We start from the raw sequence: 71,340 nt of genomic DNA, 5'->3' as shown, positions 1-71,340 counted from the left end.
AAAACAAACAAACAAAAAAACCCCCGCAATTTCAACTGCAACCTGAATTCTTCTTTGACCTAACACATTCGTAGGTTCTGGGGATCAGAATGTGGACATCTTTGGGGGCCATCATTCTGCTGACCACATGGCGAGTGTTGGGACTCAATATTAGTTTTACTCTATTTTGGTTTTTCCCAGTGTTGCTTAGATTCTTCTTTTTTTTAATGAACTTATATAATTTTTAGAATAAAGATGTTTGTTTTACTTTTCTTATAATTTTTGGAGAAAAATCTTTGTATGAACTGGATTTAAATGTCTGCATCACGTTTCAGTGTACAGATGTCCATTTGAGGATTTTATGAATGGTATTCAGGTAGGAAGTGTTGCTGTGCGGGGTGTGTATGTGTGTGTGGTGTGTGTGTGTGGTGTGTCTGTATGTGTATTTGGTGTGTATAGTGTGTGATGTGTGTAGTGTGGTGTATGTGTGGTGTGTTTGTATATGTGTGTGGTGTGTGTGGTGTGTGTGTATATGTATGTGTAGTGTATAGTGTGTGGTGTGTGTGTGGTGTGTGGTGTGTGTATGGTGTGCGGGGTGTGTATGTGTGTGTGGTGTGTGTGTGTATGTGTAGTGTATAGTGTGTGGTGTGTGTAGTATGGTGTGTGTGTGGTGTGTGTATGTGTGTGTATGGTGTGCAGGGTGTGTGTGGTGTGTGTGTGTGGTGTGTGTGGTGTGTCTGTATGTGTATTCACGTGTGTAGTTCAGCCTTGTCCCTGCAGTGAGGTTCTGGAGAAGGACGTTGATGTCACTACTCAGCTCTGCACCGGCCCACAAAACAGCACGGTGGATCATGGCCCCTTAGGGGCACCTTGTCACTTCCACACCTGCTTTTGTTAAGAGGGGGGGAGGGGGTCTCGCTAAGTCCCAACTCTCAACTTTCTCATCAAGACACTGAACTGGGTGCCGTGCACCCCGCAAACGTTTGGCCTCTGCCTTGGAGGGGTCCCCGCTGGGGTTGTGACGTGGACTAGATTTAGGGGCTGGGGGTGAGCACAAGCCCGCCCCCCCAGTTGTCTGGCCTCTGGACCATCCTCAGCCTCTTCAGGCTGCCCTTCGGCCTCGGTGAGCACCGGGCTGGGCCGCCATGTGACACGCCCTGCTCTCCGCTCACGTGCTGGTCTCTGTGGTCCCTGGGTCTCCATGAAGGGTTCAGAACACGCCCCCCCTGCCCCACCAAACACACCGCGTTGGCATCTTGATTGCTCTGGGCCCAGGCAGCTGAGAAGCAGCAGTCTGGCCTCTCTACCTGAAAGCAGGGCATGAACCTCCCCGTGAGGAAGGAGCCCCACCCTGCACCAGGGAGAGCAGAACATTCTTACCACTGGAGAAGGGGTTCGATGCAGAAAGGGGTCTGGGCAAGCCCAGTAACATGACCCTGATCTCCTGTTGGGGCCTGTATGTTTCCTAGTCTCTGTGCCATAGTTTACCTCGTCACAGCGCCAGGACTTATCATGTCTTTGTTTAAGAAGTGTACAAGCTCTGGATCCTAACTGCTTCTTCAGTCTTCATTTTCCTTATGAGGACTCCTCTGTGTACACAAAAATATTAAATAAAATCTATATGTGCTTTTCTCCTGCTAATCTTTCTTATGTTGGTTTAATTCTCAGGCCCCATCACAGAGCCTAAGAGGGTGGAGGGAAGTTTTTCCTCCCTACAAAACCTTGAGACCTAATTTGTGCAATGGAAACTGTGATTGGCTTAGTTAGGATGGGTTATCCTCCTGTCCACTGAGTAAAATCTGCCATGAGCAGGGGCCTGCGGTGGCAGGGACACCCCGTCATCAGCAGTGGAGGTGGATGGAGAGTTCTCGGGGAAGGGGCTGACCCGGAGAGGCCTCGTTGAGGGTGTCTGCCTGGCCTTTGCTGGGAACCCATATACACCAGGCCCTAGGGGGCAGCTGAGTATAAGCTGGGCCGATCCAGTTCACTTCTTGGGAAGGAAGACGGATCACAATTCATCACACCACAGCACACTGCCAGCTCTGCCATGGTTCCTCCTGGTCTGAGGAGGGACGAGAAAGAAGGGAGTGGAAGGAGGCCGACATTTGGGAGGTGAGAGAGTTCCAGGACTTTGAGGGTCTCGTCAGCTCAGCCTGGTCCAGGACGACTCCTGCGGCCAGTGAGCTGTGTAGCTGGGGGTTGGCCCCAGGGTCACGTTACAGCTTTAAACCCTAAAGCCCTGCGTGAGGACAGCACTGCGTGTTCCATGCGTTTGGTGAAGGGGCCAGGCTGCTTGTCTGGAGGATGAAGTTATTGCAAATTGGATAATTCCTAGTTTCGTTCTGCTCGTCGTTATTTACCGCGTGGCCCATTGTGAATGTGCATTATCCTTGTAGCAGAGAAACACACAGTGAACATTTGAAAGATATTGACTATTTTAACACCAGCATAAGGGATACGCTGCTATTAACCGGAACGAAAAGGGACAGGCATACTGCATAAGCAAAAGCCTTCACACATCCAATTATTGAACAGAAAGGAGGAGGAGGAAAGAAGAGGGAAAGGTGGCTGCATCCCGGCAGAGCGGAGGGTGCCAACACCGGGATCCCGTGCTGCCTAGGCACTGGGCTCACTGGGTCCGCTCCGCTCCTCCAGGTCTGCAGCCCCTGCGTGTGAATGCTGTGCAGTCGTTGACGTGCTGTGTTGCTTTTTTTCCATTTGGCACCTTAAAAAAGGACTGATTCAATGGTGAGATGGAATTTACTGTGGGTCCGTGAAAGCCTGTGATTCTGCACAGCTGGCGGCCGCTGAAGGTCAGTGTGCTGGGCTCTCCCCTGCGGCGAAGGAGTCTGTGCGTGCGTGTGTGTGTGGTGTGTATGTGTGTGGTTTGTGTGTATAGGTGTGTTGTGTCATGTGTATATGTGTGTGGTGTGTGTGTGTATGTGGGGGTGAGGGGTATGTTGGGTGTGTGTGTGGTGTGTGTATAGGTGTGTTGTGTCATGTGTATATGTGTGGTGTGTGTGTGTGTGGTGTGTCTGATGTGTATTTCGTGTGTATAGTGTGTGGTGTGTGTAGTGTGTGTGGTGTGTGTGGTGTGTGTATGTATGTGGTGTGTATAGTGTGTGGTGTGTGTAGTATGGTGTGTGTGTATGTGTGGTGTGTGTATGTGTGTGTGCATGGTGTGCAGGGTGTGTATGTGGTGTGTGTGTATGTGGTGTGTATAGTGTGTGGTGTGTGTAGTGTGGTGTGTGTGTGGTGTGTGTGGTGTGTGTGTGTGGTGTGTGTGTATGTGGTTTGTGTAGTTGTGTGTGGTTTGTGTAGTGTGTGGTGTATGTAGTGTGTGGTGTGTGTGTATGTGGTGTGTATAGTGTGTGGTGTGTGTAGTGTGGTATGTGTGGTGTGTGTGTATGTGGTGTGTATAGTGTGTGGTGTGCGTGGTGTGCGTAGTGTGTATGTGTGTGTGGTTTGTGTAGTGTGTGGTGTGTGTAGTGTGTGGTGTGTGTGGTGTATGTGTGCGTGGTGTGTGTGGTTGTGTAGTGTGTGGTGTGTGTGTGGCATGTGTGTGTGGTGTGTGTGTGGTGTGTGCGTGTGTGGTTTGTGTAATGTGTGGTGTGTGTAGTGTGTGGTGTATGTATGTGTGTGCGTGGTGTGCATGTGTGGTGTGTATAGTGTGTAGTGTGTGTAGTGTGTGTGTGGTGTGTGTGTGGTGTGTGTGTATGTGGTGTGTATAGTGTGTGGTGTGTGTGGTGTGTGTATGTGTGCATGGTGTGTGTGTGGTTTGTGTAATGTGTGGTGTGTGTAGTGTGTGTGTGGTGTATGTATGTGTGTGCGTGGTGTGCATGCGTGGTGTGTAGTGTGTGTAGTGTGTGTAGTGTGTGTGGGGTGTGTGTGGGGTGTGTGTGTATGTGGTGTGTATAGTGTGTGGTGTGTGTGGTGTGTGTAGTGTGTGGTGTGTGTGGTGTGTGTATGTGTGCGTGGTGTGTGTGGTTGTGTAGTGTGTGGTGTGGTGTGTGTGTGTGGTGTGGTGTGTGTATGTGTGCATGGTGTGTGTGGTGTGTGTGTGTGGTTGTGTAGTGTGTGGTGTGTGTGTGGTGTGTGTGTGTGGTGTGTGGTGTGTGTGTGTGGTTTGTGTAATGTGTGGTGTGTGTAGTGTGTGTGTGGTGTATGTATGTGTGTGCGTGGTGTGCATGTGTGGTGTGTATAGTGTGTAGTGTGTGTGTGTGGTGTGTGTGGTGTGTGTGGTGTGTGTGTATGTGGTGTGTATAGTGTGTGGTGTGTGTGGTGTGTGTAGTGTGTGGTGTGTGTATGTGTGCGTGGTGTGTGTGGTTGTGTAGTTTGTGGTGTGTGGTGTGTGGTGTGTGTAGTGTGTGGTGTGTGTGGTGTATGTGTGCGTGGTGTGTGTGGTTGTGTAGTGTGTGGTGTGTGTGTGGTGTGTGTGTGTGGTGTGGTGTGTGTATGTGTGCATGGTGTGTGTGGTGTGTAGTGTGTGGTGTGTGTGGTGTATGTGTGCGTGGTGTGTGTGGTGTGTGTGGTTGTGTAATGTGTGGTGTGTGTAGTGTGTGTGGTGTATGTATGTGTGTGCGTAGTGTGCATGTGTGGTGTGTATAGTGTGTAGTGTGTGTAGTGTGTGTGTGTGGTGTGTGTGGTGTGTGTGTATGTGGTGTGTATAGTGTGTGGTGTGTGTGGTGTGTGTAGTGTGTGGTGTGTGTGTGTGTGTGTGTGTGTGTGGTGTATTGCAGTGTGTATAGGCGGTATGTGTGTGGCGCATGTGCTGAATGCAGGGCGGGGGTGGGAGGTGTATATGGACACGGGCAGACGGCTCCCCCCTCCCCCGCTCCCCCCCGCCCCCCCACCCCGTAAGTGCAGAGGCCGCGCATCCCGGGGTGCGGGGCGCCCTGCAGGACCAAGGCCTACCAAATCCCTGTACACACCCTCCGCAGCGCCTCCCACACATGACCCAGGGCTCAGCGGCTCCGCCCGTGCCCTGGAGGATGGACAGGCTCGCCCAGGGCCTGCCCCATGCGCAGACTCCAGAGTTGGAAAGAAAGTCAAATGGGGAAGACACGGGGCTCCCCTCCCTCTGGCGGACCCCCCCATCTCCACGCTCCTGGGAAGGACGGGCCGCCCGCAGAGAAGGCAGGCGGCGCCGCTGTGAGGCTCCTGGCTGGGGGGGGGGAGGGTCAGATGCCGAGTGGGTTCTGGGTGGGCTGGGACAAGGTGGCACCTCCGGCGCGCCGCCCGGCCCCATTTAGTCCGACCTGGCTGTCGGGTTGCCCAGCAGATCCACTGGGCTCGGGTCCCCTGACCCTCCTCCCCTCGGGCAAACACCACAGGAGGGGAGGAGCAGGGGAGAAGTCACAGAGCTCGCAGCTGGGGGCCTGCGTCCCGGAGGGTGGTGGGGCCTCAGGTCTGCTGAGCGGCCTGTGATCACGACTTACAGGTTTTAAAAATGCACGTTTATTACTTTGTGTTTCCACATTTCTTAAGCATGTAAAATAACTATTTAAATACAGTACAACCTCTTAACATGATTATAATTTTAAAAAGAAATAAACTTGTATACAGAAAATAGATAAGCTACAAGGATTTACTGTAGAGCACAGGGAATTATACCCAACGTCTTGTAGTAACCTCTAGTGGAACATAATCTGCAGAAAACCGAATCACTATGATGTACACCTGCCTGAAGCCAACAGTGTTGTAAATCTGCTACACTTCAATACAAAACAAACAAAAAAAGGGAATAAATATTATGCTTGTTTATTAAGACGTTGGGAATGATTCAGACGCGACAGCAGATACAAAAGTGCTTTAAAAATAAAAGTGCTGGGGGTGGGCAGCAAGTGTATTCATTGTTTCTCTCAGTATTTTATTGTATTACTTACCCTATTATTTCCTTGGAGAAAACAGGTTTCATTAAAAGGCACAGGCCTTTGGTTTGGTGACAAAGAGGATGTCTAGTAACTGGTGACCACCAGCCCTCAGAAACTGAGAGTCCTGGATGGAGATGGCTGAGGGGGGACTCCGGTGGGAGGGTTTTGATTCTTCTGTGCTTTCATCGTTTCAGAGTGTGAGGGTGATGAAGGCTGAGTCCTGATCCCTGGGCGGCCACAGCACCTCTAAGAAAGGTATCGGGACAGTCGCTAAAGATGGTCCGGCTTTACTCCAGCGGGGCTCTCCCTGGGGCGCTGCAGCTGGGCCTGGGCGGGCGGGGCTGCCAGCCCAGGAGCGGGGCGGGGTCATGATGGAAAACATTTGGGGCCAGGGGATTCTTTCTGGAGGCAGGCTACGGGGTCAGGCTCCCCTGGGTGGTCAGCACGAGCTCCGGCTAAGCCGACCCATCAGGGGTCTTGCTGAGACTGGGCGACGCAGGCCAGCTGGACCGATGCTGACGGTCAGACACTGGAGGTCGAGCCTGGTGGCGCTGAGTTTGGGCCCGGAGGGTTTGTACGCCTCACAGAGGGCTTGTTGTGGAAGGGGGAAGGGAGCTTGGACCCAGGTCACGGAAGCAGGTGCTTCACACACTGCGTTTATCCAGAGATGCGGCCTGGCTGTGGTTAGAAGCCGTGCTGGTCCGGCTCTACAAGTGGAAGAGGAATCCCTCTCAGGTTAGACCCAGAACACCGAGGCTCAGAGAGGGCAAGGAACTCTTGCAAAGCTTCACAGTGAACGCACATTGCGTCTTTATGCTGAAGACGAGCCCTACCATCCTCACCTCATTGTGAAGCCTTCCCATCACTAGCTGACCAGAGAATAATAGCTCAAGATGCTAAAATGACTTTCCAGAGTCACAGAGTTAGTAAGTCAAAGAGCTGAATTATTTATATTCCCCAAGGAACCTTTTAATTAGAAAAATATAGAAGAGTACAAAAACAGAAAACAAAGTTCCCATAAACAGACATGTGATTGTTAGTAACATGCTGTATATTATGTTTAATTGCAGGAATGTGAGCTTTTATGTTTTCACCATCATTATGTAGACATTTGGATATAGTCACTGAGGTTATCATAGGGTTTTAACATGCAAAATAAGATAAATTAGAACAAATCAATCATTTAAGTTTGTTGTAAATTCCCTATCAGTTGCAATGTGTAGATTGTTTATATTTTATAGAGTAGCAAATTTCTTAAAAATTCAAAACAGCAAATACTTTTTGATCACCATGCTTACATACTAGATACATAATATATATGACCTATACATAATTTGTTGTCTGTATGTGTCAAAATTCATATATATAACTACATAAACCAAAGTGGAATTTTCTTACTCTGATTCTCAAGCTTACTTCCCACAGGTAACCAGTACTGAAGTTTGGTATAAATCCTTTCAGGCTCTATTTTTTTTTACAAGTAGAGCTAAAATTGTAATCCAGGTCAATGTGCTCCAAATTCTGTGTTCTTTCCATTAAGTGAGATAATGTGTGTAAAGTACCAGCAAATGCCTAGTGTGTAGTAAGCACTCAGTAAGCTGTAGTTCTGTTTCACTTCTATCAACACTGCTGAATGGAATTAGTGATCAAATCAGTGAATTCTTGGTGCAAGTTTTGCTCTCAGTACCACACTGGGTATAGGATGTACTTGAGAAGGTGTGAAGGGTACAGAATGTCATTTTAATAATACCTACAGGTAAGGGAGTCCAGACAGAAGCCTGGTCGGGAGGATACTAGGTAACCTGGTAACAGAGCAGGGCGTGAAGGCTGACCTTCAAGGCCACAGTGATCTTACCCCTTAATCCTCCAGGTGTTGTCAATGACAGTTCCCTCGCTTTTGATAAAAACGCATTGCAGGCGTATGGCAGTTGCCACGTGGGCCTTCGATGTGGCGAATGGAACTGCAAGCAGATAGGTTAGGGGGTCCCCAGAGAGAGAGAACTAGGAATGGCTTTCTTGACATAAGAGAACCCACTTTGTGATCTAAGCCTGGCCACAGTGCTTGCCCTTGAACGGGTCTCAGTCATTACTCTTAAGGGAACAAAGGAATGCAGGAACAGAGAAGAGGCAGTCAAAAGTAGTATAGTGATGGGCTTCCCTGGTGGCGCAGTGGTTGAGAGTCCGCTTGCCGATGCAGGGGACACGAGTTCGTGCCCCGGTCTGGGAAGATCCCACATGCCGCGGAGCGGCTGGGCCCATGAGCCATGGCCGCTGAGCCTGCGCGTCCGGAGCCTGTGCTCCGCAACGGGAGAGGCCACGACAGTGAGAGGGCTGTGTACCACAAAAACAATAAAAAATAAAAAAGTAGTGCAGTGATAAGCAGAGTCCTAGCTCCCCTTCGAGGGATAGGCCTAAAAATACATCCTTGGGAACTAAGGCCCCCTCCCCAGTGGAGGTTGGAACAATGAAGGTGACCCTCCTGACTTCAATCAACTAGAGCTTGGACTCTGTCGACCTTTGCCCCAATTCTATGCTGAGTTCTCCTCTGCTCAAACCCCTCATGAATATGCATGTACCCTAGCTTAAAACTTCCTCTTTTTCTGTCGGGAGACACTGCCTTAAGATTCCCGGTGTTCTCCTTACTTGCTGCAAGTAATAGTAAACCCCTCCTTCTCTCCATCTTTGGCTTGGTTGTGTCTATTGGCTCGCCAACCACCAAGAGGCGAGCCCAGTTTTTGGGTAACAAAACCACCAGCCTGTGGAGGCTCGAACTCCATCGGATATGCCTGGCTTCATGGCCCACGTAACTTTAATAACATGACTTCAAATCCAGCTGCCTTTGCTGCTCAGATCCGCCTCTGCACCATCCCCTCCCGGGGTGTGGACCCATCTCTGGAGGCCACCTCTGGAGTAAAATCTCACTAAGTTGAGCCTTCAAACAGGGATGGCACACTTGATCTTTGTTAACAGAGTTCCTACACCAGTGAATTTTCAGGACTCTATTAGCCAATAAGAGCAATTCAGGCTAAAATTAGTATCTTCCTCCAAGGAGAGCTCAGTAAATGAAAGGTTCTGTAACCATGTCTTCTTAGATCTAGAAATGGATTCTTATGTGTAAGCGTTGTATTTTTTAAAAATTAATTAATTTTTGGCTGCGTTAGGTCTTTGTTGCTGCGTGTGGGCTATCTCTAGTTGCAGCGAGCGGGGGTTACTCTTCATTGCGGTGCGCGGGCTTCTCATTGCAGTGGCTTCTCTTGTTGCAAAGCACGGGCTCTAGGCACGCGGGCTTCGGTAGTTGTGGCATGTGGGCTCAGTAGTTGTGGCGCACGGGCTTAGTTGCTCCATGGCATGTGGGATCTTCGTGGACAAGGGCTTGAACCCGTGTCCCCTGCATTGATTGGCAGGTGGATTCTCAATCACTGCGCCACCAGGGAAGCCCCGTAAGCGTTGTATTTTTGTGACACTGAATAGTGTCAAGCACACCTCTTACAGAACTTTAACAATAGCATGACTTAATTTTATAAAACTCATAAATGAGTAAATGAATGACTAGGGCCAAATTCCTAGAACTCCCAAGAAGTGCTCAGAATTCCAGGATGCCTGAAGCTCAGTCACCAGCCCCCTCCTGCTTGCCTCAGGCGCTGTGCTTTGGGTTGCAGGTCTTCCCTCCTGAGCTCTCCTAGAAATAATGCAAAACATTGTTTAAATATACTGGAATTTAGCTTTTTAATTTAGTTAGCCTGGCCTTCTTATTCCAGATCGGACTGGATTTGCAGGAGGTTACAGATTAATTTATAAAGAAAAATTTCAAAGCAGAGAAATGCGGATATGCTAGACAAAGGAAGCCAGTGGTCCGGCCCAGGCCCTGTGCTCTCTTGGTGAGAATAAAGGCATCCGTGTTATTTGTTGAAGTGTTCTGAGTTAGTGTTCTGTTTTGTTTGTAGTGACCTTGAAGGGGCTGTGTTTAGATCCTGGCTTTGTTTTGTAACCTCTACTTTATTGTTTCTGATTTTTATCAATGTTTGTGCTTGTAGTATGTTTATTTTGACAGAACCCTGTGGGCTCCAGGTACAAATTCATCCTGTGTAGGTAGCACATCTTAGAACCATCACCATGTCTACGTTCAGTATTTCCATCCTGAAGTCTTTCCAGTCCAGAAGACCAAGCTTATTTGACCTGGTTTGAAAAGGTGTGTAGATACATAATTTTATCATTCTTATATATTCCCATGAAGAAGGAGTTCTTTAATTTCTACTGGGTAGATTATTCTTCAGTGGGTGTTCTGGGGTTTCACATCAGTTTGTAATATTTGTGCCTGGTGGGCCCGGAGATATTTGTGTGTCTGTGTGTTTATCTCCTGACCCTTGCGACTCACTGAGAAGGGAAGGTGGGGACCACTGGGCTCTTGCCACGGCCTTGCTTTCCAGGTAGCTGGTTGGTATGTAAAAGTCGTCTTTCCCCCTCCATGCCCTAACCACTAACCCTGACAGGGCCCCTGTGCCCTGGGTCTATTCTCGGGGCTCCTGCAGGCCTCTTCCAAAGACAGACTCAGAGCCTCTTTTCATTTTAAAAATTTTGCTGCTAATCATTTCTGGAAAAACCCAACAGGTACAGTTAATTTTTTTTTCTTTCAGAGTAGTAAAGATACAAAGCTTAAGAAAATGTTTATAGAAGCCTAGAGTTCTGGATTCTTTTTATAAAATGTACTTTTAAATCCCGCAATACACGTTTGGTGTGAAAACATAAGCAATACTGACGTATACCGAGTAAGTTTCTCTATGGATGGTAATTTGCTGGGCAGAGCGTTTGCACATTAAAATTGTGATAGATACTAACAAATGGATGCCTTCCAAAAGCGTTGTACTGTTTACACGCCACCAGCAGCTTATTTCCCTGCACAGCTACCAGTTTCCCTAGGTGCTTCCCAACACTGGGTACAGCTTTGCAAATGTTTACCACTTTGATAGGCAGGAAAAGGGCATTTCATGTTTATTTGCATTTCCCTCATTACAATGGAGTTGAATATCTTTTTATATTTTATTGTTTGGCTCTTTTGTGAGACATGAAATCAAAGTCATCTTGTACTTGGGAATGTGTGAGGTACCTCTCCTGCTTCTGAGTTTTGGTGAGAGGCCAGAGGACACTTCGGGCCGGTCCTCTTCTGCCCCAGGCTGCGGTTCGGGCGGGGGCCCTGCCACGTTCGCCGTGACTGTAACCTATCTTACCTAGAAAAAGTAACAATTTTCGGCTGTCATAATTAGATGTCAAAGTCCCTTCAACTGCCTGTGAACTACACCACGTGTGCCACATCTTACTTGCTCGTCAACGTCAGGCTTCCCGAATGCGAGGGACCAGCAAGCACCACGGCGGGTTCCAAGGCGGCCTGGCCAGCGCAGCTGCCCACTGTTCCCTCGGACCCTGGGCTCCTAACGTGGAGACGTTGGAAGCTCGCGTCCCTCCCCCTGCCTATGGCTGAACACGGTCCCTGCACCCGCCCCGGCCGAGCCCACCGCCTGCTGCCCATCCTGGGGCTCGGCCGCACCCTCCCCCAGGCAGGTCCACGTGCCCAGCGCCTCCGCCCTCGGGGTTCCCGGCCACCATTCGCGCAGTTTCCCACCCGAACGGCTGGACTGCTGCGCAGCCCCCGGACCACCAGGCGCGGGGGCGGAGCGCCCTGGCGGGAACTGGAACCGCTTCCAGTCCCGCCCACCGCGCCCTCGAGCCACGGACCCAGGGATGTGCGCATGCGCACTATGCCCGCTCCGCGTCCGGCGGCTGTCGCCATGGTGACCGGGGCCCCGGCCGCCCCGCCCCCAGCGCCAATGCCCCGCAGACCTGGCCGCGCCCCCCCCCCGCAGGGTGAGGGGTTAGGGGGTCAGCTCGGGTTGGGGGGGATCCCGGGCTGAGGGGTGAGGAGGTCCGCCCGGGTTGCGGGGGCCTCGGACTGAGGGGTGAGCGGGGGCGGTCCGAGATGAGTGGGGGCCAGGTTAAGGGGGCCCGGGTGAGAGGTGATCCCGGGTGGAGGGTGAGGGGGTCGGCCGGGGGGTTCGGGGATCATCCCGAGGTGTTGAGGGGCCCGTGGTGGGGGGGTGAGGTGTGAGGGGGTCAGCTTGGGGTGGGGACCCGAGGTAAGGACCTCGTGGAGTGATGTGGGGGGCGGGGACCTCGCTGAGAGGAGGAGGAGCCTCGTTGGAGGTGTGGGAGGGTCGGTCGGGGTCAGGGCCTGGCCGGAGGGGCGGTGACTTGGGGTGGGGGGACCGCGAGCCGGGGAAATGGGGGTCCGGGGGGTGTGGCCCGGCCTGGAGGTGGGCCCGGTCCCGGGCGTACGGTGGGTCTCGCTGGGTGCGGGGACCGGGTCCGGTCCGGGAGGGGCCGGGGCGGGGTGGGGGTGGGGAGGGCCCGGTCCTGGAGGTGGGCCCGCCCCACAGCCCGGCCCCGCCCGGCCCCACTGGCCGCGTCCGGTCCTGCAGGAGCCGCAGCCGGTGCGTCCGCGCTGCGGGCCGGCCGAGGAGGGGCGCGCACGGACGCACGGACGCACGGACGCCGGCGCCCGCCCGGGAGCATGTGGAAGCTGGGTCGGAGCCGGGTGCTCCTGGACGAGCCCCCCGAGGAGGAGGATGGCCTGCGGGCGGGGCCGCCGCCCTCCGTCGCCCCTGCCGCCGCCGCCGCCGCCGCGCAGGTGAGGGGGCGCGGGTCGGGGAGGGCGTGGGTCGGGGAGGGCGCAGGTGAGGCCTGCGCTGCGTGGTTGGAGAGGCTCACAGGTGGGGTGCGCAGGTGAGGCCCGCGCCGCGCGGCCCGTTAGGATCCCGAGGTTGGTCCGGGGGCCACCGCGTGGCTCGTGGTGACCCCCCACGTTAGGAGTGACTGAACCCCGCGCCCCGCCACCCCCTTCGCGCGTGTTCGGGACCGCGGGCGCAGTCCCCGGAGGTGGTAGGGCACAGGGCGCGCACCCAGGAACCTCGGGCCGTGGCCTTGCCGCGGACGGGGACCGCGCCACGCCGGGGCGGACTCACGGGCAAGGCCTGGACCGGTGGGGGCCAAAGCAGCGCGCTAAGTGTGCTAAATACTTGTTTGTTTAAGCAACAGACCTTCACCTATGTTTAAACCTCTGGCTGGAGGAAGAAGGCAGATGTCCTTTATACAGAAAGGCACTGGCCTTACAAGTTCAGAGGTGTGCCTGGAATGTTTAGAATTTTTTAATTAAAAAGGATCCCAGGTGGATCCTGTCTGCGCTACAAATGCTTGCCTCCACCTCATCCCCAACGCAGCGTTCCTTTCCATGTGCAGTGAAATTCAGCTCTTTATTTTATTTTTAAAATGACGGTGGTCATACAGTTTCTTGTTTGTTAAATGTTTGGAAACTCCTCTGTTGCTGGTGGCCTGCAACGGAAGTTAATGGGGATCGGTATCTTTCTTCTCAGGACTTGTAAATAGTTCACCAGATTGTTTCTTTCCCAGTTGGTTCTAAATAACTTCCCTTGGAACTGAAGTTGTCTCGTCTTGATAAGACTTTTTTTTATAGGAGTTAAATGCCCTTGATTAAGCATTTAAATATGGTCCCTATCTGAAGTGTCTTTCAGAAATCAAGTTTTGGTGGTATTAGTGCTCACCTTACTCTTTATTTTTTAAATCTCAAAATGTTATGGTTACTTCATTTTTATAAATTTATTTATTTATTTTTGGCTGCGTTGGGTCTTCATTGATGCACGCGGGCGTTCTCTAGTTGTGGCGAGCGGGGGCTATTCTTCGTTGCGGTGCGTGGGCTTCTCATCGCGGTGGCCTCTCTTGTTGCGGAGCATGGGCTCTAGGCACGCGGGCTCAGTAGTTGTGGCTCGCGGGCTCTAGGGCGCAGGCTCAGTAGTTGTGGCGCACGGGCTTAGCTGCTCTGTAGCATGTGGGATCTTCCTGGACCAGGGCTGCAACCCGTGTCCCCTGCATTGGCAGGTGGATTCTTAACCACTGTGCCATCAGGGAAGCCCTTTATGGTTACTTTAAACAGCAGCTCTCTTAAATATAATGTTGAGAATTTATATGCAGTTTAAGTGTTGTTATAGAGTTATTTAATTTTGTAAATAACTATTATTGGTCAAAGATAAGCAATATTTGTTGTTTCTGAACGAACTATTAAAATTTTTAAATTGATTCTTCCTATGTTCTGCTTGTATTTCTCCTAATGAATCCTAAAACACGTTTTTTCCTCTTAAGTTAAATTACTTACAGGGAAAAGTTGGAAGGATAGGAGATTGAACACCCACATAGATACTTTCTAGACTCAACCATTAGTGATACATTTATTAAAACTTTTTTCCCAATCTTCAAGTTTACAGAATTACAATCTATACCTTTTTTTCTCACTGTGTATTTGTGTGTGTGTGTTTTTTTTTGTTTTTTTTTTTTTTTGCGGTACGCGGGCCTCTCACTGCTGTGGCCCCTCCCGTTGCAGAGCACAGGCTCCGGACGCGCAGGCTCAGCGGCCATGGCTCACAGGCCCAGCCACTCTGCGGCATGTGGGATCTTCCCGGACCAGGGCACGAACCCGTGTCCCCTGCATCGGCAGGCGGACTCTCAACCACTGCGCCACCAGGGAAGCCCTGTGTGTGTGTTTTAATAGTCTTTATTTTTAGGTACCCAGCAATTGAGTGGAAAATGCAGAGTTCCCATATACCCCCTGTCCCCATACAGACACAGCCTCCCCCTGATACTAGCAAAATCCCATTTGTTACAACCAGTGAACCTCTACGGACACATCATTATTGCCCAGAGTCCACAATTTACATGAGGGTTCTCTCTTGGTGGTGTTCGTTCTGTGGGTCTGAACAAATGTGTAATGACATGAACTCACCATTATAGTGCCATACAGAGGAGGTTCACTGCCCGAAAAACCCTCTGTGCTCTGCCTGGTCACCCCTTCCTACAGCCCCACAACCACTGATCTTTTTAGCCTCCGTAGTTTTGTCTTCTCCAGAATGTCAGAGTTGAATCATAAAATATGCAGCTTTTATAGATTGGTTTCTCTTACTCACTGAGCAGTATATTTAAGGGTCCTCCCTGTCTTTTCACGGCTTGGTAATTCATTTCTTTTTAACGCTGAATAATATTCCATCGTCTGCAGGTACCAGTTTACCTGTTCACCTACAGAAGGGCATCTTGGTTGCTTCCACGTTTTGGCAGTTGTATATAAAGCTGCTGTAAAACATCATGTGCAGGGTTTTGTGTGGACATTAGTTTTTAACTCACTTGGATAAAACCAAGGAGTGTGATTCCTAGATCATAGGCTAAGAGTATGTTTTGTTTTGTAAGAAACCAGACTGTCTCCACAGTGACTGTACGAATCTGCATGCCCACCAGCAATAAATGAGGGTTCCTCTTGCGTCCTGTCCTTGCATTCTAATAGGTGTGTAGTGGCATCTCGTTTAATTTGCATTTCCCTGATGACACGTGATGTGGACCATCTCTTTTATGTTGCTCATTTGCCATCTGTATGTCTTCTTTGGTGAGACGTCTGGTCCAATTTTTTTGCCCCATTTTTTGAGCTGCTTCTTCTCCTTATTGTTGAGTTTTAAGAGTTCTTCGTGTATTTTGGACAACAGTCCTTTATCAGATGTCTTTTCCAAATATTTTCTCCCAGTCTGTGGCTTGTCTTTTCATTTTCTTAACATTATGTTTCACAGAGCAGAAGTTTTTAATTTTAATGGAGTCCAGGTTATCAGTTATTTCTTTCATAGATCATGTCTTTGGTGGTGTTTCCCCAAAGCCATCAGCACACCCAAAGTCATCCGGATTTTATCCTGTATTATCTTCTAGGAGTGAGATCTGACTGCAGCATCTGTGTTACTTTATTAAGGGTATCTATAGTTTGATGTGTTGAAAACTTTGCTATAGAAAAGCAGACTTTTTGTGGCAAGTCAGTCATACTCTAAATTGAGTTCATCAGGTAGATTGATCTTTATCCCAAAGCCAGCTTCTCTTAGCATTAAACTTTAAAATTCGTGACAAGTCTACCATAAAACTTCTGCTGGCAAAATTTTATTTTAAAGTTGAAAGAGGTAGGAATTCATACGAGAAGAATTTAATGGATCTGTTAAATTGTGTCTCATTAGAAAGACGATCTCATCTGTTTCATTTTCAGTCTCCGGCGGCCCGCCACCACCCCTCCACCCCTGTCAGCCCGCTCATATTAAACATGTAGGCTCAGAGTACACTTTGTCTTATTCTAGAAAGGCATTTAGTTTGTATTCAAATCTGGTCTGTTCGACCTACTTGAAAATCAGGTCACATGGCTGTAATCTGTGTTGTTTTTTTAAAAAGAAAAAAATAGCTTAATGTTAGGTTCTAATAAGTTTGAAATGTGAGGCATTCAGTTATTACTTGGATTTAAGGAACACTTGACTGTACTAAAATAGCTTTAACATTATAGAAAATAAATTTCTCTGAGCATTTCTTTAGGCAGTTGGCCTTTTTTGTCATGAATACACATCTATTTTGTAACAGTGGGGTTTTTAAGGTGAATCATTTATTGTAATCATTTAAAAAAGAGAGACTTACAAGTTTTAATGAGTCTAATTAAAAAGAAATCTGCTATGCATGTGGTAAAAGATTTCTGGATATTAAATGCCGGGTCTTAACTTCTTCCTCTTTCCAGTGGGAAGTATTGTTACCTTTTTTTATATAGCTATCCACGAAACATTTATGCATATACATAAATGTATGTTTAAAATCGTACATTTGTTTTCCCACTACAAACATTTTTCTGCATTTTGAATTGTTCCCTCGACAAATAGTATGTGTACCATGGAACACTTCCTGTCTTAGCACTGCAGCTGAAAAAAATCATCCTTAAGCCTGTGTATTATTAAATCTAATTGGGCTCCTTCTGGTGGATATGGAGTTGCTGAGTCTTCCTTAGGCCCTGCTCCGGGCCTGTGAGCGGTGAGAAGGAAATGGGGGTCTGCGATGGGACCGCGTGCGGAGGTTTGGGCCTTCACTTGCTTTGAGCTGCACTGCGCTGGGACTTAGTTAGCTGAACTTTAATGTCCTTAAAAACAAAACATGGTGTTTTGGGCATATTTTCATGTTAAAATTTTAAAAGACTTAGACATATTCTGTAGGCATTCCAAAAAAAAAAAAATCAGGGAACATTGCAGGTGCTTTTTACTCTGCTCTGAAGATAGGAAGAACCAAGGGGTAGTAAGTCTTAGTTGAGATGACAGCGAATCTTTATTGCGGGGTACTGTGAGAGCTCTGTTTAAGTTTGCTTTATGGTGATGGGAAGAAAGGAGTGAAGTAGATGCTTGGAGGTTTATGGGAGCGCTTTAGTTGAGAAAGTAAATGCTCTAAGGCCTCACACTCTTTCTTGGGGGTGATATACTGGGAGGAGCGTGGGCTTTGAGGATAGACTGGGCTTTAATTAACAACTTTAAGACACTTACCCCTTGCTTTTTCCACTTAGCAATACGTTTTGGATCCGATTGTTATGTGAAGAGCTTCTTTATTCCTTCAGTGTTTGTGTGTGTTTTGGTGTTGTATGGTATTTCCTGGTATGGATATATAGACTTTAAATGCCAGACCTCTATTGGTGACCTTTAGGAGGTTATTTCTAGTCTCTTTCTATTACAAACATGAGCATAAATCATTTCACATATCTGACGACAGATGTCTAGAAGTGGGGCTGCTGAGTCCAAGGAGACCTCCCTTTGTAATTTTTTTTAATCAAACATTTATCATTTATTAGTTTCTTTTTCTTTTTTCTTATTAGTTATCTATTTTATACATATTAGTGTGTACATGTCAATCCCAATCTCCCAATTCATACCCGCCCCCCCCCCCACTTTCCCCCATTGCTGTCCATGCATTTGTTCTCTACATGTATGTCTCTATTTCTGCCTTGCAAACTGGTTCATCTGTACCATTTTTCTAGATTCCACATATATGTGTTAATATACGATATTTGTTTTTCTCTTTCTGACTTATCTGACTCTTTATGACAGCCTCTAGGTCCATCCGTGTCTCTACAAATGACCCAATTTCGTTCCCTTTTATGGCTGAGTAATATTCCATTGTATATATGTACCATATCTTCTTCATCCATTCATCTGTCCATGGGCATTTCTGTTGCTTCCATGACCTGGCTATTGTAAATAGTGCTGCAGTGAACATTGGGGTACATGTGTCTTTTATTTTCTTTTAAAGCTTTTTTTTTGTTAATTAATTTTATTTTATTTATTTTTGGTTGTGTTGGGTCTTTGTTGCTGTGCGGGGGCTTTCTCTAGTTGCAGTGAGTGGGGACTACTCTTCATTGCGGTATATGGGCTTCAGTAGTTGTGGCTTGTGGGCTTTAGAGTGCAGGCTCCGTAGTTGTGGCACACAGGCTTAGTTGCTCCGTGGCATGTGGGATCTTCCCGGACCAGGGCTCGAACCCATGTCCCTGCATTGGCAGGCAGATTCTTAACCACTGTGCCACCAGGGAAGCCCCATGTGTCTTTTTGAATTACGGTTTTCTCTGGGTATATGCTCAGTAGTGGGATTGCTGGGTCATACAGTAATTCTATTTTTAGTTTCTTAAGGAACCTCCATACTGTTCTCCATAGTGGCTGTATCAATTTACATTCCCACCAACAGTGCAAGAGGGTTCCCTTTTCTCCACACCATCTCCAGCATTTGTATGGAGACACAAAAGACCCCGAATAGCCAAAGCAGTTTTGAGAAAAAAAAAAAATGGAGCTGGAAGAATCAGACTCCCTGACTTCAGACTATACTACAAAGCTACAGTAATCAAGACAATATGGTACTGGCACAAAAACAGAAATATAGATCAATGGAACAGGATAGAAAGCCCAGAGATAAACCCACACACCTATGGTCACCTAATCTATGACAAAGGAGGCAGGGATATACAATGGAGAAAAGACAGTCTCTTCAATAAGTGGTGCTGGGACAACTGGACAGCTATGTGTAAAAGAATGAAATTAGAACACTCCCTAACACCATACATGAAAATTAAGTCAAAATGGGTGAAAGACCTAAATGTAAGACCGATTATAAAACTCTTGGAGGGAAACATAGGAAAAACAGTCTTTGACATAAATCACAACAAGATCTCTTTTGACCTACCTCCTAGAGTAATGGAAATAAAAACAAAAATAATCAAATGGGATCTAATGAAACTTAAGAGCTTTTGTACAGCAAAGGAAACTATAAACAAGACAAAAAGACAACCCTCAGAATGGGAGAAAATATTTGCAAACAAATCAATGGACAAAGGATTAATCTCCAAAATATATAAACAGCTCATACAGCTCAATATCAAAAACACAAACAACCCAATCAAAAAATGGGTGGAAGACCTAAATAGACATTTCTCCAAAGAAGACCTACAGTTGGCCAAGAGGCACATGAAAAGCTACTCAACATCACTAATTACTAGGGAAATGCAAATCAAAACTACAATGAGGTATCACCTCACACTGGTTAGAATAGGCATCATCAGAAAATCTCCCTTTGTAATTTTGATAGATGTCTCGAAACTGCCCTCCCAAAGAGGTTGCATGAATGTATGCGTCAACCAGCCATGTATGCAACTGGCTTTCAGGATGGGCTGGCCAATATGATACAATGCAGTATGTCTGCAGAGTTTTAGATCTGATGGGTGAAAAATACTACCTTAATGTGATTTTAATCTGTGTTTCCCTCGTGGATGATATTAAATAACTTTTCCTATGTTTATAAGCCTAAACGAAGACTTCTAAAGTCTTCCCCATCAGTCCTGTTACCATGTCACTAGATGGATTAAACTGGAGTCAAAATAACTGCATTTATGTGCAGATACAGCCTGGTGGTTCAGATATGGACGTTGTCACTGGTGTCCATATCCATATGCCTTGGTGGAGTCCCACTCCTGCTCCTTGTTAGCCAGATGCCCTTGTGCAGGCCCCCCATCCAGACAAGCTTCCGGTTTTTCATCTGTGAAATTGGGATAAGGTGAAGCTACTCTACCGTGTATTGTCTGTTGTCCTTAGACGCTGCTAAAAGCCCTTGACTGGGTTAGTGCCACCATTTGCCAGATGTGTAAGCCAGTCACAAAGCAGGAGGGTGACAGCTACTACTAGGTGGTGACAGAGACTCTCTACTTGACCAGAATGGAGTCAGGCTCCCTTGTGCCCTGTTTCTGATCAATGTCAATGAGTCTTGACCCTGAGAATCTTTGTCAGCAGCTCTGGAATCTTCTTGCTGCCCATGTGGCCCAGCCGGGGAAGGGGTGGGGAGACTACAGATGGACAGGAGCTTTGAGGGTGGCAGTGACAGTGATCCCAGTGTCAGCCCAGCTGCGCTCCTACCAGTGACACCGACCTCCTGCATTTCACTGATTTGATAGCATTCAGAGAGCACTTAACTGTCTTCTTAAGAGTCATCTACATTCTAGTCCAAAGGCTCCACAGAGAAGGATTTTATGTCCACTGCCGTGACCCTAATGCCAAGAAAGGGCTGGGGGCGCAGCTGTGCGCACCTGTCAGTGCTTGTGGAGTGAAGGGACTGGGTGCAGGACTGTCGGCACCACCAGATGTGGGAACTGGGGTTGTGTGTAGAGTGCTGAGGGGGGTTAAATGGGTCATCAGGGAAGGAATCGCAGCGTCGGTTTTGTTTTCATCGGCCTGGAAGGATGAGTGGGAGTCACCTAGCCTAGAAGATCTGATTTCTTCCTGGATACAGGTTCATTTGGGACTAGGCAGATACTTCTTTGTGAGGCTGGTCTCATGGACATTCCCATGATAAATCTGACGTTTAGTCCGCAAAACTCCTTCCATCAAATAAAAGCAGACGGTTAGCTGAGGGAAGGGGAGGAAGAGGAGGAGAAGATAAAAGACCAGAGGTAAAATACTCCTTCCTTCTAGCTTCACTTAAGGCGTCTCAAAGGAGGCCTGAAGTTTCTCCTGTTTATGACACAGAGTAGCACAGTCCCATAGAAGTACAGTGCAGAAATTCTCTGGTAGCCACGCTAAAAGTGTGTTTTAAAAAGGTGAAATTAATTTCAATGCAATATTCTAAATTAAATATATCCAAAATATTAATTATATCAATATGTAGCCAATATAAAAATTTGTTAAGGAGTCACTTTACTTTCACTTTTTTTCATACTAAGTCTTTGAAATCTAGTGTGTATTTTACATTTACTAGCACATCTCAATTTGTATACTCACTTTTCCTCAGAAATACGTGGTCAATATTTAGATTTTATAAAATTTGCAGTTGAAAAAGTAGATTGTTTTATCCAAGTTGTTCCGAACATACATAAAAGTTTTCTAATAACTGAATTGAGTGTCTTTTTTTGAATTGGTACATAAATAATTTAAAATGCGTTTCCTCAGTCGTGCTTGCCCTGTTCCAGCTCCCTGGCAACTGTGTTTAGCTGCTGGTTAGTGAATTGGATGGCATAGTTCCGGACTTTCCCCCAGATTCAGATCAGCTCATCTCAGGTTTGTGGATGCTTGTACGTGCCTGGGCCTGTGAACCTCTCTAGGCATGAGCTGGTTGAATCCCAAGGTCCCCCGCCCTGTCCTGTTAGCACAGTGGCCACTTGAGGATGGAAGTGGTTAAGGCTTGGTGTCTGTCTCAGGCCCCAGGCCCCAGCACGTTACTCTGTGTGATGTTCACCTGTCAATGCTAATATTAAGCATTTAGATTGAAATTGTTATTCCTGTGAGTTTAAAATCCTAGTTCATAAGGTTCACTCTTACTGATTTTACTAGAACTTAAGGTCGTACGACTTAGAATATTCTTTAAAAATTGCTACTCATTAAAAATTTCATCACAGAAGATTGTGATGTACCTTAAGGAGAAGATGCATGTTAGATGAGCTCTGTTCAGGCGTGAGGTCAACGTTAATGGCTGTACAATACATATTAAATAAAGTGTCTTTATACAGAAACACACACAAAACAAGGCTATGTATTGAATGATTGACGAAAATGTGACAGAGGCTCACAGGAACCTGACCCCGTATTTCCTGTAAGAGCAGTGATTCAGTATTTGCTGATTCATTGTCTGTGGCAGCTTTTACAGCGCAGCTGCCTTGAATAAGGAGAATCAACTCTATTTTACATTTGAGGAACTTAAGGAAGCTAAAAAACTTGTGCAGAGTTATGTAGCCACTAATAGGAATTTGAATCCGGGTTTCTCTTGAGGTTTTTTTTTTTTTTGCTACCCTCTTTCTCTTACCTTACAGGTTATCATAAATTCGTGATATTTTTCTTCACTTTCCAGACATTCATATTTTATATTCAAAAAAATTCTAGGGCTTCAACAATTAGTGCCTTAAAAAGCATTGATAAAATTGTGTCTTGGCTCAAATTTCAACAAAAAACCACCCTAGGATACTTTTACTTTTTGCTATGCTTAAGTATTGTAATAATGAGTGTATTTATCGAAGTCTTACTATGGGAGATAGATGGTTCTCCGGTGAATTAGTAAGTGAAAAGTACTAGAACATTGTGAGAAAAGCAGAGCTGTCACACATACACGCACCCTTTTCTTTATTCACCTCCTTCTCAACTTAATTATTGGAGGAAGCCGGTTCTTGAGGAAAGACAGTGAGAAAGGGGGGAAATGGCGTAGCTTTGGATCCAAAAGAGGTTTGGGGGATAGAGAACAAACCAATTTAACTGGCACGGGAGGTTGGGAAGCCCCATTAAGGGTTTCAGACTTCACCTTTGAGACAAATATTGAGGGCCTTTGAGTCAGGGCTTCATGCTATTTGACGGGAAATACTTGTCTGAGGAGGAGGGATTTAGAGGCAAGGTGCATTTGAAACAGGATTCTGGTGTAGGAGTTGGGACGTGAAATGAGAGCCTGAATTCTAGATGGATCAGTATCAGGACAAGAGGGAAGAAGTGAGCTTGCCAAAGCCAGTGGAAGAGAGCTGTTGCCTTTTGAGGTGAAGGTCAAAGGCTGAAGGGCAGTCGGAGTGATCAGGACGAAGATGTCACCTCTGAGCAGCAGGGAAGCCCAGGGCGCTGTGGCTTTGGGAGCAGCTTAACGAGTTGACTGTGGACCTGTGACTTGGGGACGGCGTCGCACATCCTGACGGACGAGCTGCGCAGGTGCGGTGCTGGGGGGAGGAGCTGAAGGGCTAATCATTTGTGAAAAACTGCAAGGACCTGGCTCTCCATTTCAGAACTTACACTGCAGCTGATGAATGAACTGGGACCAGGGGAAAGGGAGTAGGTAGCCCGGTGTCAGCAGGCAGACCAGCAGGCAGACCTGGGCCCACCTGTCACTAATTATGTGAGTAGGGGCAGATGAGTCAGTTATTCCCTCTCCAGAATCCCTGTTCTCAGTGAGAGGTTTACAGCAGGAATTGGGCAGTGCACGCTGTACAGTCTCCATCACAGCTGCTCAACTTTGCAGCTGTCCTGTGCAAACAGCTAGGACGTGTGTAAGTGAACAGGTGTGGCTGCGTTCCAACAGAACTGTATTTACGCAAACTGGGCTGGGCCATGCTTTGCTGGCCCCTGGTTTAGACTAAAGGATCTTTGAAGTCTCTTCTAATTCTAAGGCATCTTGATTCATTAGAGGTTTGCAGTGTAGAATTTGTTGTGATTTCAGGTACAAGTAGGGAGTCTTAATTGCTAAACTTGGAAATAAATGGCAGGGTGCTAGAGCTCATTTATATTCTTCCTGGGCTTACATTTTGTTAATTAACAAGTGTGCATTTGTATAGCTTTCCATGCTTTCACATAAATTAATTGTCTAGTTTGGTCCTTTGTCTCATTCCATGATGAGATGAGTCATGCTTTTATGGTCAAGGAGACGACATTAAGAACAGCATGTGATTGTCCGCATCATCTTAACCCAGATGGAGCGTGGAGGCAAAAGGAACCGGGCGGTGTTTTGAGACAGTAAGAACTGTGTGTGTAACGGTGTTCATCTTAGTTCTGCGGAGCCTGGGGGCCAGCAGGTGCCCTTCTGGGGAGACTGCTGACTTTCCCCCAGTAGCAGGTGTTCATTGGGTGTACAGTTCCCTAACCAGAGAGCATCGTTTGCACGAGCAGGGGCTCTGTGTCCAGGTTCTGGCCTGTCATGTGAGAGGAAGCCGTGTGTGCACCTGCCTTGCTTCCTCTCTTTCCCTCGTCACATAGGTCAGTGGTGGCGGGCTGTCTTCCACCCCAGAGGTGGTGTTGTGTGGTGGTGTGCTGTGTTACAGCAGCAAATTTTATTACAACCAAGAGGCTGTATTACACAATTCCCCCCAGTGACCTACTGTAAGTCACGTACCAGTTACTTCATTCTCCCTCTTCTGTATCAGTTAAACTTTAAAATAATACCTGATGTGATTTAGTGCTTCCTTGTAACTATTTATGTCTCTTTTTAGATCTTCTTTGCCAGGTATTTGGCTATAGCTAAATACTAAGCTTGTTGACTGAAGACCAATAATACTTTTTAAAAACAAAGTTTTATAGTGATGGTGTTTTAAACAATAAATGGACAAGTTTTGCCCCAAGATGTAATTATAGACATTGATCGATGTGACAAGAAAGTGTGCTAAGAAATTTTACAGAGAAAAGACAGTCTGTAACTATAATTAAGACTGATTATCTCCACACCTTTCCATTTTTATCACAAGGAATATATATATCTCCGTGTTGTTTTTTCCTGATACCAAGCAGTTCTCCAATTTTCTGACACCAAGTGGGTGTTCTGCGATTCATTTCAGTTCTGACACTACCTGAAGTTAGCACAGACCCCACAAGTGAAGGGCTCAGTCCCACAGGACTGCCGCCATGTCAGAAGTCAGCCACAAATGGGGTGCCCAGGCAAGCATAAGAGGAGTGATGCCAGCAGGATGGTGGAAAGGAAGCCCCAAGCCTGTTTCCCCTCGGAGATACTGCCTTAACAATATATGGTCCAAAAAAGCCTTTATGACTCCAGAAACCAGTTAAGAAGTTGCAGTAAACCAGGCAGGCACAAAGCTGAGAACAGCTGCATTGAAATGGGTAAGGAGGTTGCTTCGCTTCACTCACAATAGCCATTCGCACAAGTGTCCCTTAGCACAATTGGCAGTAAACGCCAAACTCAAGACTTCTCCGTCAGGAAGGTAATAGAAGAGGTGGAGCATGTGTCCTCCGTTCTGGCTTTTTGAGAAGCTGCCCAAGGGACTAGCTTGTCTCACCTGACTGGCATACTTGGCACACCTGGGGCCACTGAGAACATATGAGAGTTCAGCTGCTTGTTGCAGTGCCAGAGAACCTACAGACAGATGCCAGAGGGAAAAAGAGGTTACAAGCTCTGGAAAGAGAAACTGAGAAAACTCTCTAATTGGGAAATTACATGCACAACCTCAGAGGAGACACATCCCCAGAAAAGATTTAGAGGCTCCCAGAATCTCTAGCCAGCATGCTTGGTGAAGGTCTTTCCCTGTACGAAGCCAGTCCATAAAGACTGGGAGAGGTGGCAGTTTTTTCAAATGCCCAAATCTCAGCAAAAAATAATGAGGCATCTGAAGAAACAGGGAAATATGGCCTAGTCATAGGAACAAAATAAATATCCAGAAACTGACCCTAAAGAAGCTGAGATCTGTGAATTACCTACAAATTCAAATTAATTGTCTTAAACACAGTATGCTACGAGAGAGCATAGAGAACTAACTGCAATTGTGAAAATGATGCATGAACGAAATGTAAATATCAACACAGAGGAAGCATAAAAAAGGACCAAATTGTGGAGCTGAGAATACAATAGCCAAATTGAAAATTTCTCTAGGGGGTTCAACAACAGAATCGACCAAGTAGAAGAAAGCATCAGTGAGTTTGAAGACAAGTCACTTGAAATTACCGAGTCAGGAACAAAAAGAAAAAAGAATGACAAAGAGTGTAGAAGGCCTAAGAGACTTATGGGACACGAATAAGTGGACCAATACATGCAGTGCCAGAGAACTAGGAGAAAAGGGCAGGAAGCTTCCCAAACCTGAGGAAGGAGATACATATCCAAATTCAAGTTGCTCAAAAGAGGCCCAAACCAAGACACATTATAATAAAACTGTCACAAGGCAAAGCCAAAGAGAGAATCTTAAAAACAGCAAGAAAAAAGCGAGTTGTCACATACAAGGGAGCACCCATAAGATTCTCAGTGAATATCTTAGCAGTAACGTTACAGGCCAGGAGGAAGTGGGATGATATAGTCAAAGTGCTGAAAGAAAATAAAAATGCCAACCAGGAAAACTATCTGGCAAAACCGTCCTTCAAAAATGAAGGAGAAATAAGACCTTCCCAGAGAAATAAAAGCTGAGGGAGTAATTACCTTGTCACTAGAGTTGCTTTAGCAGAAGAACTAAAGGGAGTTCCTTCACATTGAAATGAAAGGATGCTTGATGTAACATAAAAGCACATGAAAACATAATGCTTTTTGTTAAAGGTGAATATATAGACAGGTATAAAGTCTGTAATACTGTGATGGTGTTACGTAGATCACTTTTAATTTGGGTATAGAACTTAAACGATAAAAACATAAATATAGTAACTATAAATAAATGTAAAAAGATGTAATTTGTGATATTGATAACAAGTGGAGGGGAGATATAAAGGAGTAGAGTTTCTGTATGTGATTGAAGTTATTAGTTTAAAAGATTGTTGTAACTATAAAATATATTATGTAGCCCCCACAAAAAAATACCCGTAGAATATACACAAAAGAAAATGAGAAAGGGATCGAAGCATGTCCCTACAGAAGACCAATGCAACAAAGGAAGGAAGCAAGAACAGAAAAGAGGAACAAATAAACTGTAACACATACAAAAAACAATCAACAAAATGGAAATAGTAAGTGCTTCCCTATCAGTAATTACTTTCAGTGTAAATATATTAAACTCCCCAATCAAAAGATACAGAGTAGCTGAATAGATTTTTAAAAATAAGTATGCAAGGGCTTCCCTGGTGGCGCAGTGGTTGAGAGTCCGCCTGCCGATGCAGGGGACATGGGTTCGTGCCCCGGTCCGGGAAGATCCCATATGCCGTGGAGCGGCTGGGCCCGTGAGCCATGGCCGCTGAGCCTGTGCGTCCAGAGCCTGTGCTCCGCAACGGGAGAAGCCACAACAGTGAGAGGCCCGCGTACCGCAAAAAAAAAAAAAAAAAAAGTATGCAAGTACATCAGACAAAAAAATAAGTCAAAAATTTGTCACAGGAGACAAGGAGGGTCATCATATAATTATATATGTTACATATATATTATATATATAATACATACATCACCGCTCCCAAATATATGAAACATTGACAGAATTAAGGACAGAAATAGACAACAACATAATAATAGTAGGAAACTTGAATACCCCACTTCTAGTAATGAGTAAAACAACATACAGAAGATCAGTAAGCAAACAGCAGATTTGAACAATACTATAGACCAAATGGACCTAACCAGACTATATAGAACATTCCAAACAACAGCAGAATACATGTTCTTCTCAGATTAACAAAGAACATTCTCCAAGGGAAATCATGTTAGGCCACAAAGCAAGTCTTAATAAATTTAGTAAGATTGAAATCATACTGAGGATCTTTTGAACCACAATGGAATGAAACTAGAAACCAATAGCTAAGGGAAAACTGGAAATTCATAGGTATGTAGAAAGTAAGACACTCTTGAACAACCAGTGGGCTAAAATCACCAGAGAAATTAGAAAATATCTTGAGGCAAATGAAAACAAAAACGCAAGACACCCAAATTTATGGGATGTAGCAAAGCAGTACCAAGGAGGAGTTTATAGTGGCAGATGCTTACATTAAAAATTAGACCTCTTGGGCTTCCCTGGTGGCTCAGTGGTTGAGGGTCCGCCTGTCGGTGCAGGGGACACGGGTTCCGTGAGCCATGGCGTGGCTGCTGAGCCTGCGCATCCGGAGCCTGTGCTCCGCAATGGGAGAGGCCACAACAGTGAGAGGCCTGTGTACCGCAAAAAAAAAAAAAAATTAGACCTCAAGTCAATATATTTACACTTTAAGGAACTAGAAAAAGAACAAACTAAACTGAAAGTTAGCAGAAAGAAGGAAATCATAAAGAATAGAGCAGAGAGAAATGATTAGATAGTAGAAGAACAATAGAAAAAAAGTCAGTGAAACTAAAAGTTGGTTTTTTGAAAAGATTAACAAAGTTGACAAACTCTCAGAGGAAAAAAAAGAAAAATCAGAAATGACAGGTGGTATTAAAACTGATGTCACAGAAATAAAAAGGATTACAAGAGATTGCTATGAACAATTATACACTAACAAATTTGATAAACTGGAAGATAGGAATAGATTTCTAGAAGCATACAACCAACCAAGACTGAACATGAAGAAATAAAAATCTGCACAGATACATAACTAGTAAGGAGTTTGAATCAGTAATCAAAAACCTCCCAACAAAGAAAAACTGTGGACCAGATGGCTTCACTGGAAAATTCTTTTGAACACTTAAAGAAAATTAACACCAGTCCTTCTTAAACTCTTCCCAAAAATTGAAGAGGAAGAAACATTTCCAAACTCATTTTATGAGGCCAGCATTACTCTAATAGCAAAACCAGAAAAAGATACTACAAGCAGACTTCCCTGGCGGTCCCGTGGTTGAGACTTCGTGCTCCCACTGCAGGGGGTGTGGGTTTGATCCCTGGTCAGGCAACTAAGATCCCACATGCTGTGTGGCGTGGCCAAAAAAAAGAAAAAATGCTACAAGAAAAGTATAGAACAGTATCTTTGATGAATATTGATACAAAAATCCTCAACAAAATACTAGCAAACCAAATTCAGCAACACATTAAAAGGATGATACACTATGACCAAGTGGGATTTATTCTTGGAACCCAAGGATGGTTCAAGATTTGAAAATCTATGTGTAACATGCCACATTCACATATTGAAGGAGAAAAACCACATAATTATCTCAATTGATACAGAAAAAGCATTTCATAAAATTCAGCACCTTATCATGACAAAGCATTTAACTGATTATAAACAGAGGGAAAATACCACAACATAATTAAGACCATATATGAAAAGCCCACAGCTAACATCCTACTCAGTGGTGAAAATTTGAAAGCTTTTAATCGAAGATCAGTAATAAAGCAAGGATGCCCATTCTTGCCACTTCTGTTCCATGTAGTACTGGAAGTCCTAGCCAGAGCACATTAGGCAAGAAAAAGAAATAGAAGGCATCCAAATTGGAAAGAAAGAAGTAAAATTGTCTCTTTTTGCAGATGACACGATCTTATACATAGAAAACTTAGAGATTCCACAAAAAAAAAGCTTGTTATAACTAATGAGCAAATTTAGAAAAGTTGCTGGATACATAATCAGGTTTGTTTCTATACACTACAGTGAAAATTCCAAAAAGGAGATTAAGAAAAAAATCCCATTTACAGTAGCATCAAAGGAATAAAAAACTTGGAATAAATTTAACCACGGGGACAAAAATGCAATGCACTGAAACTAGAAAACGTTGCTGAAAGAAATTAAAGAAGACACAAATAAGTAGAAAGACATCCTATGTTCATGGAGTGGAAGACTTGATATTCTTAAAATATCCACACTACCCAAAGTGATCTATGGATTCACTGCAATCCCTACCAGATCCAGTGGCAGTTTTTGCAGAAATAGAAAAATCCATCTTAAAATTCATATGGAATCCTAAAGAACTATGAATAGCCAAAATACTTTTTGACTAGCCCCCAGTTTTCTTCTTGAGAAAGAAAAAGCTGGAGACCTCACACTTTCTGACCTCAAAACATATTACAGACTACAGTAACATAAACAGTATGGCACTGGCCTAAAGACAGACATACAGACCTGTGAAACAGACTAGAGAGCCCAGAAATAAACTCTCACTTATGTGGTCAAATGGTCTATGACAAGGGTGACAAGAACACATGATGGGGAAAGAACAGTCTGTCCAGCTGATGAAATGTAGAAAACTAGTTATCCACGTGCAAAAAAATGAAGTTGAACCCTGGCATTATACCATGTACAAAAGATAACTTAAAATGAATTAAAGACCTAAACATAAGATCTGAAACCATAAGACTCCTAGAAGAAAACAGGCAAAAATCTTCTTCGTATTGGTCTTGGCAGTGATTTCTTGGATATGCCACCAGAACACAGCCAATAAAACCAAAAATTGACAAGTGAGGCTACATGAAACTTAAAAACTTCTGTGCAGCGAACGAAACAACAGTAAAAAGGGCAGCGTGTGGGATGTGAGAAAAGATTTGCAAACCTCACACCTGAGGTTTGGGGCTAATATGCAGAATATAGAAATGAACTACAGCTCAACACCAAAAACAAACAAGGAAACAAACCTGATTTTTAAAATGGGCAAAGAACTTGAGTATACATTTTTCCAAAGAACTATGCAAATTTACTATATTCTGTTTGCATGGAAATGCAAATCAAAACCACAATATCAGCTCACACATGTTAGGCCATCCTAGGCCACTATCAAAAAAACCCCAGAAAATAACAAGTGTTGGTAAAGATGAAATTGAAATTGAAGAAATTGCAACCGTGTGCACTGTTGGTGGGAATGTAAAATGGTGCAGCCACTATGGAAAACAGCCTGGAGTTTCCGAAAATGTTTTAAATATAGAGAAGTACCATATGATTCAGTAGTCCCACTCCTTCCTTCCATAAAGAAAATGTGGTCCATGCGCAGAATGGAATAATGCTTAGCCTTTAAAAAGAGGGGAATCCTGTCATGCTCCAACATTGATGAACCTTGGGGATATTATGCTAAGTGAAACAAGGTCACCACGAAAAGATAAATGTGTATGATTCCACTTATATGAGGTCTTGAAATAATCAAAGTCTCAGACACAGGACATAGAATTGGAGTGCCCAGGGCTAGGGAAGGCAGAAAACAGGGAGCTACTGTTTGGTGGTTAGGAGTTTCAGTTTTGCAGGATGAAAAAAAGTCCTAGAGCTCTCTTGCACAGCAATGTGCATATAGTTAATACTGTACTTGCTATAGACCAAATGTTTGTGTCTCCCCGCAAATTCACACGTTGAAACCTAACCCCCAAGGTGATGGTGTTAGGAGGTGGGGCCTTTGGGAGGTCATAGGTCATGAGGATGGAACCCTCATGAATGGGATTAGTGCCCTGAGAAAGGAAACACCAGAGAGCTCCCTTCCCTCTTCTGCCATCTGAGGACATAGGGGAAAAAGTGCCATTGTGAACCAGGAAATGGGCCTCACCATACACTGAATCTGCAGGCCCCTTCATCTTGTATTTCCAGCCTCCAGAACTATAAGACATAAATTTCTGTTGTTTATAAGACACCTAGTCTGTTGTATTGTGTATGGTAATCCCAAACTGACTAAGACAGTACTATATACTTAGAAATGGTTAAAATGGTACATTTTGTGTTATGTGTTTTTTACCATAATAAAAAAGTGGGGTGCCCAGGCTACCCACACTTCTCTCTAGCTGACTACAAGTAAGGGGTTCCATGATCTCTCATTGGTTTCAGTAATTAACTAGGAAAGCTTACAGAAATTCAAGAAAGCACTTTACTTAAAATTAGAGGTATATTGTAAAGGATAAAACGCAGGAACAACCAGATGGAAGAGATGCATGGAGCCAGGTGTGTGGGGAGGGGCCTCCTCGACCTCTGTGGACCTGCTGTCTTCCCCGCGCACGTGCCCTCACCAGCCTGGAGGCTCCTGAACCTGTTATCTGGAGGTTCTGTTTCCTCCTATCAGGCAGGATAGATGAAATCACTGGCATTGGTCACTGAGTCAGTTTTAGCCTTTCCCAAAGGTCAAGGGAGGGGGCGGTGGTGGGATGCAGGACGGACAGACGGAAAGTTCTAACTATAGGAGTTTGCTTTTCTGGTGGCCAGCCCCCATCCTGAAGTTCTCTAGCCCCCCCCCCCCACCAAGACCCCCATGCGTCATCATATTAGCATACAAAAGACTATAAATTCCAAGTCTTTAGGGGGCTTTGTGCCAGGAAGCAGAGACAAAGACCAAATATTTATCTTTACCAAATCCCCAATATTTGATTTGTTGTAAATGTATGTGGATTTCAAACTAGACTTTTTATTAAAATACGTAAATGTTTTCTTAAAAAAACTTTTAAAAATGATAAAATCTCTCAGTTTTTCCTCTTGCTTTTATGCTGAGAAAGGCATTTCCTTCCTTGAGATCAGATTCTCCTTAGTTCCTTTATGGCTTCATTTAAAAGGAAAAACTCTTTCATCTGTGTGGAATTTATTTTGCTGTCTGTTGTGAAAATAAGAACTTAAGTTTTTTTCTCTAAAAGTAGATAAACAGTTCTAAATCTTTTTTTTTTTTGTTTAAATCATTGTTCTTTTACCCTCTTTGACACATCACTCTTATTAAAATTGCTGTGTGTTATGGTTTGTTGGGTTTTTCCATTCTGTTCTCTTGAATTCTGCCTATTCTTGTTACATTTCCACAGTTTACTTGCTGAAGTTTTATAATATGTTTAATAACTGTGGCACAAATTGCCTTTTATTAGACTTTTTTAAATGTCTTCCTTTTTGTGAATGAAAAATGTTGCCTGCCACATCCTGAAAAAAGGGTGTTGCTGCCATCAAACCACTACAGCCCCTCCTGATGGTGCGCCCTGAGGGGACTCAGGCTGGAGACAGATGGGCTGACTCAGCCACTGCAGCTCCCCCGCTCCCCCCAAACTGTGCACCCTGAGGGAACTTAGGGTGGGAAAGCACAGGATGCTGGCCCCAGAGAGCTGAGGTGCATAGCGAAGGAATGATTTCAGAGTCCAGACTCCTGCATCTCGCCATGCACAGAAAAGCACGAAATTCCTTAACTTGGTTTTCTTTAATTAACAGTACTCTTTGGATGTTCCAACTACCTGGTCTTAGTTGGAAAAACTTCTCTGTATCCTAGCCCCTCCCTTACCTCTTCAGAGCAGTCCCTCAGAGCCATCTAAGAGGCTGCATCCCAGGCTTGAAGTCCGCAGAAAGAAAACAATTGTTGACTTTTAGGTTGTGCTTTTTTTTTTTTCAGTCGACACTTTCCTGTTTACTTTTTGTATGTATGTGTCTTATTGAGCTAGGTTATTATCTTCTTTTTTTGTTTTTAATACGACTTTATGTTTTAGAGCAGTTTTAGGTTCACAGCAAAATTGAGGGTGGAGCACAGAGATTTCCCATGTACCCCTCCCCCCACCCCTCCCCCAGCCCACTGTCACCATCCCCACCAGATGGGAGATTCGTTACAATCCATGAACCTGCACTGATACATCATCACCACCCAGAGTCCCTGGCTTACATCAGGGCTCACTCTTGGCGTTGAACATTCTGTGGGTTTGACAAATGTATAATGACAGGTATCCACCATGAGAGTGTCATAGAGAGTAGTTTCACTGCCCTAAAAATCCTCTGTGCTCCACCTGTTCCTCCCTCCCCCAAACCCTGATCTTTTTACTGTCCCCACAGTTTTGCCTTTTCCAGAATGTCATAGAGTTGAATCACACAGTCTGTAGCCTTCTTAGATGGGCTTCTTTCACTCAGTTGAATGCATTTAATGTTTTGTCATGTCTTTTCATGACTTGATAGCTCATTTCTTTTTAGCTGAATAATATCCCCATTGTCTGGATGGACCAAGTTTATTTACCCATTCAACTGCTGAAGGACATCTTGGTTGCTTCCAAGATTTGGATATTATGAATGACGCTTCTGTATAAACATCCACATGCAGGTTGATGTGTGATCATAGCTTTTTGACTCCTTTGGGTAAATACTAAGGCATGTGATTGCTGGACCTTCTGGTTAGAGTATGTTTATTTGTATAAGAAACTGCCAACCTGTCCTCCAAAGTGACTTTTCCATTTTGCATTCCTGCCGGTAATGATGAGAGTTCCTGTTGCTCCACATCCTCACCGGCACTTGGTGTTGTCAGTGTTTTGCATTTTGGCCATTTTCATAGTTGCATAGTGGTATCTAACTGTTGTTTTAATTTGCAATTTCCTGATGACATATGTTGTTTGTCACCTTTTCATATGCTTAGTCACTGTCTGTCTATACATGTTTTAGTTAATGCTTAATTGTTTTCCGTGAAATAAATGTGCTGTGGACCCCCTGATATTTAATGGGTTCACTCTGGCTGGGACACCAGTTACAGCTGACATCTTTGATTATTCACTTTTGCATGTGAAAGTGGAAAACAGGTTTGTTTTTGTATGAGAAAATAGGAATTCACCTTTTTGGTTTCACCCTGTATATCTTCTTTGGTGAGGGGTATGTTCAGGTCTTTTGCCCATTTTTATATTGGGTTTTCATTTTCTTGTTGTTGAGGTTTAAGAGTTCTTTGTATGTTTTGGACAATAGTCAAATACCTGATAGGTATGTCTTTTGCAAATATTTTCTTCAGGTCTGTGGATTTTCTTCTCACTCTCTTGAATTTTCACCTTTTCTTGTTGTATTCCACATTTCTGAGGACCATGATTTGATGCCGATAGGGGCAGCAGCTCACTGTCTGGAGGGACTTGGGAGAAGCAAGGGGCTTAGACCTGCATCTTCTGAGGCCCATAGGACTTAGAGCTGCCACATATTCTACCCCCATCCCAGGTAGAAATCATAACTACCAGACCAGTAATTTGAGAAGAAATTATACTTCCTAATATTTATTCTTGTCATTCAGGTAATGATTTTTTTATCTTCATTTATTCAAGTTATTTTTTAAATGTAATTTGTCAAGGTAACGTGTAACTTTTCTGAACATCTTAAATGTTCTTGTCTTGAATAGCATTTTTTCTATTGTCTTTAACTGCAATAAACCTATTTAGTTTTATACATTTATATTTAGTCATTTCATTAGGTCTAATGGTTCTTCACTTGATGCTTTTCCATTTTCTAGTTATATGGTCTTTGCCTAAATTATAATAATTGTATTTTCCTTTCCAGTTGTTTTAACTCATTTCTGTTTTATGCCTTGTACTGATTAGAACTTATAGAATAATACTGAGTAATAATGTGGGAGGGCTGCCGTATCTTTTTTCTGACTTTATTTTGGGTTATGCCGGCTAGAATATCAGGTATTTTGACAGTACTTGAAGCATGCTCACGTACACAATATTTTGAATGCCTGTATTTGTAGTTGTAATCAGAGAGGGAGATTTCATAGTTTCATAGATATAGCTTTTTTGGCTGGCCAAGAGATTAGTGAGCATTTAAAAATCATAGAAAATGTAGAGCAGAAAATATATTTAAAGTGAGGGTGGAGGAGGAACCTGTCAGATTCAGTCCCATGGCTGTCTCAGTACGCGGAGGCCAGTGTTGTCCAAATTTAACGAAGTTCAGGCTGAGTAGGCACTAGGTCATTTCCACTAGGTTGCAGATGGTAAGTGGGGACCTGACCTGACCTGCATTCCCAGTATACGTGGTATCTTTATTCAGAGATATTAGCTGAAGTGTAATAAAGTCTGAATCGTAAAACTTTTCCTTTTCTAGATTTTTTTTCAGGATAAATTCCATCAATATCCAGTTCCTTCGACATACAAAATGAGAATCTTTATTTTAGGTAGCCCTTCAAGGCCAGAAGCAAATACTCTCCACCTGTTGGTGCCAGCCTCTGGGGGCGAGGGATGGCATGTGAGAGCTGCAGATCGGCTCATTCAGCATGTGTCCCCACGGTCTTTGGGTGGGACTCCTTCCCCGGAGCTGGAAAGCTGATTTTGCCGTTTCCCAGTGTCAGTGGGGACTACCCTTCCCTGTAGCCACATACAGGAAACAGTCCACTGTGCCGATGTGGACCTTCTGGTCACCAAGGGGCTTTGTAACCAAAGGGTTTCTTGTATTTACACGTGTGAGCTAAGGAGCAGCAGGTCGGACCGAGGCATCCTGGACCCTGGATTGTTGCAGAGAATGTTGATCCAGAGAAGCGTGGAGGACGGCGGCCTCCCTGCTCCCATGTTGTGGTTGTGAATCCATGGCTGTTCCCTGGCAGGTCAGCTCTGGTCCCGTTTTCTGGGGGTCATTCCTGCAGGCTCAGTGTGGAGCCCCATCCTTCAGTCTTTCAGCAGCTGGACGTGCAGCTGTATTTTTCTGTATTAAATCTCTGTGTGTGAGTTAAATAGTGGCTGCTGTTAATTGTCTGTACCAAGCTCTGTAGGCCCTGGGTGTGCTGCTCCCAGGACTGGAACATGTGAAGATCAGTCATGGCAGTTGGCATCTGCGCTCAGCCATCTTTACACACAGGAGTGAAAAGGGTAGTGCATACCATGCCTTTGCTATGAACTGTTTCAGCCGTAAAACTACTATTAAGAGGCTACTTTCGTGATGTGACCAGATATTTCAGGCATTTTCCTCCACTGCTGGGCCAAGGCTGGTAAGAGGTGGTAGGAATAAGCTCTCTCTGGGCTTCTGAGTGTGATCTGCACCCCTCCCACAGTATTTTCAAATACGACCACCTGCCTTTTTCTCTTTAAACAGCTTTATTGAGACGTCATTCATGTAACAGTGAATTCATTCACTGAAATGGTACAATTAAATGGTTTTTAGTGTATTCACAGATACGTGCAACTGCCGATTTTAGGACATTTTCAGGACCTCAGAAAGAAACCCTGTGCCCTGTAGCTCTCCACCCCCCGTATTTTCCCTCCCCAAGCAACTGCTCGTCTACTTTGTATTACTACAGATTTCACTGTTTTGGACTTTCACAGATCATGTAATGTGTGGACTTTTGTGACTGGCCGCTTTCACTGAGCATAATGTTTTAAAAGGTTCACCTGTGTTATAGCATGTTTCAGTATTTTGTTACTTTTTATGGCTGAATAATATTCCATTTTATCAATTTACCACAAACGTTTGGGTTGTTTCCACTTTTTGGCTATTATGAATGCTGCTATAAACAGTTGTGGCAAAGATTTTGTGTGGACCTGTTTTTCACTTCCGATGGGTATATATCTAGGATTGGAATTTCTAGGTGCCTGAGACTGAATGTTTATGCCCCCCAAATTCATATGTTAAATCCTAACCCCCAGTGTGAATTAGGTCGGGTGCCAGAAACATAATGAGTGGGATTAGTGCTCTTATAAAAGGGACCCCCGAGAGTTCACTGCCTCTTCCATCACATGGGAGTACACTGAGCTTAGCCATCAGTGAGCCAAGAAGTGGGCCCTCATCAGACACCCACTCTGCTGGCACCTTGGTCTTGAACTTCCCACCCCCCAGACTGTGAGGAATAAATTTCCATTGTTTATAAACCACCCAGTCCGTGGTGTTCTGTTATAGCAGCTCAAATGGAGAAGACACTGGATCACATGGTTTCTGTATGTGAAATCGTTTTACAAACCTGCTGACTGTTTCCTACAAGTGACATCGTTTTTCATTCCCACCAGTAGTGTTTGAGGGATCTCTACAATTCCGCACATACACGTATTATTACCTGACTTTTTGATTCTAGCCATCCTTGTGGGAGTGAAGTAGTATTTCATTGTGGTTTTGATTTGTATCAATATTTCTCTGATGACTGATGTATTGAGCATCTTTTCGTGTACTTATTGGCTATTTGTATCACTTTCTTGACAGTGTACTTTGAAGCACAAAAGTTTTAAATTTTGATGAAGTTCAGTTGCTTCATGGTTTGATAAGACATCAACTTATCAATGTCTACAAAGAAGTCAGATGGGATTACATTGCATTGAATCTGTAACCATGTTATGTATTCTGATCCATGAACATTGTATGATTTTTTCCATTTATCCAGATATTTTAAAAGTCTATTTCAACAATATTTTGTGGTTTTCAGAGAAGAAGTTTTGAACTTTTGTAAACTGTATCCCTAAGTATTCTTTTTGATGTGTTTGTACGTGGCATTGTTTTCTTTTTTGATTGCTCATTGCTGGTGTATAGGAACTGTTTGTACGTGGCATTGTTTTCTTTTTTGATTGCTCATTGCTGGTGTATTGGAACTGTTTGTACGTGGCATTGTTTTCTTTTTTGATTGCTCATTGCTGGTGTATAGGAACTGTTTGTACGTGGCATTGTTTTCTTTTTTGATTGCTCATTGCTGGTGTATAGGAACTGTTTGTACGTGGCATTGTTTTCTTTTTTGATAGCTCATTGCTGGTGTATAGGAACTGTTTGTACGTGGCATTGTTTTCTTTTTTGATTGCTCATTGCTGGTGTATAGGAACTGTTTGTACGTGGCATTGTTTTCTTTTTTGATTGCTCATTGCTGGTGTATAGGAACACAGCTGATTTTTGTATATTGATCATGTATTGTGTCACCACATTGAACTGGTTTATTCCAATAGGCTTTTAGGGGATTCCTTAGGATTTTCTATGTAAAATACGATGTCATCTGCAAATAGAAGTATTGTACTTTTTCCTCTCCAATCTGGATGCTTTTTATTTCTTTTTCTTGTCTGATTGCCTTGCTGGCACCTCAACACAGTGTTGAATGGCGATAGGCATCCTTGACTCATTCCTGATCTTAGGGGGAAAGCTTTCAGTATTTTACCATTTAGTCTGATGTTAGCTGTGAGTTTTTCATAGATGCTCATTATCAGATTGAGGAAGTTCTCTTTTTTAAAAAAAAATAATCATTGATTTTTAAAAATAGTATAACAAGCAAAACAAACATTTAAAACTTATTGCTACCATGCTTAGAACATACAGTGACAGTTCTATTATAACTATACAATATATGTAAATTATACTTGAAACCTGAATGTTGTGTCTTGACTTTAATTCATTTCAAACTATTTCTGATTCCCCTTTTGAGTGCTTGTTTGATTCATTGGTTATTTAGGCATGCTTTGTTTAATTTCCACCTCGTTGTGAGTTTTTCCTGGTACGGATTTTTAATTTCATTCCTCTGTTGTCAGAGGCTCTACTGTGAATCATTTTATCTTTTTCACGTGTTGTTTATTTTCTGTCTAGTTCTGTCCATTATTGATAGTGGCATACTGAAGTCTCTTTTATTGTTGGATTGTCTAGTTCTCTCTTTATTTCTCTACATTTTTGCTTCTTCTTCTTGTATTTTTTTCTGTTATTATGTGCCTATATGTTTTTAATTGTTATATCTTCCTGATGGTGAGCCATTTATCATTATGAAATAATCGTTATCTTTAGTAACTTTAAAATTTTTAATGTTTATTTTATTAATTAATATAGCCACTCCAGCTATTTTTGTGGTTGCTGTTTGCACGATTTATCTTTTCCCTTCCTTTTACTTTCAGTCTGTTTTTATCTTTGAATCTAAAGTATGTCTCCTGTAGGCAGCATTTAGTTGGATCACTTTTTAAAATCCAGTATGACAATCTCTGCCTTTGATTGGATTGTTTAATCAGTTTACATTTAATAGTATTATTGCTTAGTTGAATTTACATCTGCCATTTTTTGTTTTCTTCATGTCTTTTTTGTTCTGCTATTCCTCCTTTACTACTTTCTTTTGTGTTAAGTGTATACTTTCTAATGTAACATCTTAATATCTTATTATTTTACTGTCTGTAATCATCTTCACAGTCCAGTACAGTTTTACCTGCACCTGCCTCTTTTATGCTATTATTGGCAAATGTATTACACTTGTGTTACATAAGCCCAACATTACATTAGATACATGTTATTGTATATGCTTTTTAAGTTAGTTATAAGAAGTAAAAAATTAAGCATTTATACTGTGTTTTATAATTACATAATTACTTCTACCAGTGCTCTTTGTGTTTTCATGTGGATTTGAATTACCATTTGGAGTTACTTTTAGTCCGAAGACCTTCCTTTAGTGTTTCTTGTAAGACAGATCTGCTAGCAACAAATTCTTTCAGATTTGCTTATCTGGGGAAGTCTTTATTTCATCTTTATTTATGAGAGATAGCTTTGTTGGATACAGGTTTTGTGTTTGTCAGTTTTTTCATGGAGTACTTTGAGTATGTTATTCCACTGCTTCTGGCCTTCATTGTTTCTTCTGAGAGCCAGCTCCTAATCTTACTTGGGGGGGGGGGGTCCCTTGGTAAGTGACTGGTTGTTTTTCCCTTCTAGTTTTCAAGAACTTCCTCCTTGTCTTTGTGTGGTGTAATAAAGAAAATGTCTGGTCTTTCCCACCGCCACCCCCCCATTCCTAGCACAGGGGTTCCAAACCCTTGGGATTCCTGAGGGTCAGGAGTCATTGTTATGCTAAGACATGAACTCACAGTGTGCCCCTCCACAGCATCAGGATGGGGCTTGGTTACCAGAAAGACCAGGCATTGGAAGAGAGGTTTGGGATCCCCCAGGGAATGGAGAGGGCTAGAGACTGAGTTCTATCACATGGTCAATGATTTAATCAATGAATCATGCCAACAGAATGAAATTCCAGTAAAGACAGTGGAGCTTCATGGTTGGTAAACACATTGTGTGTGTGTGTGTGTGTGTGTGTGTGTGTTTGAGAGAGAGAGAGAGAGAGAGAAGCTGGTTCTGAATCCACAGGCAGAGGGCAGGGAAGCTCTGCGTTCCCCCCAGCCTCTGAACTTATACCTATTGATTGCCTGGGGCCACTGAAATGAGGCTGGTGTCTTCAGTAAAGACAGTCTTGAGGAGGACTGAGCCGTGAACTTGTTGAGTCTGAGAGTAGCTCCAGGTAGTTAGCCTCAGAATTGTATTACAGTAAAACAGCTGATGTTGACTCTGACTTTGTTTAACTATGATTTATGTGTTTGTGGGTCTCTGTGTTCATCCTACTTCGAGTTTCTAGAGCTTCCTGAATGTATGGATTTTTGTTTTTCAATGAATTTGGGAAACGTTGTTATTTCTTTGATTTTTTTTTTTTTTTTTTTTTTTTTTTGCTGTACGTGGACCTCTCACTGCTGTGGCCTCTGCTGTTGCGGAGCACAGGCTCCGGACGCGCAGGCTCAGCGGCCATGGCTCACGGGCCCAGCCGCTCCGCGGCATGTGGGATCTTCCCGGACCAGGGCACGAACCTGTGTCCCCTGCATCGGCAGGCGGACTCTCAACCACTGTGCCACCAGGGAAGCCCTTGTTTTGTTTTTGACTCTACATATAAGTGAGATCATACAGTATTTGTCTTTCTCTGTCTGACTTATTTCACTGAGCATAATGTCCCCAAGGTCCATCCATGTTGTTGCAAACGGCAAGATTTCATTCTTTTTTATGGCTGAATAATAGTCTGGTGTGTGAGTGTGTGTGTGTGTGTGTAGGTTGTTTCTGTGTCTTAGCTATTGTGAATAGTGCTGCACTGAACATGGGGTACATATATCTTTTTGAGTTAGTGTTTTCACAGAAGTAGAATTGCTGGATCATATGGTAGTTCTATTTAATTTTTTTGTGGAATCTCTATACTGTTTTCCATAGTGGCTGCGCCAGTTTACATTCCCACCAACCGTGCAACACTTGTTATTGATATTTTTTGTCTTTTGGTAATAGCCATTCTCATAGGTGTGAGGTGATATCTTACTGTGGTTTTAATTTGCGTTTCCCTGATGATTAGTGATGTTGAGTATCTTTTCACATACCTTTTGGCCATCTGTATGTCTTCTTTGAAAAAGTGTTGAGATCCTCTGCCCATTTTTTAATTGGATCGTTTGTTTTTTTCTATTGAGTTGTATGAGTTTTTTATATATTTTGGATATTAGCCCTTTATCAGATATATGATTTGCGAATATTTTCACCCATTCAGTAGATTACCTTTTCGTTTTGTTGATGGTTTCCTTTGCTGTGCAGAAGCTTTTCTGTTTGATTTAGTCTGGCTTGTTTATTTTTGCTTTTGTTGTCTGTGCTTTTGGTAGAAAATCCAATAAGTCATCACTAAGACTGATGTCAAGGTGCTTATTACCCAGCTGTGTTTTCTTCTATGGTTTCCAGTCTCACACTCAAGTCTTTAATCCATTTTTAGTTAATTTTTGTGTACGGTGTAAGGTAGTAGTCCAGTTTCATTCTTTTGCATGTATATGCTGTCCAGTTTTCCTAACACCATTTATGGAAGAGACTGTCCTATCCCCATTGTATATTCTTGGCTCCTTTGTTGTAAATTAACTGATCTTGCATGCATGGATTTATTTTTGCCTTTTCTATTCTGTTCCATTGACCCACCTGTCAGTTTTTATGTCAGTAACAGGCTATTTTAATTACTGTAGCTTTATAACATAGTCTGAAATCAGGGAGCATGTTGCCTTCAGCTTTGTTGTTCTTCTCAAGATTGTTTTGGCTATTTGGGATCTTTTGTGGTTCCATACAAATTTTAGGATTGTTTGTTCTATATGTAAGTAAATCTGGGCACTACCCCCCCCCCCACCATTCCTGTTGCCAACTTCATAACTTACTTATCTCCTCCTTGTTTCGTGTCCCGCTGGGTTATCTTTGTGAGGTCTGCCCTGTGCCCCACAATGTTGAGTGTTGGGCTTTGCCCCTCAGGGAAGCCCTCCTCTGGGTGCACCCGCATCGCCTGGGCTGCGGTGGGTTTGGCAGGCCGGCCTTCCTCTTGCCCTGACAGCATCCAGCTGTTAAACTCCACTGACTGCCAGCTGGTTACTCTATTATTTCCAGCAATACTCGGGGGCATAAATTGCTCTGCAGATGCATGCATTCTGACTGGCTCCTTTGAGGGAAGCATGTCTGAGGCCCCTGTTGATCATTGCTCTGACCTCAAGGGGCCCCTTCTGGCTTCTCCTCCCTGCTTCTCTCCTGCAAGCTTGCTGCTCAGCTTAGCTGCACCTCAAGTCTGCTCTTTGTTTTTTTTTTGCGGTTCGCGGGCCCCTCACTGCCGCGGCCCCTCCCACCGCGGAGCACAGGCTCCCGACGCGCAGGCTCGGCGGCCATGGCTCACGGGCCCAGCCGCTCCGCGGCATGTGGGATCCTCCCGGACCGGGGCACGAACCCGCGTCCCCTGCATCGGCAGGCGGACTCTCAACCACGGCGCCACCAGGGAAGCCCTCAAGTCTTTTCTTGGTTACCTTTCTCCACCTCCCCCTGCTCTTGAGAGCACCCTCCCCTGTGCTGTGTCAGAAATGAAGTTGGTGCCTTTGGGAGGAGCCCTTCCATGGCTCCAAAGCTCTTGCTGGCTCACAGCATCTCGTGTCCTGCTTTCCCCTGGCAGGGTCTCTGAGCCAGGGCTCTGGAGCTGGGGTGGAGACCGCGACAAGCTTCTCTGAGTGGCACCCCACTCTAGGAGCTGAGCGCTAGTGGGGGTGGGGAGCAGCCTGGGGTCTCCTGGTGTGTAGTAGCTGCCACTGTGTGAGCTGGACCCAGAGACCAGGGTCCAGGGTTTGCAGTGTTCCATACCCAGGGTGAGCCTCTGTCTACTGAGTGGGGGCTGGATGGAAGGAGGGAGCCCTCACCTCGGGAGCCTCGGGATGAGAAATGCAGAAGCCCTGAACCCTGCCTGGGGCCTGGGGGAGAGCAGGCTCAGTGCTGCCGGCTGCAGCTGGGGGCCCAGGGGCCGTGGTCAGGTTCAAATGCCACCAATGCCTGCTTGCCTTTTGTACATTTTCTTAATTTCTGGATTTTCAAATATTCGTCGATTTTCTTGAGTAGATATTTCTTCATTTACTCTTCACCCTAAGGAGCATTTCCAGAGGCTTTTAATGGTTGTGGTTTTGTTTGTTTACACATTTCAGTAGTTTCACTGGGGAGTGGGTCCTGGTCTCTTCAGGCCGTCGTGGTGGAGGCTGATACTTGCTTTAATTTGTAAAGCCCGCCTAAGTGGGTGTTGCTCATGCGGGGGCAGGGGCAGCGTGACCCCCCCCTTGTGTGGGGGCCGGGGCAGCATGCCCCCCCCACCCCCGCGTGCTGGCTCTGTTTCTCGTTTTGCTCATCTCTTGGCGGAAGTCAAATCCATGGGAAGTGTTTGGTACAGAAGTGAATGGAGGGTGGGAGTGCACGAGGTGAAAGTCCTGTGTTACTTTTGCTGTTTCTGGCGTTCTCCAGGCCTGTGCCGAGAGGACACAGCAGCCGCCACGCTACAGCAACGTGGTGATTGCAGGCGCAGCTCTGCTCCGAGGCTGGACCCGTCGTTTACCGTCAGTTCAGGAGCCACTGTTTAAAATCAGTGTTTAGGATCAGTGCCATTTAGTGAGTTATATGTCTCAAATAATTTTCAAAAGGAATGAGGGATTGAGTTAAGATGAGAGTTTTTTTCTTTTATCTATTGATTCTTATCTCTGGCTCTTACATATACTCGTCTACCTTTAAGTTTATTTTTGCGGTAGTAACTTAGAATACTGCCGTGACTTATAAACACTAGCTACCTTTGGTCTGATATTTACATGTGTTTATTGGCATCTTTATGCAATTTGTAATTACTCTGTTTTGACACTTAGAACAAGTTAGGTTCTTACTACTGTTTTTAGTAGTATGACTGCAAATACCTAAGATTTTAGAATGCCTGATGATTATGTGATTGTTATATGGTTAATGATGATTAGCTTCTCTTCCCGCTGTGGGAGTGGAGAACTGAATCTAAATTTCTGGTAGGATTATGGGTTGTTCTGTCACTTCTGCCCTGGAAACCATGCATGTAACCCACATGGGAGCCTGGGAGGAAGACGGGAACCGGGCCCTCCATCAGCCTTCCCTTCCTGCCGTGCCCGCTGCTGGTGGCTCACTGGCACCCCTCTCTGGCGGAGAGAGCTGAATGGCCTCGAGGAGGTGGCCAAGCTGGCCTTTCTTAGGACAGAGGCCCGCGGCGGCAGAGCAGGAAGGGCCGGGACAGTGGCGGTGGTGGTGCTATCAGGGGCCGGAGGGAAGTGCAAATAGCCTGGTGCCCGCCTGTGAAGGTGGGGCAGCGGCCTCGCCACACGAGGGTGAAGCGTGGGAACGGCTACCCTCCGGGCCAAGGAGACCTGGAGCTGAGACCACGTGCATTGGAGCGTGCCCCTCCTCCTGGGACCGTAGGCAGGGGGAGGGGGCTGGCGGGAAGGCCAGCTGCAGAGTGAGCGGGAGGGCAGCATCCCCACTTGGGGCCTGGGATCAGGTTTCTAGCTCTCCTGGCTCCGCTGCTCCCTGGCGAGGCCTCCTTCTTCCAGGCCTCTGCACTGGAGGGTGTGCACACTTCCTTGCATGATTTCTGTGCTGCTATGCAGAAGGCTGGGCTTTGGGAATAATCACTTTTATTTTTTCTCAACCTAAGCCTCGTTGATGTACTGGTCATCTGATGATACTGGATTTTGGCAGCTCTTTATTCCCATTGCTGTGAATGAAGAGGATATTCGAAGGTTGGAAGTGGGTGGGAGTAGATGGAATTTTCCTTTGGCCTCTGGCAACAGGTTAAGTTCATCCGTCTGAAATATTTCTAGCAAAAAAAATCCCCATATTTTGGATCTTGGTTGGCAAAGTGGTGGATTATGTTTCTTCACTGGGATTGCTTTTTCCAGTTTCTTTTAAGCGTCTTTGTCTTAGTGTGATCAGGCTGCTATAACTAGACACCACAGACTAGGTGGCTTAAACAACAGAAATTCGTTTCTCGCAGCTCTGGTGAGGACCCCTTCCTGGCTGTAGGCTTCTTGCTGTGGAGGAAGGGCTGAGGAAGCTCTCGTGGTCTCTTTTCTAAGGGCACTAATCCCAGCACGAGGGCTCCACCCTCAGGACCTGGTCACCTCCCAAAGACCCCCCTCCTAACACCATCACATCAGGGTTTAGGATTCCAACATGTGAATTTTGGGGGGGAAACATACATTTAGACCATGGCCTTCTATGTGCTGACGAATAGCATTTCTCCCTCCTGAAGGCCCTTCGGCCCTGGAGTCTTACCAGAGGGCCTGCATAATGAGCCTGTTATTAAAGCTGATTAGCACTTAGCGCCTGGGGTGCGTGGATTTGTATGGAACAGTTAACGCTCCTACTGGATTAGTCCCTTTCAGCACTTGGCAAACCTGTTGCACAGTTTGTACCAAGGAAGGTTGTAGTGGGCAGTGTGTATGGGTTTGAATTTTCCAGTTACATAAGTACTCCACATGTATTAATTAATGTTTGTTTTCATCAGGCCTACAAGATTATATGAAGGTTGTAATTTATATTTGTTACATAAATTGAGTATTTAAGTAATCATTTAAGGTTAAGTTTTATTTTGGGTAAACACTTTGTTAAAAAATTTGGTGTGGGAAGGAAAAATTCCCTTTTCCCCACTCTCTAAATTCTGCTCTAAATAAGTAATTACCACTATTAATATACAATTAGCCAGTTAGTTTTCAAATAGCTCTTTTAAAAAGGACATAAGGTGGAAGTTTTTCAGAATGGGAAATGATTAAAAATGCAGCTTAAAAGGTCTGAATGCATTTATTACGTTTGGTTCCGAAATGTGCAAAAGCCAAGAGCAGAGTTCTTTTGTCTTAACCATTGTCTGTGTTTGAATAGTTTTTGGTGTGTTAGAATTTAAACATTCCAAGATCTCTGTGTTCACTTCCTGAGATAGTAGAGCACAAAGAAGTCAGTGAACCGGGAGTGTGAACGGGTCGTGTTTGCGGGAGGGCCGAGTACTGAGCTTCTCCTCCTGAGACGCTTGGGTGATAATAAGGTAGTGGCCAAGGGTGTGCAGATCCAGGGCAGGCGCAGAGACCCGGGCCACCTCTGTGGGGACAGCGTCCACAGTCCTGTGCCTCCTGAAGAGATCTCATTTCGCACCTCATTTGGGGACTTGTTTCTAGCTTCAGGACTTCTAATAACACTTCACGGCTGCACCCCAAGGCTAAACGAGCTAAAGAAAACTGAAGGAAAAGAAGGGCATGTTATGCAGAAGACAGCGTCTCGGGCATCAGGAAGGGCCGAGGGCTGCTGGCAGGGCGGGGTGGGGACACAGAGCTGCTGGGAGCTGTTTAATGACAGAAGATCCGAGTCATTTCAGGCCACGAGTCCTCCCCTTCTCTCTGGCTGTAGAACAGAAGGCTCGCCTGACCGGGTCCTGTGTCTCCTGAGCTGAAGACCTGGTCACATGACCAAGCTTCTCCCATATACTCGGCCTTCCCTAGTCACAGAAGATCCTGTTTTCTTTCATTTTGCCCATTTTCCTACTAGGTTGTTTTGATTTTTAAAAAATTGTTTTATAAAACTCTTTATATTGAAGACTTTGGATTTTTATCATTAAAAATCCAAAAACTTCTGCAATCTTTCATAGAAAAATAGCTTGTTTTTTTGTTTTTCAAATTCGGAAAGAACTGTAAAGTTTATAATTAAATAAAAGAAGCAGTACCCATTTCTCCCCTCCTCACCATGAGTTCTGGTCTCAGAAGTTACCCTTCTTAATGTTGAAGCTATCTCTCAAGATACCTGCCTGCAGGTTTCCAAGCTCAGTGCTTATCCTGTGTTGCAGAGAGAGAATCTGTAGAATGCGGCCTCTGTAGAGACTGGCCCCTGTGTGTATAAACTGTTTGCTCTTTGCTTCTGGCTTTCAGAGGGAAGCACTTTTCAGAGCAGTCTTTTCTGCAGCATTAGGGAGACGTTTCCCACGGGCACGGGGTTGAGATGTGTTTTATTTTACCTACGGGGTAGAATCCCACGTGCCCTCAGTGGCCTCTGCTGTGGATCAGACGTTTTCCGACACCTGAGAATGCACTGCTGCACGTGTTCCTTTCCACAGCATCTGGGAGGCATGGTCCCCCCAGCGGGGAGCTCTGTTCTGAACTGGGGGCTGCTGCTGTGGCCACTGCACGTCTGTTTTTGATGCTGGAAAACCCTCAGCCATGCTCTTGCTTTTCCTCATGAAACCCATCTTAGCTGGGTTGCACCCTGACTCTGGCTGAGCTCTGCCCTGCGTCAGTTTCTGTCTGGCAACTTGCTCTGTCGCACTGAGGTCTCCTCCTGCCAGAAGACTCAGTATCTGCTTGGTAACACCTCGTACTCTTTCTGTCCACCGTCTGCCTTTTAGTTTCCTGGCGCCTCCTCCCGCCTCGGCCCCTGCCAGCCAGCCCTTCAGGGATGCCCTGTTCCCTGCTCTCTCCGACTAGGACACATGGTCTGCAACTGTAGCTGTACTAAAGGGGACACGTTGAGTCTCGTGTCTGCCTGCCACCCAGTTCTCCAGTTCACAGTTTTTGCTCTTTCCTCTAGAGATCCTGTCTGCATGTAACACATCTAAACACAGAAGGACGTCAGTACATATATGCATGCCCAGATGTCCTAAGTACAAAGAGTGTGTGTGTCCCGAGATCTGTACGGGCAGCTGGTAGCACCGCTGGCATCTTGCTGGGGGGTCGGTGTTAGTCCCTGCGGCCCCTTCTGCCCCCAGGTGTGGATGCACCACATCTGCCTAATGAGGCCTCGGCAGACAGGCGTTCGGGTCGCCCCCTTGGGACTCGGCAGTGTATTTTCCTGCTCATGCTTTCAGCACAAAGATGCACTTTGCTCTGAATCACGAACCTGTCTCTTTTCTTCCATTAGCATGAATAATTTATTTGACTGTCAAATGATTAGGGTATTTAAAAGATTTAAACATTGTTGAACAAGTGACCAAACAAACCAAGTAACCAAAGTTTAATTGGTGGTTGATCGGGAACATTTTTCATATTTTAGAAACTACTACATGTGTTTGTTACTATCGGCGAACGCAGCTGTAACACTGCACACTCCAGAACAAGTGCATGTCCCCACCAAGGAGCATTTCCACGGCGGACCGTTGTACAGAATGTAGTTTCCACAGCAAGCCACGTGAAGCCTTAGCTGTTTCTCTACTTGGTCCAAGGAGTTTATGTACAGTTCTTTGGTGAGTGCCATCCCGACAGATTAAAACTGTCAGCCAGATGGATACAGAGCCCCCGGCTGCGGAATGGCTGCTTCTGGTCGGGTTCAGTCCAGGGAATGGAAGGCCCTCAGCTCACCCCAGCCGTCCCTAAAGCTCAGTGCACTAGTGGAGGAACCGCTGTGTCCCTGCACTGGGCAGAGCGAAAGCACAGGGACACAGTCCAGCCAGCAGGCCTGCCTCACTCTACCCGGGACGGGGACGGGGAGGGCGCCGGTGCCTCTGTTACCCACAGGTCCTTAGCAGGTGTCGTCCTGCCTCAGGTCTGAAGACTGTGCCTGAAGTGTGTGTGTGTCATCTGAAGGGCTTTTTAAGTTGAGATACAGGTGATGTACGATATTATATGAGTTACAGGTGTGCACATAGTGATCCAGTTTTTAAAGGTTGTACTCCATGTATAGTCGTCATCAAATACTGGCTACATTCCCTGTGCTACAGTGTCTGATGGGCAGGGCTGAGGGCTGGGTGTCTCCTTGGCCTCACGCCGGCCCCAGTCCCCCTGGTCCCCCTTCACACCTGTGGCTGCTCCCACACCCTCCCTCCCGTTTCTGTCTCTGCCATCAGTGGCGGGACCGCCTTCTTCTCAGACCTCTTCACCTCGTGCGTCTGCGAGCCTGTGAAGGCCCCGTAGCAATTCTCCCGGAGCCGGAGAGCTCTAGTCCCGCGACGGGGCTTTTGGTTTCACAGCTTGACCTAGAGGCCTGGACTGGGTTGTGAAATCAGTTTCCTCCAGGATTACCAGTTTCTCAATGAATTCAGTGTTTAAACATAAAGTGGTTGTGAGTTCTAAAATTTAGAAGGGTTAGGAAATTAGGCTTTTAAAATTACATTTTATTCAGAACCTTGGCCGTCGCTGTCCTTTGGGACACACCAGACTGAGCCCCTTCCTGTGCGGGGTACTGAGGGCAGGGCCTCGGCCCTGGTTTGTGGCTTGGAAGTCATGCCCACAGCACCCACTGCCTCCAGAGTCCCCGGGCAGAGTTGTGGTGCCGAGGGGGGGGGCTCTGGGGAGGCTCCCGCCCAGCCCCAAGCCACCCCACACTGCCCAACCTCAGTACTTTTCACTCCAAAGCAGCTTCCCGACACGGATCCGAGCCCTTCCTGGGGCAGAGTGATGGCCCTTAGCCCGCCGACAGGATGACTCTGGAGTTGGGCTCTGCCCTGACACAGCGCATGGCCTCCGGCTTCAGGCGGCTGGCGCTATGTATTGACCTCTTTGATCCACGCAAGGAAGCGCACTCCCGGGCAGATGACTGTGGGGTGACAGCACTGCAGTAACGTCACTTGGTGCAGACGACCATGACACTGAAGCTGAACTCCACCCCTGTGGGGTGACAGCAGTGTTTTCCTGCTGAAAGACTGGGATGCCTGACCTAAGGAAGAGTAACATTTTTCTCCTGATGTTTGACCTTAAATAACTTTAAAAAATAATTGCTTTTATTAAAGCATTCATATGCCATGGGATCTGGACTGGACCAGTACCCTCAGGTTATGTGGCATCCACAGAACCCAACAGAGCACTAGGTTGTATTCTTCCTCCTCATCCCTTGCATTCGTTTCTGATTTTCAGAGATATCTTGGCATAATATTTCCTTTGCCCCCGTCACTGAAATGGCGCATCTCATTTATCACCATGCAGTTTTCATGTAATTTTTCTTGCTCGGGTAAAATTTGTGTTTTGATCCTCTTTTGGACCAAGAGTTGCCCTGGCAGCTTGGGGGCAGGTAGCTAATGCTTTCTCACAATGCACGTATAATCAGATACTTCTAATAACTCGGTTACACACTTTGCCAGAAAAATCTGAGATGAGAAACTTGCATCTGTCACATTTGGATAATTAAAGCACTTAAAGCTCTATATTTGAGGAAAAACAAGAGTAAATGCAAATGGTACTATATTTTGGTCTTTAACTTTGGGACATTTTGTTCAGTTGTTTTGTTTGTGTTTTTTTTTTTTTTTTAGGTAATGAAGTTTTGTACTTGGTTTTTTCTCAGCTTGTGTTTTGGGGAAGTCTTTTTTTGTTTGTTTTTTGCGGTACGCGGTCCTCTCACTGCTGTGGCCTCTCCCATTGCGGAGCACAGGCTCCGGACGCGCAGGCTCAGCGGCCATGGCCCACGGGCCCAGCCGCTCCGCGGCATGTGGGATCCTCCCGGACCGGGGCACGAACCCGCATCCCCTGCATCAGCAGGCGGACTCTCAACCACTGCGCCACCAGCGAAGCCCCTTTTTCAGTATTTTAAGATTACAAACTGTGAGACCGAGTTGGAGGGATGGCAGCTTAGAGTGTTTAACTTGGTCAGATAAGGTTCTATTTTCCAGATCCAAAGAGACGAAGTTCACAGGTCTAGTTAGTTTGCTTTTTTCCAGTTTTAGGAGATATAACTGACACACAGCACTGTTCACTTTCAGATGTACAGCACAGTGACGACTTATATATATTTCGAAAGGGGGACAACAATAAATTTAGCTAACATCCATGGTCTCATAGATACAAAAAAAGGAGACATTATTTTCCTCGTGATGAGCTCTTAACAGCCTTCTCTTAACAGCTTTCGAATGCACATGACAGCATTGCCGTCCGTGTCATCACGCACACGGCCATACTTGTTTACCTTATAGCTGTAAGTTTGTGCCATTTGACCACCTTCCCCCAATTCCACCCACTCTCCTTTGGTAACCACAAATTAATTTTTTTTCAAGATTCCATTGATAACTGAGATCATATGGCATTTGTCTTTCTCTGTCTCACTTATTTTCCATAGCATAATGTCCTCAGGTCCATCCATGCTGTCACAAAAGGCAGGATTTTATTTTATTTTTTTTATGGCTGAGTAATGTTCCATTGTATATATGCTGCATCTTTTTTGTTTGTTTGTTTTTGTGGTACGCGGGCCTCTCACTGCTGTGGCCTCTCCTGTTGAGGAGCACAGGCTCTGGACGTGCAGGCTCAGCAGCCATGGCTCACGGGCCCAGCCGCTCCACGGCATGTGGGATCTTCCTGGACTGGGGCACGAACCCCTGTCCCCTGCATCGGCAGGCGGACTCTCAACCACTGCGCCACCAGGGAAGCCCTATATGCCACATTTTATCTATTCATCTGCCAACGGACACTTAGGTTGTTTCCATATCTTGGCTGTTGTAAATAGTGCTGCTGTGAACATGGGGGTACATATATCTTTTTGAGTTAGTATTTTTGTTTCCTTTAGATCAATATCCAGAAGTGGAACTGCTGGGTCATATGGTAGTTTTTATTTTTAATATTTTTGAGGAACCTCCACGCTGTTCTCCACAGTGGCTACACCAATCTACATTCCCACCAACAGTGCACGAGGGCTCCCTTTTCTCCACACCCTCACCAACACTTGTTACTTCTTGTCTGTCTGATGATGGCTATTCTGACAGGTGTGAGGTGATATCTCCTTATGGTTCTGATTTGCATTTCCCTGATGATTAGAGATGTTGAGGACCTTTTCGTGTACCTGTTGGCGACCTGTATGTCTTCTTTTGAAAATTTTCTAGTCAGATCCTTTGCCTATTTCTACACCATATTGTTTGCTTTTTGTTGTTATTGAGTCCTATGAGTTCTTCAAATATTTTGGATATTATCTGGTATATAGTTTGCAAATATTTTTTCTCATTCTGTAGGTTGTCTTTTCACTTTGTTGATGGTTTCTTTTGTTGCGCAGAAGCTTATTTGTCTGTTGTCATCCCACTTGTTTATTTTTTATTTTGTTGCTTGTGCTTTAGTGGTGATTTTCCCAAAAAATCATTGCCAAGACCTATGTCAAAGAGCTTTATTTTCTTATGTTTTCTTTAGGAGTTTTATGGTTTGCAGTCTTACATTTACGTCTTTAATCCAATTCAAGTTAATTTCTGTGAATGGTGTAAGATAGGGGTCCAATTTCATTCTTCTGCATGTATGTGGCTGTCTGGCTTTCCCATGACCATTTATTGAAGAGAGACTGTCTTTTCTCCATTGAATATTCTTGGCTCCCTTGTCAAGTATTAGTTGACTGTATATGCATGGGTATATTTCTGGGCTCTCAGTTCTGTTCCATTGATCTATGTGTCAGTTTTTATGCCAGTACCATACTGTTTTGATGACTATAGCTTTATAGTATAGCTTGAAATCAAAGACGTGTGATGCCTTTTGCTTTGTTCTTCTTTCTTAGGATTACTTTAGCTATTCAAGGTCTATTATGGTTCCATACACATTTTAGGATTGTTTCTGTTTTTTCCACTTCTGTAAAAAATGCCATTAGAATCTCAATAGGGATTGCATTGAATCTAGAGATGGCTTTGGGTAGTATGGACATTTTAACAATATTAATTCTTCCAACCCATGAACATGGGATATCTGTATCTTTTTCATCAATGTCTTGTAGTTTTCAGTGTAGAGATCTTTGACTTCCTTGGTTAAATTTATTCTTAAGTATTTTATGTTTTAGATGCCATTGTAAATGGTATCATTTTATTTCTTTTTCACATAATTTATTGTTAGCTTGTAGAAGTGGTACCAATTTTTGAATGTTAATGTTTTAAATTTATTTATTTCTGCTTTGGGCTGTGTTGGGTCTTTGTTGCTGTGCGCAGGTGTTCTCTAGTTGAGGTGAGTGGGGGCTACTCTTTGCTGCGGTGTGTGGGCTTCTCATTGCAGTGGCTTCTCTTGTTGCAGAGCACGGGCTGTAGGCATGTGGGCTTCGGTAGTTGTGGCACAAGGGCTCAGTAGTTATAGCTCGCGGGCTCTAGAGTGCAGGCTCAGTAGTTGTGGCGCATGGGCTTAGTTGCTCTGTGGCATGTGGAATCTTCCCGGAACAGGGCTCAAACCCGTGTCCCCTGCACTGGCAGGCGGATTATTAACCACTGCACCACCAGGGAAGTCCTGAATGTTAATTTTGTAACCTGCAGCTTTATTGACTTTATTGATTAGTTCTAACAGTTTTTTTCTGGTGGAGTCATTAGGATTTTCTGTATATAAAATCATGGATTCTGCAAATAGAAACAGTTTTCCTTCTTCCTTTCCAATTCTGATACTCTCTGTTTATTTCTCTGGCCTGACTGCTCTGGCTAGGACTTTCAGTAAGTACTGTGTTGAATAGGAGTGGTGAGAGTGGACATCCTTGTCTTGTTCCTGATCTTAGGGGAGAAGTTTTTGACCTTTCATCATTGAGTATGACGTTAGCTGTGGACTTTTCATCTGTAGTCTTTATTATGCTGAGGTATGTTCCTTCCATACTTAAGAGTTTTTATCATGAATGTTGAAAATTTTGTCAAATGCCTTTTCTGCATCTACTGAGATGGTATTTCTTTTCTTTCGTTCTATTAATGTGATGTATCACACTTACTTGATTTGTGTGTTTCAACCATCTTTGCATCCCAGGGAAACCCCACTCAATCATGGTGAATGATCCTTTTAATGTGCTGCTGAATTTGGTTTGCTAGTATTGAGAATTTTTGCATCTGTGTTCATCAGGAAAATTGGCCTGCCTATAATTTTTCTTTTCTTGCACTGTTCTTTTCTGACTTTGGTATCGGTAATTCTGGCCTTGAAAAATGAGTTTACAAGTGTTCCTTCCTCTCCGATTTTCTGGAAGAGTTTGAGAAGAATTAATGTTAATTCTTCTTTAAATGTTTGATAAAATTCACCAGTGAAGCTATTTGGTCCAGGACTTCTCTTCATTGGGAGATATTTTAAATTACTGATTCAATTTCCTTACTAGTAAATGGTCTGTTCAGATTTTATATTTCTTCTTATTCAGTCTCAGTAGGTTATATGTTTCTGAGAATCTTTCCATTTCATCTTGGTAGTCCAGTTTGTTGGCATGTAACTGTTCATAGTATTCTCTTATGGTTGTTTGTTTCTCTGTGATATGAGTTGTAATTTCATAGTAGCTTCTTTTGATCCTTATATTTATGTGGTATTAGTTGTAATGTTTCTTTCATTTATGGTTTTGTTGATTTTGGTTCTGTCTTCCCTGGGGAGTCTAGCTAAAGGTTTGTCAATTTTGTTTATGTTTTCAAAGAACCAACTCTTAGTTTTGTAAATCTGTCATTTTCTTGTTCTGTATTTCATTTATTTCTTCTCTTTATCATTTTCTTTATTCTACTAACTCTGGGCTCAGTTTGTTCTTTTTTTCCTACTTCCCTGAAGCACAGAGTTATGTTATTTGGGATCTTCCTTGTTTCTGTGTGAACTTGTCTCTTAGAACTGCTTTCATTGCATCTGTAAGTTTTAGTATGCTGTGTTTCCATTTTTGTTTGTCTCAAGATAACAGTTTTATTTCCCCTTTAATATCTTCTTTGACCTGTGGGTTGTTCAGGAGAGCCTTGTTTAGTTTCCATGTATTCATGCAGTTTCCAGTTTTCCTCCTCTTACTGATGGTATATGTTATGGTCAGAGAAGATACTTACCATGCTTTCAGCCTTCTTGAATTTGCTCAGACTTGTTTTGTGGCCTAACATATGGTCTGTCATAGAAAACATTCCATGTGTGCTTGAAAGAATGTGTATTTTGCCATCATGCTATACAGAATGTTCTGCATTTGTCTGTTAGGTTCATTTCATCTATAGTGTTGTTCAGACTGTTTCCATACTCATTCTCTGGATGACCTATATCCATTGTTGAGAGTGGGGTATTAAATTCCCCAGCTATTACTGTATTGCAGTTTACTTCTCTTTTTAGCTCTGTTAGTTTTGTTTTGCTTTTTTGGCCACACTGCGTGACTTGTGGGGTCTTAGTTCCCCAACCAGGGATCAGACCCAGGCCCTTAGCAGTGAAAGAGCTGAGTCCTAACCACTGGACTGCCAGGGAATTCCCTTAGATCTGTTAGTTTTTACTTCATACATTTATGCACTCCAGTGTTGGGTACCTAAATATTAATTGTATCTTCTTGATGGATTGACCCCTTTATCATTATATAATGGCCTTCTTTGTCCCTCTTTACCATTTGTAAAGTCTATTTTGTCTTGAAGTATCTTTTCCCATCATCCATTCACTCTCAGCCTATGTGTGTCTTTAAGGCTAAAGTGAGTTTCTTCGTAGGAAGCATATTGGTTTTTTTTAATCCATTCAGTCATTTTGTGTCTTTTGATTGGAAACTTTAGTGCATTTAAATTTAATTATTGATAGGCAAGACATTTCGTTAATTTATTTCTGGCTATGTCATAGATCCATTGTTCCTTGCTTTTTATCCTGCTCTTTTATTGTGGTTTTTGTTTGTTTTTTGGCTTCCTTGGGTCTTTGTTGCTGCGTGCGGGCTTTCTCTAGTTGTGGTGAGTGGGGACTGCTCTTCATTGTGGTACGCGGGCTTCTCATTGCGGTGGCTTCTCTTGTTGCGGAGCATGGGCTCTAGGCACACGGGCTTCAGTAGTTGTGGCACGTAGGCCCTAAAGCGTGCAGCATTCAGTAGTTGTGGCACATGGGCTTCAGCAGTTGTGGCTCGTGGGCTCTAGAGCGCAGTAGTTGTGGCACACGGGCTTAGTTGCTCCGTGCCATGTGGGATCTTCCCAGACCAGGGATCGAACCTATGTCCCCTGCATTGGCAAGCGGTATTTAACTTCTATTTCTTCTCCCCCTCACATTTTAGGTTACTGATATTATAGTTTACATATGTTTTATGTTGTATATCCAAGGACAGAGTATTGTAGCTATGATTATTTTTTGTACTTTTTTAAACTAGAGTTGTGATTTATGCACCACCATTACTACCATATTACAGACTCTAACTCTGACCATAAATTTACCTGTCCTAGTGAGTTTTGCACTACCTTCATGTCTTTATGATGCTAATTAGAGTCCTTTTATTTTGCTGATGAGCTCCCTCAGCTTTTGTTTGTTTGGCAGAGTCTTTATCTCTCCTTATTTCTGAAGGACGGTTTTGCTGGTATAGAAATCTTAGTTGACAGTTTTTTCTTCTAATATTTTATAATATTGTACATTAATTATAATTCAATAAATAAAGTAAAAATTTTAATAATTAAAAAAATATATTTTTTTTTAAAGACACATTTTTCGTTTTTGCCAAGAACTACATTGAACAACGTATTCACCCTTTTCCACTACCTTATGCCATTTTTTTTTTTTTTTAAATTTTTTTTATTTTTTGCGGTATGCGGGCCTCTCACTGTTGTGGCCTCTCCCGTTGCGGAGCACAGGCTCCGGACGCACAGGCTCAGTGGCCATGGCTCACGGGCCCAGCCGCTCCGCGGCACGTGGGATCCTCCCGGACTGGGGCACGAACCCGGGTCCCCTGCATCGGAAGGCGGACTCTCAACCACTGCGCCACCAGGGAAGCCCTAAAAAAATATTTTGAATATATCATCCCATCCTCTCCTGGCCTGAAAAGTTTCTCTTAGAAATCTCTCCATAGTTTTATTGGGGGAGGGTAGCCGATTCCCTTGTATGTAACTTGTCTCTTTTCTCTTGCTGCTTTCAAAATTGTTTCTTTGTCTTTGACTTTTAACAGTTGTGTATCTCAATGTAGATGTATTTGGGTTCAACCTATTTGGGGTCCTTTGGGTTTCATAGATCTGGATATCCATTTCTCTCCCCAGGCTTGAGACATTTTCAGCCATTATTGCTTTAAATATACTTTCTGTCCCTTTATCTTCTCCTGGAATTGCTGTAATGTGGATATTGTTGTTTCTGACTATGTTCCCCAAGTCCCTCTGGCTTTCCCCATTCTTTCTTTTTTTTTTGCTCCTCTGACTGGATAATTTCAGCTGTCCTGTCTTCCAGGTCAGTGATCGTTTCAATTGTTTCTCTGTATTGTGAAGGCTAGTTTTGAAGCTGTCAATTGAAATTTTTCAGTTCAGTGACTGTGTTTTTCAGTTCCAAGATTTCTGGTGTGTGGTTTTCTTTGTTTTTGATGGTGTCTGCTTCTTTTTTGAACTCCTGTTTTGTTCATGTGTTGTTTTCCTAATTTCATTTAGTTGTGTGTGTTATTGTGGTTCACTAAACTTCTTTAACAGGGTTACTCTGAATTCTTTGATAGTTCATAGATATCACATTTCTTTTGGGTTATTGGAGCTTTATTAGTTCCCTTTGGTGGTGTGACATTTACCCGCCGTCGTGAGGCTTGACTCCTTATGTTGTCTTCTGCGCTTTTGAGTGAGTGGGTTCCTCTTCCAGGCCTTATAGATTCTTTGCTAGAGACAGTTCTTGAGCAGCTTAGTTTGGGTTTCTGGACCTGTCAGCTGCTAACGTGCTGAGGCAGATGGGGCTTGCTATGCGTGTTTACTCTGGGGCAAGGCCACTGTCTGAGCCCTGGGCCCTGAGGTCCTGTTGGGTTGGGGGGTTGCTGCTGGCTGACAGTGTTCAGACAGGTTGGCTGGCTTGGTTCTCTGCCCACGTTGAGACTGTAAGAGGGACCGCAGGGGCCTGGGTTCTCTGGTTAGGCTCCACAAACAGCCAGGATGGGATGCTATCCTCAGCAGTAGAGGGGGCTGTGCATTAGCTTCTGTGCCTGGTGGGGCAGCAGCGTGGGCCTCAGGGTCTGCCCAGCTTAATGTCTGGGACCCCAAATCTGGCTGCACTGTGCCTGGATTCCCTGGCTACACGGGGCCACCGGTTTTGCTCTGCAGAAGGGAAAACCTCGGGCTGTGCCCTCCACTCAGCTGCCACCGTAAGCAGGGCTGCTGGATAGACAGCACGGCCTCCTGTGTGCTCTGCTCAGGGCCCCTGGTCAGGCGGGCTGAAGGCTGTACTCAGCCGTGGGCGGGCCGTGGGTTAGTCTCCCCTCCCAGGGGCAGCAGATGGTAAGGCTCTTTGTGGTCTTGACTCAAGCTGACCCGCGCCCCAAGTTCCTGTGTCGGATGGTGCTGCTGGCTTTGCTTTGTGGGTGATCAGCTCTGCCTGTTGGACTCTGGTGGCAAGGTCGGGAGCTTTACTCAGCCGTGGGCGGTGCTGTGAATTCACTTTGCCCAGGCAGAGCGGGAGGCCCGGAGAACCCAGTCGGGCTTTGTGCTCACGCGGGGCAGTAGACGAGGTGTGACAAGACCCTCCTGCTAAACTGCTCCAACAGAACGAGTTTTGGTAAGTTATGGATGACAGCTTTCTTTCTAGGATTCCATAGATTTTCCTCCCGTGGGATGTGAAGTACTTTTTTTTTTAACGGAGTTATGGGCACAGGGAAAAGTAATTCTTCCTTGTTCGGAGCTGAAATTCATTTTCTCATCTCTTTTGGACAGCTTCTTGGGTACTGCTCAGTTTCAGAGGGTATCATGTGTGTCTTCATTTTGGGGCCGTCCCTTTCTCCCTGGCTCTCGTCTCACTTATAAAGAATTTTTTTACCCCTGGCCCTTCTGACTGCAAGACGCATTTGAGTTTGTCACCTCTGCCCTCTGAGGATGGAAACTTCCTCACCCCACACCGCGAATGGCACTTGCCCTCCACACAGCCCACCTTTCCAGGTGAGCTCAGGAGCGCTTCCATGTCCACGGGCACCCTTCATATGGTGCTTGTGGAGGGCAGCCTCCCTGAGATCAGGGGCAGAGCCCTTGGGCTGGGACATGCTGAGTGGCTGCAGTCGTGTCTGTGCGTGACATCCCCGTGTCCCTCTCGGGGTGCGGTTCAGGTGTAAACGTGGGCACTGCAGGCAGAGCAGGTCTGTCAGTGAAGGAGCGGTCTGACTTTGACACATTCTTTTGGGATCGTTAAGCCCAGCGTGACGGCCGCACCCCTGTAGGATGTGCCTGGCCCAGGGTGGGCCTCCCTCAGGCTGCCGGCGGGCCGTTTGCCCCACACTGTACGTGAGCGCTTACCACTCAGAACTCCTACTGCTCTGTCTGTAGATGTGCCATCACTTGTCACTTAGTAGTTATCTGCCAGCAGAGAGAGGTTTTCGCATCTGGTCTGATTTCTTCTAGGTGCTGTGTCAGCTGTGACCTGGGACATCTGCTTGTTGGGGATGTGGAGCCTCGCTCTTACGTCACCTGGCAGGTGTTGCCAGCCCTTGAGTGACGTGTGGCAGTGGGAGAGGTGTCCTGAGTCCCCACAACCAGAGGCCTGGATTCACACGCCGGGGACAGATTTGGCATCCAAGGGGGTGGGGTCACCTACAGGTTCTGAGCCTGGCCGGACTAGGGGCACCAAGGCCAGCCCATGGAGGGAGAGGCGGGAAGAAGGCTGCCCTTCTTGAGGGGCAGCAAGGTGGAGGAAAGCCTGGTGGGCAGTGTCCAGTGGGAGGTGTGGGTGAGGTTAGAGCTCAGGGTCTGACATGGGCCCTTATGCTCTCCACAGAAAGGTGGTGGGTGACAACCAGAGAGCTCTTCGCCTCACATACATCCCTGCACCTGCCCAGAGGGCGAGCGCATCTGTGTTTCCCAATTACACGTGAGAAGAAGCTGGGAAGGGAGGATTTAGAGGCAAAGGGGTAGGGAGAAGGGGGAGAATGCCCTAAGCCGGTGACACGTTCCTGCAGTGTGGGCCTCCCGGACTGAACGGCACAGGTGGTTTGTGTTGAGGTTTTTATTATTTTAAACGTTTTTAGACGCTCCTTTCGGTGGTGGTTTTATCTCTAGTTTCCCCCAAGCTCTGGGGCCCACATCTAAGACTTACCATCTCATTTAGATCATCTCAGCGATTTGTAGTAAGTTTCTCCTATAGGCTACAGAGTGGTTGCCCTAGAACTCTTCCCCCCCCCCCCCCCGCCCCAGTTTTATTGAGAAGTAACTGACACGCGTCACTGTATAAATTCCACACGTGTTGTATGACGCTGTGACTGACATACGTCAGGAAGTGATGACCACGCTAGGGTTAGTGACCACCCGTCATCTCGTGTAGATACCGGAAAAAGAAGGAAATAGGTTTTTCTCCTTGTGATGACAACGTCGGATGTACTCTGTTAACCTTGCTGCACAGGCAGAGAGTGGGTTCCATCCAGATCACTGCAATAAAGCAAGTCATGCCAAGTTTTTGATTTCCCAGCGTGTATAAAAGTCGTGTTTATGCTAGATTGTAGTCTGTTAAATGTGCAGTAGTGTTATGTCTTTAAAAACGTAGACACCTTAATTAAAAAATGCTTAATTGCTAAAAAGCATGCCAACCATCATCTGAGCCCTCAGTGACACATAATCAGCCCTGGAGGGGCGAGCGCGGCAGGGTCGCAAGCTGTTTGTTTCCTGTTCTGTGGATAGTCTCACACCACTGCTCGCTTGCGGCCTCCTGGTTCAGGTTTCAGTGCTGCTGCATTTTTAACATTTCGGGGCATTTAAAGCCAGGTCTGCCCTATGGGAGATGCCCTCCTCCATCCCCTTCAAAGAAAACCAGCTGCAGTTGGTGTGATTTTGGGCTCCAGGGACATGAGAGTGGCTCACGGTAAAGGCAGCTGATACGAGACTTCTGGAGATGTACTTCCTTTTCTCCATTCCTCCCTTATTACTTTATCTCTCTGAATCTGAGATGCCAGGCGTTAATTACATCCTGATTTCAGAAATGAAAAAGTACAAAATCATTTGTCTTAGAATAAACAAAAATGCGTGGTTTCTTCTCAAAGTCCACCTGGAGGTTGGTGCAGCCCCCCACCTCTTGTCAGGGGCCCCACCGTCCCAACCTGGCTTGGCTGCAGTGTGGCCACTGGTGGTCTCTTATTAAGCGTGGGTGGGTTTACCCACTGTGCTCACTGGGGAACGGAGGTTACCTGCAACTGATGGGAAGAGTCGCTGTGCGGATGCGGCAGGGAAGGAAATTGGTACCAGCTTCTGTGCTGAATGGCAGCCCCGCAGTTACTGCATAATACAGCTGTGACCTGTCTATTCACTCTGTCAGATGTGATCTTTTTTTAACCTTTTATTAGGTTCAGGGAGCGAGTTTCCGAGGCTGGAAAGAAGTGACTTCGCTGTTTAACAAGGATGACGAGCAGCACCTGCTGGGAAGATGTAAATCCCCCAAGTCCAGAGGGTGAGTAGCTGCTGTCTGGACAGCAGCCATTCCAGCGGCGGTGGGGAGCAGGGCAGTGCGCAGGGACGCTGAGGGCTTCCTTCCCCGTGTGAGGAGACAGAAATGAGTCGTACTGATTTTGACAGTAAGCACTTAGAAAGATTATGGAAAAGTGGAAAAAAAGCTTCTCTGACCAGCTCTCAAACTTAACAGTAAATAGAACTTATGGGCCTTAAAGCAGCTTGTAGCCATGCTTAAGGTGTGTAGTAGTTTCAGAAAATCAAGAAAAAAACCCAGTTAAAAATGCAAAGATTGGGCTTCCCTGGTGGCGCAGTGGTTGAGAGTCCGCCTGCCGATGCAGGGGACTCGGGTTCGTGCCCCGGTGCGGGAAGATCCCACATGCCGCAGAGCCGCTAGGCCCGTGAGCCATGGCCGCTGGGCCTGCGCGTCCAGAGCCTGTGCTCCGCAACGGGAGAGGCCACAACAGTGAGAGGCCCACGTACAGCAAAAAAAAAAAAATGCAAAGATTAATTGTAAACTGTAAAAGATTTTAGAAAATTGGGGCTTCCCTGGTGGCGCAGTGGTTAAGAATCCGCCTGCCAAGGGTAGGGGACATGGGTTCGAGCCCTGGTCCGGGAAGATCCCACATGCTGCAGAGCAACTAAGCCTGTGCGCCACAACTACTGAGCCTGTGCTCTAGAGCCCGCAAGCCACAACTACTGGGCCCATGTGCCCCAACTACCGAAGCCCACGCACCTAGAGCCTGTGCTCTGCAACAAGAGAAGCCACCGTAATGAGAAGCCTGCATGCCACAACAAGAGAAAGCCTGTGGACAGCAACAAAAACCCAACACAGCCAAAAATAAATAAATTTTAAAAACCAGATTTTAGAAAACAATATATTTAAGCTGACAGTGCTGCTAATTTATTATAAATATTTTGAAAGTTTAAAAAATGTATTTAGGGAGTTCCCTGGCAGTCCACTGGTTAGGACTCTGCGCTTTCACTGCCGTGGGCCTGGATTTGAGCCCTGGTTGGGGAACTAAGATTCCCACAAGCCATACGGCATGGCCAACAACAAAAAAATGTTTTTAAAGATGAAAATATAAGTTCAGTGACGACCAAGTGGAATTGCCAGTGGCAGGTGACTCCTGGTGAGTCTGACCGTAGAGAGGCCTCTCTTCCGAGGACCGGGTGCCTCGGCAGCACTCATGACCCACCAGCACTGTCTGGCCCTCCCCTGCCTCTGACCCCGTGGTCGTGACCTCATGCGCCCTCTCTGCAGGGACTGTGTAAGTCGGTCCTCTTGGATGTCAGGGTGGCAGCTCACAGGGGGCCTGAAAACACGCCTGTGTCCTGGCCCCTCGGTCCAATTAAATGAGACTCTGAAGGGGTCGGGCCTGGACGCCGGCGTTTTTACCCGTGTCCTGAGGATGCTCCCGGCCGCCAGGCTGGGGGATTGCGGCCAGAGCCCTGAGTCGTGTGTGAGCATTCGCCTCCACAGTCGGCCGTATTTTCCTCAGAGCGCACAGCGCTCTGAGCGCTGAACGTCTGAGGCTGCAGCTCTGAATAAACCTGTGGAAAACTGAACCTGTGGTAAATGGAGTAACCCCCCGTTTCTGAATCTGGACCTGGGGCTTCTTTTCTCAGGTTGGTTCAGAGACGAGCTCGGCCTTCCGTGTGGCCTTGAGACAGTCTGCTTTTTTCTCTTCTGTTTGAGAGTGACTTTGCATTTTGCCAAGTGTGGTACCTTAAATACTGCATTCACAAGTTTCCCTAATCATGTGTAGTGACTGCTTTTTCCTTATTAATATTTCAAGTTTTACGTATAAATCTGTGTGAGCTTTCCAAATAAGACTTTTTTAAAAAAGAACCTTCTATTTTATAGAATAAACACAACTTGAGGCTCTGAGACGATTGATCACCAACACTTAACTCTTTCGTCTCCTGTAGAACTAACTTACGATTAAAAGAAGACTTGAAGACGGAGAAGAAGTCTGGATTTTGGGACAATTTGGTTTTGAAACAGAGTACACAGTCTAAGAAACCAGATGAGATCGAAGGTTGGGAGCCACCAAAACTTGTTCTTGAAGACGTGGCAGCCAACTCGGGCGACCCCATGAGTGACCGTCTGTCCGGGCCGGGCTGGGAGGAGGACGCCAGGGGCTCCACCAAGTACACCAGCCTGGCCGGCGCCGGGAACAGCTCGCGCTGGAGCCTCAGGTCAGCGGGGAAGCTGGTCAGCATCCGTCGGCAGAGCAGAGGCCACCTGACGGACGACTGGGAGGAGCTGGAGTGACAGCCCCACTCCTGCGAGTTCACAAACCCAGATCTGCCTGATTTTGCACCTTTGTTCTCATTTCATTCAGATTCCTAGAGTTTGCTGTATCACAGTGTGTTTTTAGTAGAGTATCAAGTTTGGTCTTTCTTTCCCAGATGAAAACTGCAGAGAATCTGCCCTGTGCCGTTTTATTTGGACTCTCCTCTTCAAATGCTTACTTAGGAAATTCCTCAGTGGACACGAACAGGGACCGCACATCGACTGCCTTATGTGGAAACGTCCTCCTGTCGTCCACGTGTTGCTGAGACTGGAGACGTGAGGTTTGCTGCTGTCCGGGAGGAGCGCAGTGGTAATTTGCATTTTGCCACAAAACCGTCTTCCTGTGTCCTCGGTTGCAGTTCTTTGTTCCGTGTCTTGATCCCTTTCTCTGCATGTAGCACATACGTGTGGTCTATGACACAAGAATGTAGCAGCTGCGCACTTCTCTTCTGTTGCCAGAAACCTGCAATCCAGGTGTAAAATGAATCTTCCAAAGGTCGTGTTACATTGTGTTAACTCTTCTTTTGAACTAAATTTTAAAATACGCAAGCAGAATGAGCCCTGGAGAGGCGCACCGCTGAGTGCACTGTCAGCAAGCGCGCCCTCATCCCCAGCCTCCTGTGCGCGCGGTAGATGGTGACAGTGGTTCTTACCTCGAGGTTTTATTTTTATTTCTCCTGAACTTTTAAATGTTGATCTTATTTTCTTCTAAAACTTTGTTCTCTGCTTTTGATTGCAGATTAAAGAATGCTATACATAAAGCATGGATCAGTTTTAGTAACTTGACAGTTAATTTTGTTTGGAAAATAATAACTCGCTTGTTGAGTTAAAACTGTATGTAAAATGATGAAAAGTGCCTCTCTTCTCTAACACCCAGGGTTTTGTTTTTCCAAATGAGAGACTGGCTGGTTTGGGCACGTCACTGAGGCATCTCGTGTGTCTCCAGACTTGCTTTCTGCCTCCCTGATAGACTGGCCCCTTGGTCAGGTACCCGTGCACGTGTGTCCTTAGCAGGACAGCTCTGATCCACGGGAGTACGTGTCTATCTCAGGTCACGGTGGCTTCACAGAGAAGGTATAGGGGTTTTTTGGTTAAAAACAAAAACCTCCAGTTACACTGTGCATTCCTCTCTTTAAAAGCCACTGTCCTCAGTGTTCAGTTCTGTGCTGTTCGACATAAAGGAGTGTCATTTAGCATTTCTGTGGACTCCGGGGGGTGACAGTGTCTGCCTGTCATCTGTCATTTCTCAGTCAGTCATCTGTCTACACTCTGTCATCTCCAGCCATCTATGTACAATGTATACCTGTCCTCTAACCATCTCTCTCTCTCTGTCTGTGTAGCGTCCATCAGTCATCTATGTCCATCTTTTTCTAAGAGACAAGAAGTTTACTTCACTGAGCCTTGAAAGGGGGACATGTAAGTGGTGGTAAAATCCAGTTTGCATTAGAACCTTGAAATGGTTAATACCGGAACTGAAAACCGCGTTTCCTCGGGTAGACAGTTCAATACATAGACTGTAGTCCTTCTCCCTAAAGAGACGCTTGCTGTGGCTGCAGACGAGCTTACGCGAGGATTTTAAAGCAGGAGCCGCGGGCTTGTCTTGGGCTAATCCTGTGTTGAGGTGCAGGGAGGCAGACCTCGTGTCCGAGGCTCTAGGCAGGGAGCTCAGCGCGGTGGTGGGGACAGCGTCCTCACTGGGGAGCCTGTGCCCGTGTGCTGCGACGCTCAGTGCCTGTGACACACCCGTGGTGCACAGCCGGCAGAACAGCTCTTCATACCACTGTTCCTTAAAACCAGACCGGGGCTGGAATATGCACAGAAATCACACTTATGTACAAAGGTTAACGTAAAAATGAATTTTTCTTCTGTTGTATCTGATTAAACAAAAATATTTGTGGGTTTTAATATAAATATTTATTGGTATGCTTTGGGGAAAAGATATTTTTTCTTCATAGAATTTACCGAAGCATCTTTGTTTTGTTCACTGGCTGATGAGAGAAGAGGTTTGTTTGAATTCTGTAAAAACATAGCTTCTCTGTGTGAAGAGTGAAGTGTCTGCTCTTTCGGCTGTCATTTTTAACAGAAAAGTGATTGGCTTCAAAGAAGGTTGAATTCTTAATGCTGAGGTTTTTTAAAATAAAACATGCTTTATGTACTCTGACTGTTAGTTTGCATGGTTACTGGCATCCGCTTCCGGTGACTCAGTCACTCAGAGCTGATGGTACCCGTCTCGACACCTTCAACCTCATTTAAGATGCCGACAAAATGCGTAGACTCATAAATAAACGACCGACTTCAACCTCAGCTGTCAGGATGTATCTTTTGTGTATTTGAATGGACGCTCTTTGGGAACAGCAGGCCCTGCGCCTGCCCTGCCCTGGGCCCCGCTTCCGATTTACTGCAGTGACTTCACGAGTTAGAGCCTGAAGCAAGCCTCCCCTCAGCACCCAGCTGACAGGAGTACGTTCTTCACTTAATCATCTTCATCCTGTAAAAAGTTTCCATCTGTTTTTCCCAAACAGTGGCCTCTTCCGGAGAGAAACCCTGACCTCCCTTAGGGACTGGATGACCACGATGCCGTCTCAAGCCAGGTGACACGTCCGAGTCCCACCACCTTCCTTTCCCGTGGTGTGCGTGTTTCTGCCTTTCCCTCGCTGGTCTCCTGGCCTGTCCCTGCCCTCGTCCCCTCTCCCTCCCCTCCCCACTACCTCACCCACTCCTGCTCCCGTCCTGCTCTACACCTGCCTCTGGGGGCGTGTGGTTCCACTGGTGGTTTCAGACCCTGAACCTCACATACGTCACCAGATATTTTCTGACTGCTGTCACAGGCCAGGGGATTTTCTCTTCTTTCTCCCCATTTACTTCTAGCCATTTATATACTTTCTAGTTTTTATGGTTCTCGGTTGATATTTGAACAAAAGAAGAGCAGAACACTATTTTATAAGCTTTAAAGAAATGAATTGGCTAAAAAGTTTTTAACTTTGTGATAAAATAGTCCAAAGGGGGGTACAGATGGTGCTGAATGACTGACCAAGGGACCTGCTGCTGCCACTGCTTTCTTTTGGCGGAAGAGCGGTTCTGGGTGATGGATGCGGGGCAGGAACGCCCTCCGAGGGGGTTTCCCAACGCCTGTGCCCTGAGGACAGGCACCGTCACTTCCTAGTAGTTGCCGCTTCACCACAAGGGTCTGATGGGTCTGTGACCCACACGTGATGCTGTCGTGGTGAGTGCATGTCCTCACGGCTGTGTTCTGTAGTTTGTAATCGTGAATACAGGACCCAGCCTGGTCCAGAACTGTCTGCAGGGCACCTCCTAGGTCGCAGGGTCCCTTGGGGCTCCTTGGGGCAGGGGGGTGGGGTAGGGTGGTGGATGGCCACATCCTGTCCCAGCCTGGTCCACTCGGTGCTGGCCAGCTGTTACGTTCAGCCAGCTGAATGCACCTGCTTTCAGAAAAAGCACTACTTCGTAACCTAAATGGCCTTCGATTCATGTTGTGAAGAGTCACGTTGCAATGAACAATTACCCATCTTCACCAATAGCAGAACAAAGTGATGAACTGTTGATAGATTTTGGCCGCTGTTGAAAAATGTAAAATTTCTACTGAAAGAAAGAAGCCGTCTCAGGATTTGGAAAATATTTGAGCTGTGTCTTTTAGTAACAGGGTGATGAACGCAAAGGTGACCCCCAGGGTGTGAGGTGTCACAATGGGTCTAGAAGGAAAGCCCCGCATAGCTGGGTAGCACCCCGGATTTGGTGCCCCTGATGAGGTCATTGTGTTACCCTGGAGACAGTGGCCCAGCACCCGACTTTCCTCAAACCCACGGGGAGAATGACGTGGCAGACGAGACCTTTTAACGGTTGCATTCGGATGAGGGATTGCAGGTGACTTTCACCTCTATGTTTTTCACGCCTTCTGGGGTATTTTGAAAAATCAGTTAGACAAGCGTACAGACCACATTAACAAGCAAACCAGCTCCGCTCTGGGTTTTTCTAACCATGTTGTCTCCCCGCTGTGTTCGCACAAGGACAGGTCAGGGCGTTGCGGCTGGTCCTGAGGTTGTGGGAAGGTGAGGTGTGGCCGGGCCAGCCCCGCAGGGGGCCCTGACCCGCTCGGTTGTTGGGGCTGCGCCCAAGGCTACCGTGACCCGGGCACGGCTCCCGAGTCCTCCTGAGAGTGGGGATGTGGCCTGGAGGGACGACCTGCCCGGGCCTGCGGCCCCCGAGTCTCCCCACGTGCACAGATGAGATGGGGACTTGGCAGTGAAGCCATGGGGGGAATAAACCGAAAATTGGCTTCTTCCCTGTGAGGAAGAGGCCGTCTTTTCTGACCGGGTGTCTGTGTTCCAGTTCCCAAGTGGCGACTCTAGCCTTCACGCAGGAATTCTGAATTTAGAAATGGTGCCTTTAAACAGAACAGCAAGGGAGAGATGACACGTGGCTGTGGCACGTGTATCTGCCTCGCGGGGGGAGGGCAGTGAGGAGACCTCAGACTCTGGCGTCGGGCTCCCTGGTGCCGCCCGGACTCCTGCGGGGCACCTGGCCCATCGGGGCTCCCAGAGGCAGTGCCACTGCGCCCGTTTCACAGATGATCAGAGTGTGCTCCGAGGCACTCGTTGGACCAGGAGCTGAGATCCAGGTGGGGAAGCCGGAGGCACCTGCTGTTCTGAGGGGTCTGACGTGTCCCCAGGACTGGTTGGGGGTGCAGGGCCTGGCTTCAGACTCACAGGGACGGGGGTCTAAATGCTGGCTTAGACCCCGGGAGGCCACACAGTTTGTCCCTCGTCGCAGAAGGCGTGGCTGGATAGGGTGTGGCTGGCGTGGAATGCGGTGGTGAGGGCCAGGCGAGGCTGCGGGGCGTCTGGGCAGGTGTCCCCACCTGGCGGTCCCTCCTGGACGGGTGGAGCCCCCTGCCCGTATGCACCGGGCAAACGTTTTCATGAAGCGGACGGAGCATGGGATTCAGTGGGGTGAGGAGGCCGTGTAGCTGGTGGACGGGAAGCTGAGAGGCTGGCAGAGTTTGGGAGACGTTCCTGGGGCAGCAGGGGTGCCAGGGCCTCGGAGCGGGAAGTTACTCCGGATCTGCAGGCTCTGCGAGGCTGGTTCAAGGAAAGGGGCTCCTCCTGGACTAAGCTTTTCGCACCTGTCAGCCACCCAGGGTCCCGATGGTGAAGCAGCCAGCGCCCAGCTTCTGTGCATTCACAGCTCATCCATCCCCAGTGAAACAGTCATTCTCCTTTTAACAACAGGAAAGGCCACACTCGGCTGTGAACAAGAGTCCCCACACCTCGGTCACTCTGTGGGTCCTGAGGAATTGGGGGCCCCCGGGTCTCAGTGTGTGTGGGAGTGTTAAGAGTTGTGCTTTTTCTGTACAGCGTGTGCCACTCCTGAGCCCGGTAGCAGCAGGCATGTGCAAGGGAGGCCAGATTACACCTAAACCTCTAAGTGGTGGTCATTTTTCCTAATTAACCTGGCACATTTCAATTTGGAAGTGACAAGCATTTCAGTTTTTAAAAACTATTATGGAAAATATCTATGCAAAGGTGGAAACAGTGCGGTGGGCAACTCAGCCACTGAGATTCCATAGTTGCTGAACGTGTCATATTTGCTTCACGTGTGTGTTTACCTGATAAACGATTTCAAGGCTGAGATATATGTAAGTAAAGTACAGACATCATGACGTTTCACCCCTGAATGCGTACAGCATGCATTTCTAAGAACGAAGCTATTCCCCCAGCATAACTAACTACTACGTCAATGGCACACCTCACAAAATTAACCATTCCCTAACATCATCCAATACCCATAGATACAGTCAGGTTTTGCCGATTGCCTGGAAAATGTCTTTTTAGCTGCTTTTAATTTTGTCCTCAAGACCACGACATGGTGTATGGATTGTGCCTGGCCTGCTGCAGGGGCTCAGCCGATACTAAGGTAGGTGTGAAATGTGGGCATGGGGATGACAAGTTCCCTCCCTCCTCACCTGCCTGCAGTTGCCTCTCTCCGCCTGCAGGAATGTGTGTCTGGGGACTTGCTTCTGTACAAATCCACCGCTTTGTGCTGGGGTCTGATACTCAAGAGTCCTTTCTCTGGGTATCGGCCAAGTTTCTGATTCTGTCCCAGGCCTCTGTCATCTGTCTTCTGGTCGCCAGTCTCCCTCCAGGGTCTTTGGCCTCAGTGAAGTGGTGGACAAGTTTATATAATTAGAAGTTAATGTCTCAGCATGACTTTTCAGAATTGCAGAATTTAGTGATAAAGGCAGGGTAGAATTTTAGCTTTCAAGAGAGTTGAATAAATCTGGAAGGGGGTGGTGATGGGAAAAATATCATTTGCTTTGAGTTTTCTTTTTGAGAAGTATTTTTTTCTTTAGACGCTAGGGTTTCAAAATTCTCTTCTCCCTAGAAACTTAGAACTGGCTGAGTAAGCTAGCAGGAGGATGCCAAGAATTTTTGTTCTGTAAGAAATCTCCAAAGCTCAACATGCAGAAGCGCCTGGAAGACCAGTTTCCCTTGGGAACCAGTGAGCAGGACCCAGATGAGGGCGTTGCTCTCCCCCAGGAGATACGCAGCTCTATTCTAGTACTTCGCTGTTTCTCTCACTTTATAATTTTGGGTGCTTACAGGTCTTCAAAAGGCAATGTGAGATAAAATACTGGAAAGATATCAAAATTTAAGTAATTACCTTGAAGTAGAATTATGGGTAGCATTTTTTTTTTTTGTATATTGGCTTTTTAACAAAACTTTTTACAGTGAATATACATTACTTTTGTGATAAAAAAAACAGGGCGACGAATGTTGAAAAAGTAACACCTCAGTTTTTAAATGGAAAATAGCAAACATATCCAAAAGAAGAAACAAAATTATATAAATCATGGGTTGGCCCACTACAGCCTAGTGGACAAATGTGGCCGTCCCCCTGTACTTACTTATATGGCATACAAGTTAAGAATGTTTACATTTTCAAATGGTAGAACAACTTAAAAGAATAATATACTGTGACACATGAAATCCCACAGAGTTTAACTGGAACACTTGCTATCAGTGTCCCCCCCACGCAGTCCAAGTCTGAGTTACGGTATAGACTGTCTATGGCTGCAAGAGAGAATGTGGGCCCTGAAAAGCCAAAAATACTTAACACCTGCCTCCTCACAGAAAATCTGCTGAACCCTGGTGAAAACTCCTTCATGTACACATCCTTCCCCTCTACAGTTTTCAGCTCCTGGCCAATCTTGTTTTTGTCTTTAGTCACCCCCTAGCCTCAACCAAGAGAATGAATTATGTTAAAGTAAATCCCATAATCCTGTAATTTCATCATCTTCATGTTGTTTAAATTTAAAAGTTGAGAATTTACCAAGAAGATGTAATAATCATAAACATACATGAACAAACATTAGAGCTTCTAAACATATGAAGCAAACACTGAGGAAAGAAGAGCCAGCTCTATATTACAGTAGGAGACCCCAATACCCCACTTCAAGAAGAGACAATATCCACCATTAGATCAATCAATTTAATACACGTTATTATACACAGAACAAAGGAAAAACATGATCATTTCAATTGATGCAGAAAAAGCAGTTGACAAAATTCAACACCCTTTCACGATGGAAATACTCAACTAATTCTGAATAGA

General features: G+C 45.6%; 1 protein-coding gene across 1 annotated transcript; it reads left to right on the top strand.

The window, feature by feature from the left end:
• The first annotated feature begins 12,311 nt into the window (after positions 1-12,311).
• TDRP (testis development related protein) lies at positions 12,312-63,691 on the top strand. The gene is made up of 3 exons (XM_065899977.1): positions 12,312-12,531; positions 61,310-61,413; positions 63,345-63,691. Exons 1-3 carry the CDS (start codon positions 12,415-12,417, stop codon positions 63,688-63,690), a joined length of 567 nt encoding a protein of 188 aa, XP_065756049.1. The 5' UTR covers positions 12,312-12,414; the 3' UTR covers position 63,691.
• Positions 63,692-71,340: the final 7,649 nt, after the last annotated feature.

This window comes from Phocoena phocoena, chromosome 21 (assembly GCF_963924675.1).
Source record: "Phocoena phocoena chromosome 21, mPhoPho1.1, whole genome shotgun sequence".
NCBI lineage: Eukaryota > Metazoa > Chordata > Mammalia > Artiodactyla > Phocoenidae > Phocoena > Phocoena phocoena.
This window is presented reverse-complemented; position numbering and strand designations above follow the sequence as displayed.

What these genes read in the sequence shown, in the direction of transcription:
- TDRP (XM_065899977.1), top strand. Translation starts at nt 12,415, where the DNA reads ATGTGGAAGCTGGGTCGGAGCCGGGTGCTCCTGGACGAGCCCCCCGAG. An exon ending in CCGCCGCCGCCGCCGCGCAG is followed by an intron (nt 12,532 to 61,309) that starts GTGAGGGGGCGC and finishes ACCTTTTATTAG; the next exon opens with GTTCAGGGAGCGAGTTTCCG. An exon ending in AAATCCCCCAAGTCCAGAGG is followed by an intron (nt 61,414 to 63,344) that starts GTGAGTAGCTGC and finishes CGTCTCCTGTAG; the next exon opens with AACTAACTTACGATTAAAAG.